The sequence below is a fragment of the Balearica regulorum genome, chromosome 2, assembly GCF_011004875.1.
Source record: "Balearica regulorum gibbericeps isolate bBalReg1 chromosome 2, bBalReg1.pri, whole genome shotgun sequence".
In the NCBI taxonomy this organism is placed as follows: domain Eukaryota; kingdom Metazoa; phylum Chordata; class Aves; order Gruiformes; family Gruidae; genus Balearica; species Balearica regulorum.
In genome coordinates this window covers 97,123,773-97,184,720 of record NC_046185.1, presented here as the reverse complement: position 1 = coordinate 97,184,720, position 60,948 = coordinate 97,123,773, and the positions used below count along the sequence as shown (strand labels likewise).

General features: G+C 49.5%; 2 protein-coding genes across 9 annotated transcripts in view; one reads left to right on the top strand and one right to left on the bottom strand.

The window, feature by feature from the left end:
* Positions 1–5,533: 5,533 nt before the first annotated feature.
* Positions 5,534–23,331, bottom strand: GCNT2 (glucosaminyl (N-acetyl) transferase 2 (I blood group)). 3 transcript variants are annotated; one of them, XM_075745004.1, is made up of 5 exons: positions 23,011–23,331; positions 22,741–22,839; positions 20,715–21,860; positions 7,456–7,548; positions 5,534–6,280 (listed from the first exon to the last, which is right to left on the bottom strand). In XM_075745004.1, exons 3-5 carry the CDS (start codon positions 21,634–21,636, stop codon positions 6,090–6,092), a joined length of 1,206 nt encoding a protein of 401 aa, XP_075601119.1. In that variant the 5' UTR covers positions 21,637–21,860; positions 22,741–22,839; positions 23,011–23,331; the 3' UTR covers positions 5,534–6,089. The 3 variants fall into 3 exon arrangements, with proteins under 3 accessions (XP_075601119.1, XP_075601120.1, XP_075601121.1); XM_075745005.1 differs by lacking the exon at positions 23,011–23,331 and having other exon boundaries at positions 22,741–22,980; XM_075745006.1 differs by lacking the exons at positions 20,715–21,860; positions 22,741–22,839; positions 23,011–23,331 and adding an exon at positions 10,474–11,169.
* Positions 23,332–42,897: 19,566 nt separating this feature from the next.
* Positions 42,898–60,948, top strand: part of TFAP2A (transcription factor AP-2 alpha) — a 20,675-nt gene continuing 2,624 nt past the window's right edge. The window contains exons 1-7 of one of the 6 annotated variants that reach the window (XM_075744998.1): positions 48,090–48,571; positions 49,544–49,570; positions 50,825–51,259; positions 54,250–54,301; positions 56,257–56,488; positions 57,600–57,718; positions 60,047–60,188. In XM_075744998.1, coding sequence (XP_075601113.1) covers positions 48,164–48,571; positions 49,544–49,570; positions 50,825–51,259; positions 54,250–54,301; positions 56,257–56,488; positions 57,600–57,718; positions 60,047–60,188 — 1,415 coding nt within the window. In that variant the 5' untranslated portion in view covers positions 48,090–48,163. Of the gene's footprint in view, positions 42,946–46,042; positions 46,223–47,960; positions 48,572–49,054; positions 49,571–50,824; positions 51,260–54,249; positions 54,302–56,256; positions 56,489–57,599; positions 57,719–60,046; positions 60,189–60,948 lie in introns of those variants that run through there. The other 5 variants (XM_075745001.1, XM_075745002.1, XM_075745000.1 and 2 more) reach the window with 5 other exon arrangements.

Here is a 60,948-nt window from a genome sequence, read left to right as displayed (position 1 = left end):
GAGAAAGTTAATACAGTTGTCAGGCTTTCACTAAACAAACAAAACAAAACAAAACAAGTTGCAGTTTTATGAGCTCTATGGCAAACCAGCAGTTTGGCCCAGGTTATCTGGAAAAGAAGGCTTACACTGAAAGAATGACACCAAAACAGTACTTTTATCCTATTTAGCTTATCAACTCTGCACATTCTCAGTACATTCTCTCATGTGCTGTGTTTTCCTTTTCCCTTCCTTGTTTTCCTTCTCCTTCCTCCTCCTCACTTTTGTCCTAAGGTTTTCTCTATCTTTTTGGTGTTCCTCCCCTTCCCCATGTTCTCTGGTCCCCCTTGCTGAGCTCCATATATCCTCTTAAGACTTCCTCTACAACCCTTAATAGTGGGTGCATGAAAAAGACTAAGACTGTGCATCACATTTGCAGAAGCTTGCTGTCTGTTGTGAAGACAACTTGATTTGCATTTTTGTGCCATCAGATAGACTGCAAATATTGATGGTTTTGGCACTTAGGGTTTGCAGTGGAGCTTGAAGCATCTAGCCAATATAGCACTGTCTGCAATGACTTGCTGATCGAAACCCGGCTGGCTCCTTTGTTTAAGGCAGGACTTTTGCTTTTGCTTTGACATAACTAATCAGATCAGATAGTAAGGTTTACCTGTTACCTACTTGATGCCATTGTTTTGTCTTGAGCCCCTATTTCTAGGCCTATTTCTAGTGCTTATTTCCAGCCTCTTCAGGTGCCCCTCGCAAAAAATGACATTCACACACCAGCCAGTTATCATTCCTACGAGCGAGCCTTGATGCTCACATGGCAAACCACCACGGGGCCACCTTAAAATTTCTGCTGGCAGTCACCAGCCATGAGCCAGCAGGATGTGCTAGGCAAAGACCTTTTCTTGGATGGTCCTCCCTTAGCACAGGTCTGAGTCATCCCTGGCTCTAGCTGGGGAGAGGAAGGAGATGGCAAGCAAAACTGTAGCTATAGGGTGGGTGGCACTGTGAACATGGAGCAATGAAAATCCACCTTCATTCAAATCCATTAAGAATGGATTTATTTGCAAAGGGTCAGCAAAAGCGCCTCTCAGGTGCAGAGTAATGCCAGTAAAACTTTTTTTTTAAGCCTTATGTCAAGATGTTATGTTCATTAGCTATTTGTACGTTAACCAGCTGGTTCCTGGGCAAAGCTGAGGACACTATTGTAATCCTTCACATCATGGCATAATGCTGTGGCTTAACCTCTGAATCAGTGTGTGCTAACGGGCAGACCTTGGCACTGTTCTCCATGGCATTGGAGGAGCTGCAGCACCTGCAGCTTCTGCTTCATCAGCAGCGCTTGTGCAGATGCCCGGTTTGCAGGCTCAAGCCCCGCTGTGAACACGGTGAGGCACAACGCTCTATCTTGCTCTTCTTGGACCCACTCTCGCAACTGTGCTCCCGGGGACTCTCGGAATTCCTGCAGCCTGGCACGCGCTGCTGGACATTTTTTGGCTGCTGCACACACAGACCATACATCTTCCTTGGGGTGGGGGATATTTGGGTGTGTTCAGCCAAAAGGGAAATAGCGTGAAACTTGAAAGTTATTCACCATGGGGAACAGCAGACCTGTGGCCGTGCATGTTGTGTAAGCCTGAAACTGCAGCTCCTGCTGACGTCGTCTGGCTCTGGGAAATGCATGGTCACAGGGTCTCCCTCCGTCTGCAGCAGCTTCACTCATCACCCCACGCTGAGCGCTGACTGCACCAGCTCAGCCTGGTCTGCTGGCTTAGGACAGACCCTGGGAGCTAACTAGTGTCTCTGCTCATGCATTAGCTTCACGGTGCTGCACTGTGGGGTGGAAAATGAGCACCTGATGATGCCTACTGGACCTGAAGACATAATGTGTCATAGGAAGATGAAAGCTTGGGAAGAAACTCTCAAGTCTCACATCCAGATACTTTAAAACCCTGTTGCACTTAATTTGAGACTTAGCAAGCACCAGCCCTGTGAGCTCATACGTCCCATTGCAAGCCCAACTACTATGCCGTAGAGCTGCATAGCAGAGCACTCCATGTCTTGCACGACTACCTACTTGCATTAATAGACCAGTTAAACGAACCCTGATGATGAGGCCAAGATTTGTCCTAGGCTAAGATGACAGCAAACAAGGGGTGAAGCAAAGGTGGCGTCTCTTCCCTACCAACAGAAGGTGCATGTCCTCTCTTCCCTACCTCATCTATGGAGTAACAAAATAGAAACGCGTGCTGCTTCTGGCTCATTTTTAATGTACTGAACCTCTGAAGTGCTAGGGAATGAAGGAAAAATGTTGCAGTATCTAGCACAGGCGCAGAAGTTTGCAGAGTCTTGGAGCTGCTCGTAAAGCATCGTATGAAACGTAAAAAAGTCCTTAATGTTAGGAATGAGGACTGTTGATTTTTGTTCATAGGCGTAAAGCCTAACCTGAGATCCCAAAGTGGTGACAGCCTGTGCAGATGTACTTGTCATGACTTCAGGGCTTTGTCCAGCGGGGTCCTGAGCCCCCCCAAGAATGGAGACTGCACAGCCTCCCTGCGCAGCCTGGTCCTGTGCTCGTTTGACTGTCCTTGGAGTCAAAAGTCTGCAGCTGCTCATGCGTTAAATCTTACAGTGATATTTTGGCTCCTTGGGCAGGGCGTATAAAAGTCTTTAGGAGTTCAATAAGCAGAAGGGCATCCAGTGGGTTGTCTAAGCAAGTCAAACTGACTTCAGTGGAAAGTCTGACCTGCTTGGAAATCCAGTTAGAGAGAGCAAGTTCTTTACGTGCCCCGTCCTAGTCAGCTTCTCAGTGAGCAACTGAATAAACCCTCCTTAACGTCCTTTCTACCAGCCACCTCCTCCAGTTTTTCATCTCTCCCTGTCTTGTACTGCCATTACAAGTACTGCTAATACTGTTAGGTCACATTGGTTCAGATGCACTTCCTTCAGCTGCTAGAAGTTTTTCTGCGCCCTCTTTTATTTCCACATCACTTCGCAAATGGTGATTAACTGTAATGTACTTTATTTAAAAAAAAAAGAGGCTGATAAGGCAGGTGGTGTGCCCCAAAATCAGGCACACAATGAAAACAAATTGACTTCCAGAAAAATGTAACATGGAGTAGCATTCATGAAAAAAACCCAACCCTCTAAATCATGGTTGGACAGAAATCTAGGTGTCTCAATAGGCTAACCAGCTGTGATGTTTTTCTGGGTTCTTTCTTAAACAGGTAATACAACCCAGTTTTAAAATACCTATATTTGTTCAGGCTTAGAGTACAACATCCTTTTATATCCACCGTTTCAAACTGCCAAGGTTACTGCTTCTGCTGTTGGGTGATATTTTGCCATTTGCCTGTGGCGTCTGAGCAATGAAATGCAATCTTGTTTGTACTCCAGGCTACTTTAAATATTCACATAAAATTGTGAGAATGTCTTTATTTTATTTGGGACATTTCACTTTGGGGAATATTCAGCTCGATAAAACAAAGGGGAGGGGGGGAGCTGGTTCCAGACCTCTCAAGTTGGACACCCCAAAACTCCCTCTTTAAAAGAATGACTCCGACATACTTTTCTCTTCAGCTGCCACCACGGCAGCAAGTGAGCAAAGCCCTCTTCTTCTCCCCTCCCCAAAAAACTGAACAGGATTTCCACCAAAGTTCTGTTCTGGAGATGATTCTCGGTGCCTTTCTGCAGGAATCTGCATTGTTAGATGTTGGCAGGTATGAATGCAGAATAAGCTGACAGAAGCAGATCCTGCCTGTTCAGACCCTTCCCTGGGGGTTACCAGCCCTGCTTCAGGATGTCTGAATATGATGTGTTGTCATTTCTGAACTGCTGCAGGTTGCAATCTAGTTTCCTAAAAGACCATGAAATTAGCGATGGTTTAATAAAGTTGATGGTAAATTGCTGTTATTCAAGAGGTACTCTTTGAGCCATCTTTGCTTGTTCAGAAGAGAGGCAAGCGAGCAGCACATATTCTCCTTATATTCAGGCATCCCGATTTAGCCTGCCTCCATGCTGCTCACTGGGTCACTCAACAGCGCTGCTAAAATGCTATGTAAATAGAACCGTCACAGCTACAGGAAGAAGCATTCATAGCTTTGCTTCCTTGCTTTGTTTTTTAGGACACGATGCCAGATACCCATAACTTTTGCTTTCTGTTTGCCATACTAAAATATCCCCAAGCACTGATTTTTTTCTGTGTGGCATGCCTAGTCTGTTGAGATTTTGTGTGTTTTTAAAGGGTTATGTAGACTTGGAAGGGAAAATCTGCTCAGATATTTGATGGCCTCCCTCTAGTGGCTGTTATTGGGGAATAAAAATAGGGCTGTGATGAAGTGAACCCCAAGGTTAACCATGTGCATTAACCATTATATTAAGATGAAACGAAGTAAACTTGGGAAGAAGACTTATGCCATATCAAAATGTGACGCAGAATTACTGAGTTATTGCCAAAGTTCAGTTACTGCTCTTTCAGTCCTGAAAATACCTTGCTACTTCTTTCCCCACTTTCCATCCCTCCCTCTGTGTCCTTACACATGATGGTCTAAGGACAGTGGTGGGACAAACTCTGCCTGTAGAGAGGTTTTTTAATTTTTTCCAGTTCTAGTTAGTTGGCCAAGTAAGACAAATACGCAAACCCTGTTTTTCAGACATGGAGAAGGGCTCCTGTGCCTCAAAGCTGTCCTGTCCCACTCAGGGGGTTAGGGTGAGGTTAACTTTTTAATTCTCTGTGCAGTAATCAGGAGTAACAACAATTACTTTAGAGGTTCAAACTAATCATAAATTCACTTAAAACTCAGTGGAACTACAAAAGATAGAGGCTTGGCAAAAGTCATAACAATGCTCAAAACTTAGCAGAACTATGAAAGGTAAGGGTTTAGCAAAATGTGTGACAATATTACCCTAATGTGCCAAAAATTAAGTTAGAGACAGAGTGATAGAGAGGAAAAGAAAGAAAGAAAAGAGAGAGAGAGAGAGAGAAAAGATATCACCAGCCTTCAATCCAGCGATGTTCTCTGCTCGTAGTTGTAGTCTTCAGGTGGTGGGCACGTGCTGAAAACTTATGTTTTCCCTTTTTATAACCCGATGTGCCCGCCCCGTAGGCAGGGGTCTGTCATCACTGAGCAGGTGCAGTATGTACTCAGGAATGTTCAGAAATGTTCTAGAAATGACTTGGTGGGCTGTGGGGGTCCTGGGGGTCTCACTGCCCCCCCCCCCCCCCCACTTCAGGGCTGACCAAGTGAGGGGTGATCTGTCACAGGCACATGGCGCACAGGGCACAGATGGTCTTTGTTTACATTTCAGGAATAGAGGAGTGGTCTCACCAGACGTTATCCTGCCTCCGCAGGCTCCGTTCTTGGTCAACACTCCCTGGTCATCATCAGCCCATCCCTGCCCATGTCAAGACGGGTGTTTGCGACATTCACTTGTTATCCAGGCCTTACAAAAGCCTATCTGATTTTTCTAACCACACCCACTGATCTATTAAAAGATGGTGTTTTCTCTTACAAACCTTGTCCCGATGGATATTTAAAGAACACATAAGATCTGGGAAGTGCAGTATCTTTATTCCATTTCCAGTACTTTTCCATCACCTCTCTGCAATAAATGTCAGTGTCTTCGACAAAACAATATCTGTATGCATAGCCAGAAGTTGTCTTCCTGTTTTTAAGATCTTGCTGACTGTGACTCATGACCTTTTTGCTTACTGAATGTGTACACTTGTCTTTTAGATATGAGAAATACCAGGGATACATGACTCTGTTTATATTTTTATAGAAAAAGACAGCAATGACAGCGTAGCAAGACCAAAGTTGGGGCTGGAAAACAGCCCATTAAAAATGGCAAAAGTGCAAAGCTCCTCCAGCTGCAAGACGAGTTTTGCCCTGGTGTCTCTTTTGGATCTCTCACACTTTGACCTCCAGGTCTTCAGTGGAGGGAGAGGTTTGCAGGCAGTGTGAGACAAGTGGACCAGAGCTGCATCTACAGAACACCCTAAAGAAACCCGTCTCATGAGTTTATGCTTCTGGCACAGCAGAGATTAAAACTACTGCTGATATTCTCTTGACCACTTTCATTGATGATGTAGCCTGGGGTTTGGCCAACTAAAAATACCAGTTGGGTTCCACCTGAACCTCGCTCTGGGACAAGGTTCTCTGCCGATGTCTCAGCTCTAGGCACTCCACAGTCAGTGGGTATGTTCTGAGCTCAAACTTATTTGCAAACATATAGGTGGAGTTAAAAAGCCACTTGAGGTCACCTGTTCCATATATACAAATGCCTCTGACATAACGGCCTGCCAAAAGAAAAAAGAAAAAAAGCAATGTCAGAATCAAGGATCCAAATCATTCTTTTTGAGAAGTTTTATCTGCAAAGCCCTATAAATAATCTCCTACACAACAAACATGCTAAAAGGCCTACTGGACATGCAATGGGAATAAGCATGAACAGTGCAATGAAATGAAGAAAGTTACTTCAGAATAAATGATGACCAAATAAGGAAATAGCTCAGAAGCATTGCTACTTGAGACTTTTTCTTAGGCAAGGCTGAAACATAGCAAAGGGCAATTTCCTTCTGTCAGTGAAGAGAAACCTGTAATTTGACTCATACTGGATTTTCTACTAACTAATTCTGGATGATATTGGTGTCATTTCACTGATTTCAATGTAGTTATGCCAATGTGAAACTGCTTGAATTGAAGCTGACTGAAGTTCTCAAAAATTTTCTCCTCGACACAAGCAACTACATTATGGATTAAGAATTCTTGAAATAAAATTTGTATTGTTAGTATTTGGTATTCCCTTTCTACTCCCATTTGGATACGTCAGAAGTAATAGCAGTACACCATGTACAAACCAGTGACTGAAAAATTAAGTGTGCCCTACAGAAGATTATCTACTGCTAATGTCATGTCATGAAGTAACATGACATAGGAGAACTCAAAGCTTGACCGTCATCAGCAGGCCGCAGATCCTTAGGTTCCTCATCAGCTGTGGCTCTGGCAGGCATCGGTGCCCAGGTGAGAGCTGGGATCTGCCCGAGTTCACACAGGACACCTGCCCTGCCCACTGCTGCTGGCTCTGGCGCATCTGCATCCCAGCGTGGGACATACACGTGGACTATTCCCATCCACCTGCGAGAAAATTCCCCCAAAGCCTTCAAGAAAACAGTCAGCTAACTCATGTAAGCCCTTAGTGCTGCCGAATATTCCCCTTTCCAAGGCTGATATATTCTATGAAATTCCTGATGAAGAAGCAACTGTTCCAGCTTTCTCACTGTTTACGTGGCTACTATCATTCACGTATGGACTATGAAGGAGATGACTCCTTTTTAATATCTACTTTCTGATGAAGTGCTGTCTAAAGACTGTCTCACATTATGATTAGAAGCTGTAAGAGTACAGGAACAACAGTCAAGTGTTCTTCACTATATGAATAGGAAGAAAAAATGGAGAAAAATGTACATATTACCATGACAGCCTCCATGGCTTTCTTCCATATCAATCCACTTCACCGCTTTCAGGTCACCTTCCCATGATGCGTTGGGCATGGAGCCCGGGACACCTAGAATTAGATAACAGAAAATCAAATAATTAGTTCTTTTCACAGGTTTATGTCCACTCTCTAGGACCTTTCTCCACAGAACTGGGATGAAATAGCAAGGAATATGCATCAACAGATGCCTGGCTGCTAACCTTGTTGTCAAGTTTCTTCACTGAAAGCAGCTTTCATGACATAAACAAAATGTCAGCCCAAGAGACCTAAACATTTCACTTGAGAAATAAAATCCCTCTTTTGCAACAGCCTCAATATAATACTGCATGCATCATGTCACCTTCCAAACCAACACTGCCCTCCAGGGCTATTTGAACACTGGGCCACTGACACCTTGTATCTTCACATGAATTTACTGGTAAATACTTTCCTTTTTTAAAAAAAGAAAAGAGGCTAACAGAACAAATTCAAGCAAGATATAACTGAATGGAGTTGTTGAAACTCAATTAAAGCCTATAATGTTATAAAATAATATATATAAGTAGAGGCAGATCACATATCTAGGAGATAAACTGGCAAGAGGACCTCTCCTCGTCAGTAAATTATCAAGTCCTGCTTGAGAAATTGGATGGCATTAGGTTAAACATCAGGGTTTTTTCCTATTTGCTTGTTTTTCTCTGTGTTTTTAAGGATAGCTTGTTCCTGGTAAGTAAGGATGGTTGTTTGCAAATACCGAGTCATGACTTTTGTATCAGATGCAAAAAGACCATATAGTCCAACAGCAGAACCACCATAGCACTTTGCCATAAACAGAGGTATGTGGCAGCTATAACCAGAACTACACAACCTTATTTCTCTCCCTTTGTATATTGGGCCATTATCAAATAAAATAACATGCCATGGGTTTGTCCTGGGGAAAATTCGGAAAATATTACTCTTTCGCAGGAAGCATTAACCTAAAGATAAGACTTTATAAAAGACAAAAGTAGGCCATGATGGCAAAGGATAAACATTTTAAATGGCCTGGGACGTGCATTACCATCCCAAATTAAAAATCTGTTCACAACAGATGGCACTAAATGTGGTGTGCAGAAAGACTTGGAAAATGCTGACATTGTGGGAAAGCAGAAAGATGACAGACAAAACAGGAATGACCCCAGGACATCCACAAAAACACTGGAAGGCTCTGCCTTCCAGGAATACAAAACTACTGACTTCACATTATTCACCATCTCCCAAATTGAGTAAACTAGGCATTTTTGTAAGTTAATTAAAGAGTGGAGGAAAATGTAGCTCAGCACTGAGAAAAAAAAATGCACTTACTACATTTTCCTTTAAATATTTGAGTGACTGATTTCAGATTTGGAAGCTGTTCTGGGGTCCTGTTCTTATAAATATGGTTTGGCTGAAAAGCAGTGCTGATGATGGAAGTTAATATAAACTTTGCTTAGAGTTGCTCACTCTATTTTTGTTCAGCTCTTGCTTCCTGCTCCATCGAGGTTAGCAGAATTTTGTCCCTGAAAACGAGGGGGGCAGAGCCACCTCATGGGCAGCAGTACTGAGCACTGCCCTGGAAATGAGTTTGCCACCACCAGGTCTTAGAAACAGCTGTCACCAGAACTGCACTGTTCAGGTGTGAAGACAGTCACAAGTGACTGGAAAGACAGGCCAGCCCCTCTGATGCATTTAATGTCATGTCTTCCCTTCATGGTGGAGGTTTGGAGGCAGGAGAAACACTGCTTCAGAGCCTGGACCTCATCCAGAACAAGGGCAACACAACCTCCTTCTCTGCTAAGCCCTTCCTGGTTTTTTGCCACTGCAATTCCAGAGAGAGTTGATCTGCATGCGTTGGCTCCAAGAAGCAGCCCACTCCCTTTCCTCCTTGCATCGCTACCACGTATTATGAAGACAAACATCCACAGCTCACACAAAATGAGCCACTGCATTGGCATTTTTGTAACATGCACATAAACCACCACTGGGCTGCAAATCTTGCAGCATAAAAGGCTGCCTGATTTGCCTTGACCTTCCAAGTCTCGTACCTGTGATTCCAGGATCAAACCAACACATCAGTTAAAACCTAGCTGCCAACAGAGTAGTCTTCACCAGTCCCCTGGAGCAGCATGTGCATCTCTCTCTGGGGCAGGGGACAACTTCTTTACACTTCTGTGCCACCAACTGATCCGAGTTTTTCTCCTCCACTTTATAAGCTGGTGTGCAGGAGTTTGTACTCCAGAAATCTGCCCGACATGGTGTACATATCACCCTTGGGAATATTATTCTGCAAGACCTGCTTGAAATCAACCATAACTTTTGCTGGACTTCAGGGCCATGTATTTATGTTTGGGAAACATGCAGGGCTTGGGGTGGGCCACGTGTAGGTGGCATACTCCCCTACAAGTGAAGGCGTGCAGCCCACCAGTGTGTGAGAGGAACCTGGAAATTCACAAACGCCTTTGGTGGCTTTTGGAAAAGCAAGATGACACAAGGAAGTACATGTGAGACTAGTGAGACAGAATTCCAGAAGAGGGTGGAAGCCAAGTGGATGCCAAGCTGTGTCCCTGGGTCTTCATGGGTCATGGCAGCTGCTGCTAAGCAGGAAGGCATGTGGCGAGCCTGAACTCATCTCTCTGCAAAGCCCACCACCCCTGGGGACCTCCCTTACCCAGTCATGGGTGCTGTTCCCACCAGAAGACAACTCAGCCAAGTGGATAAATCTCTAGGACATCAAACTCAAGGAGGCTCAGTACACCTTCCTCGCTTGCCACTAGTGCCACCAACACAGGCTGTCACCTGCCTGGGTGCTTCTCCGTGTGAAACAACGGGAGTGGTGACAACCCACTGGTGGGCACCACCGAGAGCCACAGCTGAAAACACCTCCATGGAGAGGTGAGCCACGGTGGACACCACAAAGAGCTGGCACCATGCAATGGCCAAATGGTGGCAGGTGCTGGGGTGGGGACCCCTGTGCCCTCCCCAGACCTGATGTCCTACCTGGGATCCTGTTGAGCGTCACCCAGAAGTGCTCGTCAGGGCTGTAGGTGTCCTCAGACCAGGCCAGCAGATCAATGGCACGCTGGTCCCGCAGCACAAACTCCACAAAGGGCCGAGTGACGGCCACATAGGCAGAGCCAAAGTAGATGGTCAGGTTGTGCGGCGGGGGCGCCTTGCGCACAAACGTCCACAGCATGAAAGAAAAAAAAGGGTATAATTGCTCCCTGTGCACGTATCTGGTGCGTCTGGTGATGTGGGGAGGTGGCAGCACCCCAGGGGTGATGTTCTTCCCACCGAGGCCCTTCAGCATCCGGACGATCTCCCGGTTGGTCTTCAAGGGGAAGTCCTGCCCGCAGGTGTTGAGCACGTAGCGCCAGGGCACATCCGAGGCCAGCAGGTCCCTCATGCAGTGGAGGTCGGCTCGCAGGCGGGAGATGCCGCCATAGACCACCCGCTCCGCCCGGGAGGCGAGGAAGGCGTTGGGGAAGCAGCCCACCAGGCGCCGCACCGCCTGATGGAAAGGGACCGGTGCCTTGGCGTCCACATGGACGCAGTAGACGTTTTGGGGCATGTAGACTGCCCTGAAGAGCCGCTCAAAGGTCTCGAACTCCTTGTGCAGGGTCATGACGTAGGCGATGGGGAAAGCGGCCTCCTCGGCTGAGAGGGCGTGGGTGATGTAGCGGCTGTGGGACACGTACACGCTGCAGGGGTCTGCCCCCAGTGCTGGCTGCAGCTGCCTGCCCCTCAGTTGGGGGGCCTGCCCGGCCAGCAGCATGCCACACGCCTGCTCCAGCGCCGTGGCCTCTGGGGACTCCCCGCTGCCCACCACTTGCCGCCTGCCATGCCACAGCAACATGGCAGCGCCCAGCAAAAGCGTGGCAGCCACCAGCAGCCCCACCACCCGCCGCCACCGCATGGTCCACACTGCCAGCCTCAGCCCACCCGTGGCCTCGCCGGCACCTCCCAGGTGGTCCCACACTGAGAGGACACAAATGCGAAGCTGACCTGTGAAGGGCAGTGCCACGAGCCACCTCCCACACCCGGGAAGGGCAGTGTCACCACAGCTGGCCCAGCGCTCCGGGGTGCTCCCCGCGCCTGCCGCCTTGGCGGCGCATTACCGGACGGGGCCCCCAGGCTGGCGCTGGCAGTGCTGGGGGCAAGGGGACAAGCGCCCCGGAGGCTGGCCCTGCCTTCTGGTGGTGGCCACCGCGCTCGCAACCCTCCTAGCCGCATGAGAAGTCCCACTCATGGACACTGGGCTTCAATCCCAGGTTCATCCAATCTATTTTAGTGCCTTCCAGGTTCTCCAACAGTAAATTAGGTTTGTTTCGGGGGGGGGGGGGTGTTCAACTTTTGTCGTCCTACAGAACTGCAATAGGGAGAAATCAAGGAGTTAAGCTGTCAGTGTTAGGAGGATGGAGAGAAACTGGTGAGCAAATGTGAGTAGGATGGAAACAGTCGCCTCTTAACCCTGTACAGCAACAAGAATATGTCTGACCGGGCTCTTAAGACAGCACATAAGAATGATTTGCTCCGAAATCCTGGTTTGTCTGTTTTCTTGTTTGTCCTGAGAGACAAGTTCTCCCACCTGTCCGTGGGAGGGAAGTGACTGGTAAAGATATGGGCGACTCCTCAGAAGAAAAGATTTTTCTTTCAAGATTAGATTGAAACAATGGAGAAAAAACCCCACCACCCCTCCTTAAAAATGTACAAAGGCTCGATTTTATATTTTTCCACCATAAATTTTCACTTCGGTAGGGTACATGAATGCAAAAATGTGTGTATGGAGGGGTGAGGAGTTAACTAAAATAAACTCAAGATTGTCAAGCTTTAAAGCAGACCTCAGAACCTGGAAAGAAGGAAATAAAACTCAGGGGGAAAAAAAAGAAGCTTATTTAAAACTACTTCTTTCAAGACAGCGGTCTGAATTAAGGCAATGCATGCCATCTCCTTGAGCCATCAGGCTGCTGACAGTCATAAGAGAGCTGAACTGCATCTCCTGCATTGAATCATCTGACAGATAATAAAGAAGGGGTCTGAGTTCCAGTAGCTTCATTTGATGATATGTTTTGAAGGAGGTTTTTCTGAACTGTTACTGACCCATAAGCCAGCTGTAGCATCTTTGGCAGGGTTGCAGTCCTGCATCAGAGGAGCTGAACTCTACAGGGTTCTTCAGGAAACATCTGCTTCCTGGAGCGGGAGCAAGCTGGGCCTGTGGGGACACGCTGGGCACCGAGGACAGCTGACGGGAGGGTTGTTCTGCAGGAACTGCTGGTGCCCACCCTGGCACCTGTTCAGGCATGAACGTTCTGTCAACTTCCACCCCGGCTGCCGAGGCAGGTGCTGGCATCAGGATTTGTCTCTCAACACGTGTAACACAGGTTTAGGTGTGGTCAGATGAATTTGCTCATAGGTGAAAGGAGGGGACAGGTTCAGATGGCCTGACTGGAGTTCCACCCTAACAAAAACAAGGGCTGTTGGCAGCTCAGCATCTGGAAACATCAAGAAAAGTCTCTGCAATTGCAGCTGGACTGAAGTTTAGTTGGTTACACGCACGAGTTGTGGTAGACATTACCTGATGCCAGAATTTAGAAAGAAAAAAAAAAAAATCCTTCCTTAAATTACTCTCATCTGGTTCTGTTCTTCAAGGAGTTGTGCTGTTTGAAGCCAATTACACTAATGTCTGATAGTAGTAAAGATAAAGGAGAATCAAGCAAAGGACCCATTTATTAGCTGTGGCTTTTCAAAGAGACTTCTCGAAGACATACCCTTCCTTATCCCATCACCACTAAGCAGTGTTTTAGTAAGAAGCAAACAATTGGTTGTGAAGCAAAGTATTGCTCCCATGGAAAGCAGTACTTAAATTCCAATGACTGTGGATTGCACAGAGGCCAAATCCTATTTTAAGTTGTATCTTCTCAGATGAACTATAATATCTGAATGGTGGATAGAAGACAAAAGTAATTTTTCAGGAAATTCTGCCATGAAGAATATGTTTTTGTGATTGCAGTGACTGTGTTGCAACATTTTCCCTTAAGCAGGTTTTTCAAGAGGAAGGCTTTGATGAAGACAGTACAACAGCTTTGAAGGCATGAGTCTCAATTACAATCACAGGAAACCCCCTATTTTTTTATGCCTTATTCCTTGCTCAATCAGGAAGTTTCATTAAAATAATGGAGAATATGAACAAGAGAACAAGGATTAGTTATATGAGCAACACTGCAAACATAGGTACAAAAGACTTTTTTTTCTAGAACATGATTTATTCACTAGCATCACTGCCTGGAATCATATTAAAAAGCTTCTGCATCTCTGTCTGTCTGTCTGTCTTTTGAAGTGTGGGCACTAAGTTAAGGAAATGGAGCAATTTTAACAGGCAGAACAGAACCACAAAGTACATATTGGTATGATGCGTGTGTTGCGGAGAAGGTCATTCGAAGACCCTGTCTACAAATGACAGTGGGATGGAGAGGTACCAAAGTAATTTTGAATGGTTAAGTTGCTGTAGCAAGAAGCTCAGTCAAGCTAAATCGCCTGGAAAAAATGTGTCTGTTTGTACAAGCAAATGGACGTATAAAAATTTAAAAATAAGGAATTGGCTAACATTATTAATTAATGTGCTAGCAATGCTACTCAGAGTTTTCTGGTATTACTCTTCTATCTCACACCCACATCCAAGGGATGTGAATGAGATGTTCCTTGAGAGCCACCAGCTGTCGTTTGGATGTAAAGTTACTGCTTCAAATGAACTGCAGTGAAATTTTAACAAGGACAACTCCTACCTGTCTGGAGAGTGTACTAGCTTGACATACGCCTGCCATTACCTGAGACATACTGCATGCCAGCTATCTTCCTTATTCTTCTGTCTACCATTCAGCTCCCAACCAAGGAATTGCCATCAGGATGGCGCAGGTATACTTTCAAAGTTTGGGGGTGGTTTAACACTCCACTTGCAAACAAAATTATCCATAACTTTCATTCCTTTCCAGTTATTTACAAAATGAATATGTTAGCAACCTTCATCCTGCTCAGAGAGAGCTGAAGGAACTCTGAGTCTTCACTTTTAGACAGACACAAGATGCAACTGTGTCAAAAACACTTAAAATTGTAGTAGGCACACAGCTGGGTGAATCCTAGGAAAAGCAGACACAAGCTCAAATGCAAAAATCATCTTCCGTGAATAGGTTTCCAATTTCCATGTCAGAGTAGCAGCCAGACAAAAAAGAACCTCACTCAAAGAGGTTGAGGTTGCTGATGTCCGCGGGTGCCTGTGCTCAATGGGAAGCTGCTGGAAGCCCTGTGCTTCTGTGATCTGCCCACTCGGATCAGGGTGTAGTCTGGGTTAGTGGGCTTGCACAGGACACTGTGGGCCCCCCTTTCTGGTAATCAACTACCTTGTGTTGACACCAATGCAAAAGTTTGTCTAGTTTTGCAGCAGGCACTGATGGCATGCTGTGTACCCAATGTCCCTTTCAGGTTGGCACACGAGCAAAAGTGACACGGAGGCCCTTGTTTTACCCCCCTCTCTGGGACACAAGATCTACAGCCGGGCCCCATTCTGCAGCCTTCTTGCAGAAAGCAGGAATAAAAGCGTTTCTGCCTTATTACTTTCCCTGCAGCCCCTCACTTACACTAAGTGCCTGCCAAGCGCCATTGACGATCTCTGTTGAGTCATGTGTGTGACCAAGGCACATCCCAGGGGTGGGAACATACTGTCCATGGGTGGCCGGGTGAGTTTTGTGCCAGCCAGAATGGAAGCGGGGAAGAGAGGTGCATTACTGCGGCTAATGGCTGGCACGACTGCTAACCGCCTTGCACTCCATGTGGTTGGCAGTGGTGCAGGCTTTTCCCTGATTGTCCCCCTGAGCTGCTGCAGTGCACTGGATGTGCTGCTAATGTACATCATCTGGTTCGGTTCCACTGGAGATGGAATCCAGCCCTCACGCACTAAGATCATTATCTGAATAAAACTAGCATGCAGCAGGAGGGAAAGCACTTCAGAAGCGCACTTCTGCTCCCAACTACAACGTTAATTGTAACTGCAATCAGTGAAGTAAACGTGTCTGTGCAAAGCCGGTGTCCAGAGTGCTATGCTGTGTCTGTGCAGCAACGCGGTGCCTTTTGGAGGCATGCTGGCTAGTTGCGTGGCTGCGATCCCTCCACCGTTTCCCTCAGTGACAATGCCAGGTGAAGCATATTCCTGGAGTTCTCACTCCTCGGGGTCATGGCTCTGCACAGGCCTCTCAGTTGTGCTGATGCAATTTCCATGGAGTCACACAGTGAACCCTGGGGTCACAGCACCCTGCTAGGAATATCCCAAAAACATCAGAGTGCAGGTGCAAAACCCAATTTCTCCTGGTGATAGCTAGGTTTCTTGTTATGCCTTGTAGTATTTGGCCAGCTTGCGTATCCCAATGCAACACTCCACTGTGTCTTTCCTGTGTGCTCCCAGGAGAGTCGTTCCCAAACTTCTCTGCTTCTTCACCCAGTTTCTTGAGTCTTGACTGCAGTTCACTTCTAAATCCAGCTGTAGCAACTCCTGCCCCTAGGAACAGAGAGGACCTTCACATCCGCTAGCAAACAGAGTGAAGGGCACCTCAGGGCTTGCGCTGGTCAGAGGCCCTGTGGAGAAGAGGATGCTCTACCAGCATCTGTTCATGACTAAATAGCTATGACCTCATTTGGTTTTCAGTGATACATCATCTCCATGCATGTTGGCTACATTTTTCAGTTAAAGGCAGCGGCTAATAAAACAGTGCTGTCCCTGACGCAAGGCAGCAGCTGTTGCACATACCCCGGCAAAGCAAGTCACCCTGAGTACAGCTGCCACCCAAAGCAGCTGGCCAAGGGAAGGATAAGAAGGGTGAAAGAGACAACGCCACGGGTGGGTTTCCCAGGGGCAGTAACAGTTCTGCTCTCTTTGTAACAGGGCAGAGAGGACAGAGGCCAACTTGCCAAGAGGCTGTCGAGAGGGGCTGCAGGAACGGCCTCACATAGTAACAGCAGCGTGATGAGCCCTCCGGTTTGGATAAAATAAGATCTCCTTGGCATGCTTGAATTTGGGAGAAATCCCCTGAAATGAAACCTGACCAAGTAATTTGGAAAACAGGCACAGGGAAGTAGGAAAGAGACTTGCTTTGCAGATGCACAAATGCATTCAGTCACAGTGTTGAGAGAAGGAATGAGGATGGTAGTTAAAGTGCTCTGGGAGATGAGCCTCTTACCTAAATACATGCTGCTGGCCTCTGGAGATTTAATCCTTGTCCCTGAAACACCCTGGCTGTTCCTTCCCATAACCACCAAGCCCCTTCAGTCCTGCCAGCACAGCCATTTATAGGACTATGTAGTGATCCAGGGCAAGGATTGATTACAAATGAACTCTTTTTCCTTTTTCCAGGCTGGTGTTAACCCAGATCATCTAAGACAGAAGGATCATCTGTATAGATGAACCTGGTGCCAATAGCACATAGCAGAAAGGTCAAAATAGAAAACAGATGCTGTTTTTACAGGATGCTGCAGTAAACTACCTGTGGCACACAGATGACATTTGTTCTTCAGACTATGGGTTAGCCCTTTTAACATTTATTTTGGCTTTGAGGATGCACTCTTGAACATTTCTTTATAGCTTACTTGTCAATTGGAGGGTGTGAATGGTATAATCTTGAAGATTAAAGCAGACAGAGCTGTGACTTGGTTCATTGTGATCAATGTCAGAGAACTTTCTATAGGTAAAAGCTTTAGCACAAAGATCTGAGCATGAGTTTTAAAGAGGCAAAGTCTGTAAGTGATATCTCCCATGGGACTTTAAAGTTTGTATCTCTGTATCCTCATTTCCTAGAAATACGTCTTAAATATGATAACAAAAATACATTCAACTAGTAGAGTTGCATTCCCCAGATACATCTCGTCTGCATTGGGATAAAAATTGTACAGAATCTGTAGACACTGATAAAACATATGCAATGCATTTAAATATTTCTGCCCTACCCTTCCAAGCTCAGATGTTAAAAAAATACCTGTATGCAAGTAGCATTGTAGAAGGTGGCTCAAGCCAGGCTCATGAGACTGTGTTACTGAAAGGGGAAGGTCTGGCTCCTGTTCCTCCTCTCCTTCCCATTTTCCTCTCTGTTTTGCTAACATCTACATCTTGACCCCCAGCTTTTCTTTGTGCTGGCTCAAGTGCTGACCAGATTCTTCACCCAGTCAATTCAATTCACAGACTCAGGGGAAAGAAAAAAAAAGTAGATTGTTTTTCTTCACAGCTAGTGAGTTGAAATGCAAAGTTTCCGGCACAGGGCTGGTGGGCTGAAGGGAGTGGGACGGGAGGAGCAGGAGAAAGCTTCCTGTTTTGGCAACAGTGAGCTTTTAGAACTCAGCCGTCTTGTGCACCCTCACCCTTAGTAAAGAAACAGGGCTGGTGCAGAAGCGGCAGTGCAACCATGCTCCGTTATTCTGCAGGTGAGCCAATTCTGAAAAAGCAGTTTAATTCAGTATGTTAGCCTGGGAGTTATGTGTCGGTGCTCCAGTGCTGGCTTTGTCCATGCTCTGGTTTGACACTGGGCAAAGGGGAATTTTGCCCCTTTCTACCTGCTTCTGTGAATGGGAAATAATAGCCCTGATTTCCCTTGGAAAGCATGTTGGTGTCTCTGAATGAGAAGCGCTGCTATTGCTTCTGCTGACCTTTATATTCCCACTTGAACAATGTATAAGTTACTAGTGGACCAGTGTACGTGTATGTTAATGTATATATCAGTGTGTACCCTGAGGGATTATCATCTGAGTGATATGTGCTGTGACCCTATCACAGGAGTTTGGCTTGGAAAAGGATTCAGTAAAGTTACCCTGAAGGAACTCAGCAGCATGGACTGTGGATACACACCTCTCCCACGGTGACCAGAACCTGCTTTCTGCTCTGTGTGAGCAGAGAGGGGAAAAGTAGCTCAGTGGTTACGCTGCTGGCCTGGGACGTGACTGCTAACCTGCACTGTGGTAGTGCATGCTTCTCGTGAGACCTTGGGGAAGTGATGTAAGGCCAGTCACTTCAGGCCTACATACTTTGCAAATACTTTCCCCTATTTTCTCCATGCTTCTCTTCCTTATCTGAAAAGTGACTTTCAGGAATTTTCTGTCACACAGGAGTCATGTGGGAGATAAGTGGCCTGAGATAAATACCGAAGATAAGTTAAGACTGTTATTTGAAAACCAACTGAATGGGAATTGAAAGTCTTTAGCCTTTAGGGGGCTTAAAAAAAAAAAAAAATCTTGTCCTTCATTACATGACTCTGGGTAATAAGTATGCTATTTTAAGATTTGAGGACCAAACAGTCTTTTTTATCTTTTATCTGAACTGAGATTATCGTGGCTGTCAAACTACAAATAACTGTTTGGTTTAGTTCTTTCATTATATGCTGTACATCCAAACTGGTCCTTAAATGATTTCTCTGCTCGCCTGGAGGCCTCCAACTATTTGTTTTAACATCTGGACCACTGCCTGACACCATTATCTCCCTCTGATACGCCTGAAAAGCTAAAAGGAAGTGGCTTGGTCAAACTTGGACAAGAGGTTTTTGTTAGAGCTGGGAACTTAGTCCCCGGCTAACACTCCATGCACTGATGGGGACACTCAGCGTTCTGGGTCTGACTCGGATACATTCAGGTGGGTGTCTGACATCCTGTGCCATGCTCACAAGTTTGGATTCAAAATCCTGGACACAGCAGTCCCTGAGTACATCTGTCAGAGCTGCGTAGCCACTTTTGGCCAGGTACCCTAAAGCGATGGAAAGGAAAACAAGGAAGAGGAAGGAAACATATCTGCTGTGGAAGTGTTTCATGGGTTTTGGATTCGTCTTTTGGATGCAAAGAAAACAAGCACAAAATAATGATACGCTAATGTGCAACACTGGAAAGCATACGGTGATGATCATGGAAATAAACAATGAAATACGCAGCCTGTGTAAACTACATAGTGCAGTACAACGAGTGGCAACCGTCTAAAGCTTTCTGCTTGTGGAGAACATACCTGGTCCCAGGTTTATTGCTTTTGAGGCAATGGACTATAAGATCACAGCACAAAGCTTCTTGGGAAAGTCAGCTAGTTACAAATAATATATGCTGATGATTATACCATAACTATCTCAATCAGTAATCATTTGTGCATTTTGTGCATGCCAGCTGTAAAATACAATTATTGGAAGAGCAAGCACTATTCTCAGAGGTATGTGATAATTTGAACACAGACTAGCTTTGCAAAATGGACCCACAGCCTACTCCTTAGGTTAAAGTAGACATGCTCTACCTCTCTGTTACTGCTCCCTGTTTTCATTTCCCACAAGTTCCAGTAGGGAGAGGGTGGAAAGACAAACAAAGGCAGAAGAAATTCATCCTTGCTTCCATTCCTCATATCCCTGCTTTGGGCTGCTCTGAAGCTCTAGGGAGTTGGGAGCCGTAAAGTCCTACCAGGTGCTTCTAAAAGCAGTGTGATGTGTATGGGGGAGAAGTCCTGTGCATCTTCTGACCTTTTCCCAGGCATATGAACAAGGTAAAACTAATTGTAAATATATAAGTTAAAGATTAAAATACTGGCTCTGATTCTGGTACTCTGAAGAAATCCTTGACCCTGTACAATGGTGTTTATGCATAGCTATGAGTACATGGTATTTTGCAGGTGTTACAGGGGAGCTGGTGTGCATGCAGGTGTGTGTGCCCACAGAAAGGCATGTGAAGACTAGAAGCAGGTTCCAGCCTGAACTCAGATTTTCTGCCTCTGGAGTAATAGATAGAGGGGGAGGAATTGACTTCTATTTGTGGAAAAACAAAATCCCCCCCCAGCAAAATTAACATCTTGTAGAAAACACCTTCATTACAATGCTTACATAGCTTGCATATTTTAATCTTTATTCCTTTCCTTTTCTTCATCTCAATTTTTACAGGTAAAAGGCTAAAATCAGCTGAAATACACAAGGATTTAAATTTGAAATTAGAGCCCTTGGGCTTCTTCCTGCTCAGACGCAGAGTGGTAACACACATCCTATATGGCCCAGCCATCTCTCTCTCAGTGGTCAAAAAGGGCAAGTAAGCTTATTTAATAGATCCGCCGTTTATATCCATTATGATCAGATTAAACTTTTCATCTAGGCTTTGTCAAAATCAGCCTCAGATATACATCTGCGTATGTGTGTGCATATGCACACCTGTGCGTGCACGTGTGTATCTACAGAAAAATAAAGTGAAGGTGTACTCACCCGGGATCCTGTTGAGCGTCACCCAGAAGTGCTCATCAGGGCTGTAGGTGTCCTCAGACCAGGCCAGCAGATCAATGGCACGCTGGTCCCGCAGCACAAACTCCACAAAGGGCCGAGTGACGGCCACATAGGCAGAGCCAAAGTAGATGGTCAGGTTGTGCGGCGGGGGCGCCTTGCGCACAAACGTCCACAGCATGAAAGAAAAAAAAGGGTATAATTGCTCCCTGTGCACGTATCTGGTGCGTCTGGTGATGTGGGGAGGTGGCAGCACCCCAGGGGTGATGTTCTTCCCACCGAGGCCCTTCAGCATCCGGACGATCTCCCGGTTGGTCTTCAAGGGGAAGTCCTGCCCGCAGGTGTTGAGCACGTAGCGCCAGGGCACATCCGAGGCCAGCAGGTCCCTCATGCAGTGGAGGTCGGCTCGCAGGCGGGAGATGCCGCCATAGACCACCCGCTCCGCCCGGGAGGCGAGGAAGGCGTTGGGGAAGCAGCCCACCAGGCGCCGCACCGCCTGATGGAAAGGGACCGGTGCCTTGGCGTCCACATGGACACAGTAGACGTTTTGGGGCATGTAGACTGCCCTGAAGAGCCGCTCAAAGGTCTCGAACTCCTTGTGCAGGGTCATGACGTAGGCGATGGGGAAAGCAGCCTCCTCGGCTGAGAGGGCGCGGGTGATGTAGTGGTTCTGTGTGATGTACTCCGTGCAACTGGATTCTCTGAATGATGTCTTTAAAGTGGTTTCCTTCAGAAAGGACACGTTATCTTCAATAAGGGCTTCACAGGCTTCTGCTAAAGTTGAGCTCACCGAGAAGTTCAGCCTCCGAAGAGACTTTTGTGCATGCAAATTAACAGCATAGAAAACAAATGGAATTGAAACACTGAGAATCAGGACAGCGAAGAAGCAATATCTGAGCATATTCATTGCTGCTCAGAAAAAGATTCTCACTTGAAATATCTGAAAGTGGTCAGGTCAGACACCACAGCTTGCTTTGCTGGCTGTGCTTGCTTCCTGCTGCAGAACGCATGTGTCGATCTGATGCGTAGCATCCAGCGGCTGTCCTTACTTTCAATATCTCATAGTCATTGTTGATGTGTAAGCAGTGTAAGTAGTGAACAACTTGCAGATGGAAGCTGTTCCACAGCACCCTGAAGATGAAACAGACACATTGCATAATTGCTAACTTGGCAGTGAACAGCCGGCACTACATATTTCACAGTGTGCCTGAATTCAGTTTATGGGTGTGTTCTTAACTGCTTCCTCCCCACTCTCCTTGCATCGTATTGCTGTCCTGTCCCTGTATCATATAGCTGTAAAACTTCCCATGCATCCACCTTGTGACAGGAAAACGTCCTATTGGCTTCCTGTATCATTCTATTTTTTTTACTTCAAAGAACTTTTTTTTTGAACCACCCAAGTGTATTGGTCATTGCTGCTTCAGAATTATGAAAGGCTTTTTCAGCACAGCATGCTACCATGTAAGGCCACCAACACTCACATAGAAGCAGGAGAATCCTTTTTGCCTCTGTGTAGAATTATATCAGCCAGCAGGTTTTGCAGCAACGTTTTCTTCATTTGTAAATTTGAAGTCTGACAAATAGTTTCTGCTAAGTGTCACGGATGAGTTGTGACGAGCTCTGGGCTGACATCCATCACAAGGAACTGTGTTAGTGAAACCTGCTATTTAAACTACTTAAGCTAACCTTAGGCTTTCTGATGAGACATTCTTGTTTCTAAGAGCCACGCATGCATTTGGTGTAACAACATGCTTAAGCAATGAGAGCTTGTGGCCTGGCTCTGACTAAAGTGAAATAGTTGGTAACTCACTCTCTTCCAATTGTGAGTCTGTTCACGTGGATCTCTTGCCATGAGACAGCACATTTGGGGCACAAACTTTTTCGAACATCACGTCCTTTTGCTCCAAAATGAAGTAATGCTGAGGCAGTATCAGATGATCTGGGATTATTGCCAGTACTGTTTTGATTGGGCAGTCCAGTGTGCTACAGAGGCAGAAATACCATCGCCTACCTTCAAACTCACACAGACAAGCCACCTCAGGCGCTGGCAGGTCCCTCCCAGAAGCCGCACTTTCCTCCCATCCTGGCCCCAAACAGTCTCCAGAAGTCTCTGTGCAAACAGATTGAAGGCTGCAGGTGGTGGCTTCCACCCATCAGGTACAGTCACAAGGTGTAATGAGGAGAGGAGCACTGGAGAAACTTTCTAAGGACTTGTGGCCAGATTGTCCCCCAAGTGAGGAACTGGTGCAGGATGTGGGACAGACCTGGCAGTCAAGCTTACCCAGTGAGCAGAGCAGCTCCTCACCAGGGAGTCAGGGGGACAGGTAAGGATAGCTGCGGTCATGCTGGAGATCCAGTGCAGCCTTCTTCGTGGACACCAGCACCTTTGGAAGGAGGACGGCTCTGATGAAGCCGATGGGCTGGGACAGATGTGTGCAAAGTCCCAGGGAGTAATGGAGACTTGCCTGACACTTCTCAGAAGTCATCTGGAAAACGCTGCCACAGCCCAACAGTACAGCTCATTAAAAGGGGATTCAGAGAGACAAGCAGATGCTGAGCTGAAACCACTGCCCAAGTCCAGCAGAGAAATACGCAGCAAACACCACTGCGAAGGGAAAACACGTCCCAGCTCAGTGACTGCTGAACGCTGTCCTGAGGTGCATGGACATGCCCAGAGTGCTTCAAACCACTGCTCCTTCCTAATTTGACTGTTACAGCGAATTATATCCGGAAGCGAACAACGCTTATCTGCCTGACACCTCAGTAACGCAAACTGCCATGACCACAGGTGACTGCAGGCCCAGCAGCCTCTCGCTCTCCTCTGCGCGCTCCATAGGCCACTGAGGTGAACGTCTTCGCACCTGCTCGCTGGGCCAGCTGGCTGCAAGACCATGTCTTCCCCTGTGCCATGGTCTTAATGCGAGACCTCCATCTAGCTGGACTTAGGAAAATGTAGAAGGAGGAGGACTAGGGGAAGGTGCCAGCATTCCTGCAGGAGCCAGGATTTCCCTGGGGAAGTCTCAGCTGGGGACAGAGAGCACAGGTAACTTTTCCAAAGTATCAAAAGTTAAGACCTTCCAAGGCATTTAGATGCCTTTGAAACTGTCTGCCCAGATGCTTTTAAAACTCTCTTTTAGGCACTGTGTAACCTACTACACAGCTAGGAAGACTTTTAAGAACTTTCTAGATATATATTTATACATATATGTGTGTGTGTATGTATGGAGACTTTTAGGTGTTGAAGTTTGCATTACTACTGTGGTCTGTAGCAAACAATAAGCTACATGCAGAAAACAAGAGATAGGCCTGCTCGTCATAGGAGTGAAATGCAAGATTTAGCTGTTATTTGGTGGTGTTTTTAACTTGCACAGACATTGCTGCCAACACCCTTGCAGCAATCCAGACCAACTGTGAGCCTTTGGTACTACTAGCCTTTGGGGAAGTAAGGCGGCATGCTTGGTGCTCCTTCTTAGTACTGGTGCCTCTATTCTCCAGCACGGTCTGTATTTAAGAACCTGAAAACATACGTGCAAATGATTGTTGTAGAAAACCAAGCTCTCCAACTATTTTCTTTTTTTACTAGTGAGTTGATCTTTCTAAAATAAGATCCATGCCTGGGATTATAGGCATAAATCACAAACACACACAAAAAAGGAAAAAAAAGAAAAAAGGAAAAAGGAGAAAAAAAGAGCAGGTAAACAAAGAAATAGAGTGGACAAGTCACGTGAGCCACCTCAGTGGAAAAACTCTTTCTCAGGTATTAGTGAGTTGTCAATTTTACAGGCTCATCTGAAGTTCAGATGCAGAGAGAAGACAAATCTAGATGTATATCTGAACCATATTATGGCAAATGTCAGTGAAAGAGCAACAAAGTGGTGGCAGACCTCATGATGCACATGGCTTCTCCGCTTGTGGACTGTATTGGACCTCAGCATATTTTGGGTGCAAAACCAGAGTTACTGGACAAAAAGATAACAGAAAATCAAATTTACCATGCTATTTGACAGAGGCTGCGTAAGAGGGGTTTGTGCTGGTAGAACTAAAACTGCTGCTGACCGAGACTTGTAGTGCAGCTCCTTTTTATTGTTCCCTGGACCTGCATGGTAGCAATTCTTATTTTAGCATGAGAAGAGCTTTTGATGTGGCTCCTGTAGTAGAAACACACTCCCCAGTAGCATTAGCAATTGAAATGGGTTCCCTGTGGATGCATGGGAACAGACCTTTCCAGACAACAAGGATATTATCTTAGGAATATAGTTACTACTCAGTAAACTGCTCCTGCCCTTAATCAATATAGGTAATTGGTTTCAGCTAATTTGTTAGTGAATTAAAACCCAAGATGCACAGGCTTTGCACATCATTTTTGAGTTTCTGTTTGGCCTCAGTCAGTAGTGACAAACTTTGTACATTTCATGCCTATTTGGAGTCACTTGGCATTTTCTATTCTATTGTTAGAACAAAATCATCTGTATCATGACATTCCTTTTCCCGACCCTCGCGTGGAAAACTCTCAGTTTGAATTGGCACCGTTTTTAAAATCACAGCAAGGCTGTTGTAAGCAATTTCTCCTCAGCGTGGTTTTTCTGGTTAGGAAATGCAGGTAGCTACAGTCCACTGTTTTGTGCCCGAGTAAAGGATCTCCTCCTCCTTCACATCTTCTTGCACTGAGATGAATCTGCCTTGGTCTTGTGCTGCTCTGGGATGCCTTGCAATGTGCACGGTTTCCTGAAAACTCTCCTGCTGGAGCAGCCCTGCCTGGAAGCAATCTTCTCTACCATGCCCTTGCATGCCCTGCCTGAGCTGGAAAGTGTATACATACTGTATAACATGGGGAAAGAGAAAGTAGTCTTAGTGCAAGAGCAGTTAAAGTTTATTCCTATCTCTTCTCTTCTGCCCTCCCTTTTTTTCCCGTTCAGAGCAGCCCCTGGCATTCCTGCACTTCCCAGCCAGCCACAATCTGGCTACTCAAAGAGAAGAAAACACAAGCCTACCTGAAACAGGAGCTCCCAGGCAGACACATTGACACCAGACAGTCACAACGCAGCAGCGCTCGCAGCAAATGGGAGGAGAGATGGGATGACACATCAAGGCAAATGCTAGCTCAGCTCACGTGGTCCAGTAAAATCATTGAGTAATCTAATCGTACGCAGTCAGCGAGCACATCTGTCTGTACAAACAGCAGGGGCCAGACAATACACCATCTCATCTGCCTTTGTCTTGCCATGCTCTCAAGCTCCAGACGCAGAGCCTCTTACGCTGTGGGAACTTCGCTGTTTGCTGGAATTTGTGGTAGACTTTTAGACATAAAGGTTTCAGGAATAGGTAAGCCACCTAGCCTCTAGCAGAGCACATTTTGCAAGGCAGACTCACTACTGGTCCAAAGCAGAGCACTCTTACCGCTTCCTTCTCCAATTAATTTCCAACAGGGACACGTACTCACCTCTGTGCAAACTACTCATCAGCTGCTCAGGAGCAACAGCACAGCATTCTCTTCCCTGCTCATTTATCCTCCTGCGCAGAGAAAGCAAGTCATAATTAAACATGTCCTAATAGAGCACAGGCAGGCTGTGTTTGTAAAGTTGGTTTTCTTCTGTTAAATATGACTGGATTTTATAGGTGACACTGGTGTAGTCGAGGCACGGAGAGAGATTTGTTCTCCTACTGCAGATTAATGTACGACTTAGTGTACAGTAAAGTACAAATGCAACTATTATTTGCACTAGAGAAGTGTCCCAAGGTAGCTTAAGCTGGATTTTGCAAACATTTGTGCACTTGCTAACTTTATGAACATGAACCCAAGGTGTCTCCCTCAGTGGGTAAAGCGGAGCAGCCAGTGTCAGACCCTGAGGGAGGTGCCAGGTCAGGGCAGTGTCCCTGCAGTCAGTCAGGTCTCTGCCTGGCCAAGGGCCCGTTCCCAGCTGCAGGTGCCTTAGCAGCTAGAGGAGTAAAGCAACTCCAGCTGCAGGTTGGGAGTGACCTGCTCTGCCAAGCAAGTCTAACTACAGCCTTGTGTGCTGGTATGGGTGTCTGGCTATGCCAGAGAGAGCGAGCAGCTACATGGGTCGCTCCTTTTGTTTCTAATGGCTCCACTAAACATTTAGCATTCTCATGCATTTTATTCTGGCAGTATAATTTGTTGCCAGGTATGAAACGAGCAGAGAGTCCATAGGGATCTAGAAAACATCACCTGTCAGGAATGACTGAAAAAAATATATACGGTTACTTTGTCATTTAAAAAAAAAAAAAAATGAAATAGGCAGAGAGTCTTCAAATACACACAAAAAAGGAAAAGCAGAAACAAATCCTGATGCAAATAGGAAGGGAGTAACTGATTCTCCATGTTCTCTGTGCATAGGACAAGAGCTAATCATCTTAGATAACATCAAGGGAGGTGAAGATCAGACATTAGGGAAGCTTTGTAGTGATAAACAGATGAATGTGGATTAGATTGTCTGGAGAGGCTGGAATTTTCCCGCTGATGGTTTTCAGGAGCAGGTTAGGCATAGCTATTTCAGCAGTTTTGCAGGTCGTACTGGTCCAGACTGGGTAATTTTCTAGGTCTTTTCCAGCTGTCTTTCCTATGATTGTCTATATTGCAGTATCATCTAGCTTGGCTGTAGCTGGGTTGGGGATCCTGTTACACCTAGGAACTGTAACAAAAGGACTTTGTCATCATTTAGAAATGAGCTCTTCATTTCTGCTGATTACCATTAGCATTGCAATTTCAGTAAGTTTGGAATAGTCCTGGACCACTCTGGAAGGAAAAAGCATTTGTCTGATGATTCTGTGATTCATCCAAAGCATAAAGAAAAATAATTTAATAAATGATACATCTGTAACTGTTAACCTATTGACAGGTATTTCATCTCTCTCATCTTTTCTCCTCATAACACTTAGCTTGATTAGCTTGATGCCTGTTCCATTTCTTTGCTTAGTTTTCTTTCAGTGAATGATCAGGATCCCCTTTCAGAGGGCTGTGGTAGATATCTGTAGTCTGGGAGAGATTTTTTTTATTAGGTTTAGGTAGAACCAAGCCAGGACTTGCCTTGAAAAAGGTTCTTTCCCACCTCACCATGCTGTGGGCAGTGGTGAGGTGCCACCCGGTTTGTAGGGCTCTGGAGTCTCCCGAAGGGCTTTAGGATTGAAAGAGTGCCCATCACTTTGCGCTCCAGGTCTGCTCAGGAGATAATGTTAGACATCCATAACTATTAGAGCCCGCCAGGTTCTTAGTAACAACAAGCCATTGGCAGAAGTAACTTGTGAGTAGTGACAAACGCTAGCTGCCGTATTGGGGAAAAAGCTGGCCAGTGCTGCACAGCTGCAGTTTTCTTCCCACCGGCAGAAGCACTGCCCTTTGTAGCTCAAAGTACAAGGTTTTTCTTAAAGTTTAGCCTAAGATTTTCAGCTTCTATTGCCTTGTTTTCCCTCTGGAGGCTTTACTGTATGCCACGGTCTCCCCTTTGTATAACCAACAGTCTGGGCAAAGGAATCTGTGTTGGTGATCCATCTGCCCCACACTGCGTAAGACCCAAACTTGTGCCTAAAATCGCCGCTTGTCCTACTGTGAAGACAGTCTTTTTCCTCTATCCTTGCTATTCATACTAATTAACTCAGCTTCAGGCTCTATCAAGTTTTCATGTCCATCTCTATGTCTTTTTCCTGATTATCTTCTAGAGCTGCTGATGTACGCACAACCAAAACAGTGCTCAGCAAAAGCCCCGAACTCCACTCCCAGGTATCTCAAATTGCCAAGCACCTTCCTGCTTGCTTTTTTTTTTTTTTGGGTGGAGGGTCACGCTTATATTTTGGTCCCTTGTTCTACTGCTTACGCAAAAACTTTTTATGACTCTCTTACGGGAAGGCTGCAATCACTGGTCACCATGGGGTTGAAGACAGGCCCTGATGGCATTACTGAAGCTGGGACAATCTAGTCTCCCCGTATTGGGTCACTGGAAGGTTGTAAAGAGGCTAAAAAATTACTAGAAATCTCCCACCTTGCACAACATGGCATTCCTCAGCTCCTGCAGCCAGCCTTGTCTTGTATGGTCCCTTCCTGCTCAACTGCCCCTCCCAGGCCAGGGTTTTCTTATTGGGTTCCCTAGTTACCATACATACCTGGCAGCTGGTACCCTGGCATGGGTTTTCTGTCCTGTGATGGGTTATTACATGGTGCTTTCTTGGACTTTCCTTTTGCAGCTTGCCTGGATCTAGCCTTGAACCCAGTTCCACTCTGTAGTCTCAAAATTCTGCAAGTGTCTGTTTATGTCTTTCCCATTTGGCTCAATTTCTCTGTTTGGGAACTACTTACAGTTTCTTCCCTGTTGCTCACACTCCTTGGCCTGAACCCCTAAGCCTATATTTGGGTTAATTTTTGCTATACTCCTTTTTGTTTGCAAAGAATACAGAGGCTTCTTTTCCCCGTACCTGTAGCAAGCAGAAGAAAACAGGCTGCTTTACCCCTAAATCTCTGCTTGCTCTGTCTCTCCATGGTCTCTGTTCAAAAAGTGGCTGGGTACATTTGAGAGAGAGGACTATTCTTGGATACACAGTAAGCATGTCCATCTCAGGAAGACATCGGTCCGCAAATGGTTGGAGGCTGAAAGGGTGTTAGGAGAAGTGCCACATTTGCTACCCCTGATTCTTTGTTTTTCCATAGGCCTCAGCTTCTGGCACCTGCTGGGGACACACTACTGGGCTGGAACGTTATGACCCTCCTAAGTTGTTGCTCCCTCTCAGAGGTGCACAGACAGTTGCTTTTCTCACTCTCCAATCCTTTTCATACACATGCATAAAGCTCAAGACAGCTGCAGACACTGACCTACTCCAGTCCACTGATTGTCAGTGGATATCGAGGCTTCTCCAAGACAGGTCTTGCTTGGGACATTACGTGCACTTGCTGTCTCAGACAGTGGCTTCTGTTGTTTTGGTGGTAAATAAACAGTATTGAGTTGCTCCTGGTGGTTAGCCTGAACAGACCACCGGAAAACACACGACATCCCCTCAGCAGGCCCTGAGGCTTCTTACATACCAGGCTTGCTGCATGAGGCCACCATGTCTTCTAATCAGCACAGCAGTTCTTGAGTGACTTGGCTTCTCTGTCAGAAAATAGTGGCTGAATTCATGTGCCTGTGTTCAGACAGTCCCATCTCAAAAATTTCAGCCGGGCCATCTCGTAGTGGAAGTAAGACTTTTTCCAGGGGCATTAGCTGTGGGATCTCCAGAGTTATAGCCACATTAATCATGAATTCCCCAAGAAACTGCCCTACCCCATTAAATACACTGGCATATTTTTTAATAAGGTCACCTGCCTTGTGTCAGCTGAGATGGAGTAATTCCCACTTTCATTACCAGTTTGATCAATTTAATATCCAGCCTGCTTGGGGACCGAGCTCTAGTGATACTGCTGTGTGTACAGCATGAAATCTGTGGTCTTTTACATCCTATTCGATTGGGTCTAAAAGTACACCATGCCTGTTGACATCCCCCTGCTTTACCTTTCTCTTGCAAAGGTAGGTTCTCACTCGCTTTTCCTTCAGCCAGCCCTGCTGTTGCCACATCGATGTCTGTCAGAGGAAGACTTATATGGCCATTTGGGGAACTATGGCTGAAGCCTCTGCAGGTTCTCACTTTCAGCTGGGAACTGACTGCTTCCATAGGGACACCAGGAGGATGGTCCTCCTCCTTTTGGCTGCCTGATCATAAGTATCGCATATTCCACCCTGGTTTCAGTTGCATAGGTACTGGGATCGCTTATCAGCTCTTTGTGGCAAAGCTGTTGCAGGCCGCCATACTGTCCCCAAGCAACCTGTCCTCAGCATTCACCAGCACCTTCTGTCCTGTGGTGGTGATCTCCACTGTAGCAGCAAGAGCTGCCTCACAATGGAGGGCCAGCAGCTGTATTGGGTCTTACGGAGTAACCTCTGTGCTGCCCCATCTAGCCAGCTTTTGCAAAAAAGAAAACAGTCCTTATGACTCTTCTTATGCAACCACTTAAAGCCAAGCAGTTGGGTTTTTTTTTGGGGGGGGGGGGGGTGTCCAATTACAGCTGTGGAAAATTACTGTTACTGGCTCCTTTAGGTTGGACTTTGGTCCTTTGTAACCCAGAATTCTCTGTGGGCAACTAGAAATGGCAGCATGGCCAAGCCATGAAGAGCAGGTGGGTGATAAATAGGTTCCAAAGCCCAGACCAGATCGATGTAAATATTGCTAGTTTTCTGGGGGAAAATGACTCTATATTTTTGCAGAATATCTTTCCCAAGAGTGTTCTGCATTGCTTACTTGATGCTTGAGGTTTTTGAGAGCATCCTGGCTAGCAGCATCTCAGAAAAATATTCTATGGCCAGATGAGTGCATTAGGGAGACCATTAAATGAGTAATGTACTCAGCTCTGCAATCTATAAAGCAATAATAAAGCAATAATCTACCTACTAAAGCACTGAAGAACTTATAGCAGAGGAAAAAAAAAATTAAGAAACCCCAAAAACCTCCAAATAGAAGTAGGATTTAGGATCCACTGGCAGCCATTCTCTGAAACGGGCCAGGTACCCTTCAGTTAGCACACCATCCCCTAGTTATATTAGATGTTCACCACCTTCTCTGCAACATCCCAGTTAACAGCAAGCGGGTGCTAAACAGCGATGCTGCAAGCTGTCAATAAACGACATATAATATCCAACCGTTAGGCTACCGCCCAAGTTTTGGGCCAACCTACCGAGCCGCAACATCACCGGGTACAGAGATTAACCTAACGAAGGTCCTCCCTCCTACCTGCAAGCCTCTCCGCTGTCATTTGTCCCCTGTGCCACTGGATGGCAATGCTGACTAAAGTATCGCCGAGGTTTCGCAGCCGGTAGCAGACACTGGGGTGAGGAGGAGGGCTGGCAGCGCCGGCAGACGGGCAGGGGCAAGGCAGGAGGGCACACCGTCGTGCCTTTTGCTGTTCCTTCCAACCTGACAGGAGATGCACGACTCGCAGGGAGTGATTTCTCAGGACCCCCAGATTTGGAGGACTTGAATCATGGAAAACTAGTATTTAGCGCCGAGGTTTTAAGCGTAGGAAGGGGTTGCCGGCAGGAGTGACTAAGAGTCACGCATTGGCACGGCTTACTAGAAATTGCCCAATTTTTATACTTAAAAACTATACTTAGACTTTGTAAAAATGACTTCGTAAGCATGGCATTGCTGGGCTCAATGACTATTCAGTGAACTCATTTGAATGTGCATAGACAGGGCTTGCTTGAACTGCTGCATCAAAGAGAAATGCTGAAATGAGTCATTTGTGAATCACGGCTTATTTTCTGTTAGCTCATCTGGAATCCCATGGTGATCAAACAGCCTTTTACAATGTGTTAATACATCGCTACTCCATGTGTTTAGCAACAGCTCAGTTCCAATAAATTGTAGGTAGTCACCCATTATAAAGAGGTAGTGCTTTCTGCTGTGTGTAAACCGGCTGGGACCAACTTGGAGGTGAAAATTCATGCTGTTCCAAACACTCTTTTCCACGCAGCTTCCACTCTGATTTCATACCTGCTTTTCTGTCTCCTTGCTTGCAGGGCACAGTCCAGCCAGAAGAGACTGCCTGCAACGGCAAATGCTCCCATCCTCCAAGATGGCTGCGGGCAGCCTCTCCAGCAGGAGCCAAGCTGCTTTCCAGGCACAGGAATGGAAGGGAGGCAGGGAAAAAAAAAAAAAAAAAAACCAACAAAAAAACTACCCACAAACAAAACAAAACACAATACCCTCAGCAGCAGTTTAAGATAAGGCCATGTTTTCCAAATTGGTGGCTGTCCCCATCCTACACCTTCAGCTCCACGGGCTGAAGAGCTTGGGCCAGACTATGATCAAGAAATGATCTGCTTAAATTTCAAGGAGAGAGTAATCCCCCCTTCCTTCTCCTCCCCTCCCCCCCTTTTCATTTTTTTTCTTTTTCCTTTTATGAACTGAATCAGTCCAGCAGGTCTGCAAAAAGTTGACAGGAGGCTGAGGAAGAGGGTGTGAATGCCTCAAGGCTGCTATTGTCATTGAACTCTCTGTGGTGTGAAACCACAGCCTGAGGTGCTGAGCTTCTCCCTGGAGCGACTGAGGCTCAGGAACCAATTCCCTTCTGCCAGCTCTTTTATTGGAGTGAGCGACTGGAGATGGAAACATCTTCAACCAGCACAGCAAGCTTCACCACAACCCGTCTGTCAGTGCCCTAAGCCCTGTCTGCTTGTATATGAGTTACATGGCCATAAAGGCCAAATACTCTCTGCCATCAGCTACTTAGACTTCTTCTGTCACACATAATTGTAGCTCAAAGGTCCTGAATAATTGCATTCATATTGGGCCTGATCCAGCCCCCAATAATAATCTTAATAATGCTGCTCTTAACCAGCCACATGAATCCCTTTCAATCCCCAGCGCAGGCTCAGTCATGCTGTAATTCAGTAGAGGAGGCTGTTCACTGTGGGGCTAATTTACTTTAAAATGCAGACAGCCTATTTATGGGACAATTTTTTGTTCCCACTCTAAATTCTTATGCTCAATCAACAGCCTGTAAACCGGGTCAAGCCAACACATGACCCATTAGTGCAGGCAGTTGGGGCTTACAGCCCTTAGGAGCTGTATTTGTGCTGTGCTCCCTCACAAGTGAGATAGATTCCCTATTTAGCTAATGGGCCCTGCTGTAGGGGAAAAAACATAGAAACCCTTTTCCTGCTCTGGAAATCCATTTCATACAATCACAGGGTTGAGTGTGACCCCACACTCACCCACACAATTAGCCACCAGCTTTTGCAACCAATACTGGCCTTCCAAAATGAAGCAGCACCACTTTCCCTCTGTGCAGGAAGAACACAAAATGGAGGTAAGCAAAAGAGCTTCACCGCATTGAGACGAAGACCATCCTCCAACTCTCTGTGCTGCCAGGAGTGGGATTGCCAGGAATGTGGGGAAAGGCTTTCCTCCTGAGGAGGTTCCACATGAACACAGGACTGTTAACAAAGCTCAGGTTCCTTAATGGGTCTAAAAGAAGATTAAGTAGCAGCTTATCCACAAGTTTTGAAACTCAACCTGTAGCATGTTGCAAGACTGGGCAGGGGTTAAGACATGTCTATGCCCAGCAGGGAGGTGGGCAGCAAGGCGGATGTCTTGAGTGCATACCCAGGACAAGTCTCCGATTTAAGCACACAACTCTGGCCCTTTTCTCTCTCCAAGGTTATTTTTAAGCTGGCTGACTTCAGCTGTAGTGCCTTAACAAGAGCTTTGGCGGGGCAGCCCGATAGTGTGTGAGGGGAGAGGAAGGGTAAGGGGGGAAACAGAACAAGAAATCAGGGGGAGGGAAGGTGAGAGATGCCTTTTGGGACAGCTTCCCCTGGTGCGAGGAGCTGTGGCCTTAGGGGACAGATTTACCTGCGACAAGGGAGGCTGTGGTAGAAGACCTGGTGAAAGGAATAATAAGCACTCTAGGTGGGAAACAAAGGTAGGGTAGCCACCCACCCATAAATATAGGCAGGGCAAGCCTACATCTACATTGCCTACAGCTGGGGCCATCTGTCTAAAGGCAGGGAAGGGTGAAATGGGTGTCGGTAGAGGAGGGCTTGTTACAGGTTATTGAGGTTAAATGTGAAGCAGGTGATGCTAATTCTGGGGCAAGTGATAGCTTGTCTGCATTTGCATGCCATATTTTTCCAGTGACACTTTGCAGAGAGTGCATGTGGGTTTTCTGAATAGCCCCAAATAAACACCGCACCCCTCAGATGTGTACATCTCTTACATGTTTTGAAATAAGTACTGACAGCTGGAAGGCAGGAAAAGGGGGCAAAGACTTGGGAGATTCAGTTCTGCAGAGCCTGTTTATACCAGGACCTCCAACAGAGTAAATCTTGCCAGAACTCAGGCTGACTTGGTTTCCTTCCTCTTTATCCAGCTGTCTCACCATGTCCCTGTACCCTTAGGTGAGTCACTTCATTCCTTTGTGTCACAGTTATCTTGAAGATATGGGATAAATAATGCCACCTAACTCACAGAAAAATATTTACAGTTCCTCTTAGGATTTTCCTAAGTTTTTATGCTGAATTTCCTCTGCTTCTGCTTTCACCTTTGAAGAACGCAGGGGCTTATACTGCAATCTGATGCAGAGATACAGGCGTGTATTTCCCATAAGCACAGTATTACCTGCCCCATTTGTAAATCTGACCCCTTGAGAGCCTCAGATACTTCAAATGCTTTATTTTTACTTCTTTTCTTTAAGGGTCTTTCCAGTCCGCACCTGATGCATACTGGGAGATACAGGGATGTAGAAAAGATGATGATAAATGTCATGACTCCAGGAAGTGGAGCTTTAAAAACATTAGTCACTTTGGATAAAGTTGCCAAAGAGGGCAATTCTGGCGTCTGAAGGAGGATAGGTAAGGAAAGGGAAATTGCACAGCTCAAGTTGGGGTCAGGCTGTTGGGTAGCGTTGACCAGGCTGCCCTTGCAGAGCTCTCCCACCTTCAAGCGCGGTGTTTCTGGTGCTAGGTTAAAGGAAGAAAAGCCTGAAGTTGTTCTATCACTGAATTTCCCAAAAAGGAGACACACAGGGGCGCCAAAGACTTAAGAAAGAAAGCCTAAGCCTGAGCCTTTTTCTGCATAGCTCCTATCCGGGCAGGCTCCTCACCCGGCGAAGTCAGGCAGCGGGAAGGGCTGTGCTCCGGAGTGGGTAGTGTTAAGGGAGCAGCTATCAGCCCAGGCCTGATTTCATTTGCAAACGCGCTGGGGCTTCGCAATCGCTTAAACTTGCCAGATGTAAACAGGCTAGGTGGCTGCTGGCTGCTAATAACCCTGTGCCTCTTGCAAGGGGAGTCCTAAGGAGCTGCTGGAGGAACGGGGTGTGCTCAGGTGCAGGGGGGCTGACTCCCGTGGGAGGCTGATGCATTGCTTTGTCCTTTTTGCAAAGCACTCGCAAGCATGGCCCCAAATTCACTCCGAACAAATTTCCTGGCTAAATTCGCTCCAGGATGGTAATACCACTCTTTGGAAAGTAAAAGGTTTGCTGTCCAGTCTCTGAGTAACTGTTTGCTTTCATGGGTGTGATGATGACCGTGGTCCAAATGGCTGTCCGGGCTGTTTGTCCTTATGAGCTGAATCTGGAGTGGTGGTGTCTGCAAGCTGGACACCAAGGTGAAAATCCCCAGGACGGCCGTAACGTGGGTGCACATCGGCTGTAACCTCCATCCTCCAACCGCACCCTCCTTTCCCTTTGACACAGGGAGGAGGCTAGCGTAGAAGCGATTACATCAGCTCTTGACTGCCATTAGATTATACATATAGCGGGTTGGTATTCCTTCAACAGCTATATGGAACGATTATACCGGATTATCCAGTGCATGGCCTGCTCTTTCACTCACTTCCAGAGGTTTTACTCCATAGTTGTCACAGAGGCAGGCAGCGCATGCTGGTATAAAACAGCACATAAACACAACTGAGCCAAGCAAACTAGAGCCATAGTATAGGCTGCCATGGAAAAAAAGCCATGTTGTTCACTGTTTTGTTTTGTTTTACTCTCCACCAAGTGATATATCATAGTGACAAGTTGCTCTAGCCATACAGCATTGCTTTTAATACCATAAAGTGTCATGGGGTGTAGGCATGTGCTAGGACAATGGCTAGAGCTGATGTTAAAGGCTAAATGTATTGCAGCTGCATGCAAGCTGGGCTAGATTAAAGACTACAGCTTTGGAAGTTTCTTGTTAAAAAAAAAAAAAAATCACTTAGAGGGTTTTTTTTTTGTGCAGATTAATATTGTTTTGGACATCAGAGCCTCCAACAGTCATTTTCCAGTAATACGGCTTTTTGTAATTATTCGACACTTTAAAATATATGCCTTGCAGACAGCAGTTCTAATGTTAGCATAGACATATCAAAGTAGATTTTATTTAAACTCTGCTGTGGGTAATACCAGGCTTTGGGTTTTAAACATGTCTTGGAATTATTAGGGTGGTTTTATTCAATACACCGAAGAATGAAATTTTACTTCCAATATATCATATCATGCTGGCGTGGATGCAGCTCCAGTATTGTTAGAGAAGCTGAGAGTTGCAAGCATGGTGCCCAAGTTTGAAGAGCACAATTAGGCACCTGACTGGAAATGACCTGTTTTATATGGGTCTTGATCACCTGCTCCTCCTCTTAATATCACTTTCCTGGCTATAGGATGTGTTGTCACCAGCAGTGGGAGGAGCAGATACTGGACTGGTGGTTAGTTCAGTCCCAGTTCTTGGTTTCCTTTCCTTCACTTGATCTCCAGGAAACCAGCTGCAAAACCTTGGGGAAATTCCTTATCTTCTCCTAACATCAGTTTACTTATCTGTAAAGCAGATAAACTAATAACACCGTACCTCTCGAGGGTTTGTTGACGCTTATTATATAGTAGCAAGTGCTTTGAGAAGGAAGTCATTATAAAAACGACAGTGTTAATATGACGTGAAGGTAACACGAAGGAGCCCCGTTCTGCCCCATGCAAGTTAGCGGAGCTCTGTTATTTGCTTTAGCAGAAGCAGGGATTTGGCCTATGCTTAAATGACTTGCATTTGTTTTTCTTCTTGAATGCTAACATATAGCTAAGAGATAGCATTACAAGGAAAGCTCATTCTTGCCTATGTGTAAATATTTAGCAGCTGAATAGGCGTTATTTAGCAGGGCACAGTTTCTGCTTCTCCACAGTTTCTAAGGATGTTAGTATAGACTCATTTTAAGCTGCTCCAGATCAGAAGATACATCAAAATTACCAGATCAAAATCCTTCCCATATAAGTGTACACATACAGAATTTATTTTACTGGGCAATTAAATGTGTAAGATAAATATCCCTGGGGGAGGAGGGTTGTTTGAGGTTTTATGGCATATCTTATTATGGGCTCAGTTTCGAAATCTTAATCCAAGCAAAACTCTCCATGTAGAGACTTAACACTAGAGTGTAACTTTGTGTTTCATACTCAGGGTATGCAGTTGGGTGGATATGTGCAGTTGCATCAGTGGATTTTAGGGCACGGGGGAGCAAAGGCAGTGAAGCTTCAGCTAAAGAAAACCAGCCCTTCCTAGAACATTTGTATTAGCAATTACACTTTGATCAGGCAAGTCACATTGAAGGACTTTAGGCAGCATTTCTGGATTTCATCTGACAATTCTATTGATGAAAAATTCAAAATAAACGTCAAATACAACTTCCTTGTAATTATTTTTGGGTGGCATGGTCGGTAAAAGTGCAATCTACTGCAGCTAGGGGATTGTTGGCAAAATAGTTGCATGTGTTTCAAATGCAAAAGCTTTTTGGAGGACATATGAGCAGTCAGAATTGCCCAGAAAATACTCTAATTTTATATCCGGGCTGCAAATGCAACAATTTTTTTAAAACTGGGTGGGCTTTTTTTCTGTTTAGGAAATGAAATGTACAACAGAAAAAATGGCCAGGTTGGAGTAAACAAATAATCAGATCTTGACGTGCCTATAGTGGATAGATTTCTTTTTCTGAAGACAAAAGTGCTTGGTGCCTTTAGCGGGGATTTATTGTTTTTTCACAAAAAAGCAAATTCCTCACAAACATTTGTATTTAAGACCATACAATTGCCCCCCCCCCCCCCCCCCCGTAATAAAAAAAAACTTGAAGCACAGAGCTTTACCCCACCAATGCTTTATTCATAGAGATGGTCTTTTTAGGAGCTCGTTTTTTTGGAGGTGGCAAAGACAATACTTAGCCCTAAAGGGCCTAGGTTGGGAAAGAGGTATCTGGTGAAGCAGAATGTACCTGTTACATTTCCATAGGACGTCTATAGCATGGGAATTTGTACCATGTGGTTGCTCATGCAAACACCGGCTACTCCTCCGTAGATGGATTGCATTGGTACCGCAGTGCGCGCTCAAGTTTAACTCTTGGTTACTTGTTTTGCTTGTTTAGTTGCTTTAGTGTAGTTAGCTTAGCAAATAAACATTAAAGGAGCAGGCGAGACGTACGTGCTCCCTCGAAAACCTTTGCTTTTTTCTGCCCCCCCCCCCCCAAAAAAGTTTTTATCTTGCCGTCAAAAACTTGCACTCAGATCCCTCCTGCCTCTTTATTTAGCATTGGGGAAAAAAAAAAAAAAAAAAAAAAGCGCGCTATTTACATGCAGAGCCGATGTCCAAATTGATGCCCCCCTGACAACATTCTGGGGCTTCAAAGCGCCGAGCCGGGGGCCCTGGGGGGTCTCTGGGCGGGGGACAGCAGGGGACGCCCGGAGAGTACCGCAGTGCCGAACCCAGGGGCATAACATCCTCATCTTCATCCTCATCTTCATCCTCCCGCTCCTCCGCGGGGGCCGCGCAGGGGAGCCGGCCACACCGTGTCCTGGTCACGCACCTGTTCCACGCGTGACGTCCCGCAGCCCCCTCCGAAGCGTGTCCCGGAGCAAAGCCGCGGCGGGGGGAGCAGGAGGGAAGGGACATTGGTTCCGTGAGGTTCCGGGAACGGCTGAAGCGACCTGTTGCACCCGGTGAGCTTCGCTCCCGTGGGAAACGGGCTTGGAGGAAAACAAACTCCACTAAAATGAGTAGCCGGGAAACAGCACTGTGGGCAGGCCAGTCGCAGGTGGAAGCGGACGCATTTCTTCTCTTATCCTTCTCTTATCCTTTCTTTCCTCTCCTTCGCACCATCCCAAATCGCGCATGGGAAGGACTTCCCCGGATCCGCCGGGGAGAGGGATGAGGCTGCTCCACCCCGGGAGCCGGCTCCCCCGCAGCAGGGCGTAAAACCAAGACACAAACCCCAAAATCAACTGAGGAAAAACCTCTCCGCTAACACCCGGGAAGCGGTATCCTCCGGCACCGGCCTCCCAAAACTCGGTGAATCATACTGGACCGACCGCAAAGTGCGAGACGAGGAAGGGAGGGGGGGGTGTGTTTCTTCTTTTTTTTTTTTTTTTTTCCTTTTCGTCTTTGTTTTGTAGGGTTAGGGGTGATGGGGGGGGGGGGTGTTGGTTTTTGTTTTTTGTGTGAGTTTTTTTTAAAACCTTGCCGGTTTTTGCCTCTTTCCTTCTGCTTCCCCCTCTGCGCAAAGGTGCGCCCGGGAAGACGCCTCGTCCCCAAGGGCGTCGGAGACGCTCATCCCGGGGGCAGCCGCTGCACCGCTTCCCCTCGCCCCCATAAAGCGAAGGTAGACCCACATCAACCTGAAGCTCTCCTTTCTCCCTCCGAAAACACCGCCGCCAGGAGTTCAGCCTGAGGAGAGGACGGGGGAAGCCCCTCCCGACCCCGCCGGGGAGCAAGCCCGTCCCGCTGCCGGCTGCAGCCCCGCGGGGCGCCCGCCCAGGGACGGCGGGGAGCTTCGCCTCTACTGAGCTGCAAGTGACCCCAGGGGCGCAGGCCGGCCACTGCCAAAAAATTAATTAAAAAAACCAAAACAAAACAAACCCGCTATTTATGTGGCAGCGAGCCGGTGGAAATCAGCTGCGCCGAGCCTCTCCCCAGGTGAACGGCACTGGGGCAGGGAGAAGGGAAAAGCAGCAGAGGGAGAAGGAAAGATCTGGCCGGCACCCGGGGGCCGGGCAGCTGGGGATACTCCCGACTCAGGGGTGCGAGGACCCGTGGGTAACTCAGACCGGCTGGGGAAACTCGACGCTGGGCAGGGGAAAGCTCCCTGCTGCATCTCTTCCCCTCGTCCTGCCTAGGAAGAGGTGCGTGGCGGGGGTTAACAAAAAGGGGTGCTGCCGGTGGAGAGGAAGGGGAGCGGGCAGGGCTGTGCCCCGTCTGCTGTCCGCGCTGTGACACACGGGGAGGGACCCGGCGCGTCCATCAGAAATAAATCAGAGGGGATGGAGCTCCGCGGTGACTCTCTCCGATCCACCTGCCAGAATCACTGCCGAGCTGTGAACCAACCGGTGTGACAAAGACGGGGGGGGGGGGGAAGCTGCATACGTCTTTGCTTTAAAAGAGACTGTTTTGTCTGGGGACAGAAGTTTCCTCAGTCTCATCTACCCTTCGCATGGGGAGCAGGCAGGTGGCAGGGCGGGCAGGACGAGGAAGACACCCAGAGCTGGCACTTCAGGGACGACAGCAGCCCGGGGTGGGGTGGTTTCAGACTCCTGCACCTTTATGTGTTGGATTTGCCCTCAAAACTGCGAGGAAAAGGAGCCCTCTAAGCGCCCGGGACAGGGAAGCCGAATTAACCCGCACCAAAGGCCCCGGGGAGGGGAAAAGGAGCACCCCACAACCCCCGGGCTCTGCAGCACGCCCAGCCCATCCCCTCCTCCCCGGGCTAAAAAAAGCGCAGGGACGAGCCCGGTGCGAGCCAGAGCTGCCCCGTAACCCAAAAACCCCGGCTCCCGGCCAGCAGGCGGGCTGTGCTGGGGCCGCCTTTCTGCCAAGCACCGAGGGGTGCCAAGCATTGCCGGGCTGCGGTCCCCAGGTCCTGACCGGGGAAATTTAACCCTGCGTGGGGAGCGATGGAGGTAGGGAGACGGGAAAGATCCCAGCGGGAGGACAACAGAAATGTGGCATCCAAGTTTACGGGCAACATTTCGCCGAAGGCCAACTTAAAGTCAGATTAATTCCCCGCCCATCCACGCAAAAATAATAAATAAAAAGTAGCATTTTAAATAAACGCAAAGGGGCCAAAATCGCCGTCTCCCGGAGAGGGCTCGGAGGGGCAGGGCGGCCGGGAAGCGGGGAAAGGAGAGGTGGCAGAGTCCCACAGCCACAAAATCTTCGTGCATCTTCCCCATCCCTCTCGCATTTTGCACGGGACCGTCTTCGCTCCGCGTCTTCCCCGAGCAGGAGTTTCCCCAGGACCGGGGGGTGGTGGGAAAGGGGCAGGGCTGGGTAATTAAATTCCGGTGCCCGGCTAATTGCTGTAATTTGACGCTAACTGTACACCGCGGGCAGGCGCTGGGAGCGGCGGTGTGAAGCGCGCATCGGCACGGCCCATTGACCGCGTCCCGCCCCGCCGCCGCGCAGGAGCCGCCGGTCCCCGCGGAGGGGGCCTGACCCTCCTTCTGCAAGGTCCTTGTCCCCAAGCAATTAGGGTATGGGCAAGAGGGTGCGTTCCCTTTCCCTCTACTGGAGGCTGAGACCAGCCCAGGACCCCGAGACCCGACCCGGCACAACGTTATAGGTGTGGAGCAAAGCACCCCGGCTTTTAGGAGGCCTGAAAGCGACCTACAACTGGGATACGACGCCACGTTTCTCTGTCTGTGAAATGCAAAGGGCTTGCTGTACAACTGCAAAGTGGAAATGAATTGCATCCCTCCCTAAAATCCTGTGGCTGGAGTACTGCTTCCCCCTACTCCTCCTGTGCCCAGGCCCTGGAGATGGGGCAGGGGCCGTGCTCCCTGTCTATCGGGGCGTGAAATCAGAGTTGTGCTACACCCTGGCAAATTTCCAGGGGACTTTGGCACTCGAACCCCCGATGGGGGACAAAACACGGGTGGGGACAAGGGGTGCAGGCACTGAGAGGTCCCAGGGCCACAGACTGTCACAGGCCGGCTTTTCCTGGGGGGTGGCAGCATCCATCCCCCCACGCCGCTCAGCGGGCCAGACCCCGGCCCGCCGGGTGCCGCACTCCCCTGCCTGGCCCACGTACTACGGGCCGGGAAGAACGCCTGCATTTGGGGGCCTCTTTGTTTCCCCCTGGACTCCCCCGGCCACTTGCAGCGCCTCCGTTACCCACTTGGGCTAGTTCAGCCCCCTCGGTACTTTGTCTTTTCGGTATTATTATTATCACCATCATCACGCATTCCCTGGCAGCTTGCTCCCGAAGAAACCTATCGCCCCCCCCCCCCCCCGGGGGAGGTGAGGAAGGGGGGCTCTCCCATCCCCACCCCGGCCGCAGGCACCCAGGCGGGCAGAGCTGCCCCCTGCTCGGGGTTGGGGGAGCAACGGGGCAGCAAAGCGGTCAGCTGCCCGGCGACTGCAGCGCGCCCGGGGGGGTCCCCGGAGGTTGGCGGCGGCTTACCCCCCCGGGGGGGCCGCGGGACCGGGCCGGGCGCCGTGGGAGTGCGATGGCGGGGGGCAGCGCGCAGGCAGCGCGGAAGCAGCGCGCAGGCGCGGGCAGGGAGCACCCAGCTCTTTATGGCCAGGTGAGAGAGTCCCGGCGCAGGTAAGGGGAGGATTTACCCACAGGCATCCCGGGCGGCTGGCTTGCCTTCGCAGTCCATGACCAGCAGGGACCTGGGGATTCGGAGCCCGCAGCCAGGATGTCTATCCTTGCCAAAATGGGAGACTGGCAGGTAAGGCGACCCTCTTGCCCTGGGGAGGGGAGGGGGTTATTGTTATTTTGGGACGGGAGGTAGGGCTGGAGCGGGAAAGGTGACGGGCCGGGGGGGAGCGGGACAAACCTAGCGCCGGGGCTGGCGATTCTGCGGCTCCCGGTGCTGGGAGCTGCCTCCGGTCACCGGCCAGGCCCGGCCGCAACAGTTACAGAGCGGCGGGCTGGGGCCGGGAGGGGTGAGGGCTGCTCCGCCGCCGCTGGTGGGGGTGTCCCGGCCCCGGGGCGAGCTGCCCGGCAGCGTGGGCTGGTGAAGGGCGGCGTGTGCCCGCCCGTCGTCCCTCTGCCCGGGGCTGGCGGCGGCCGTCCCGCCGCAGGGCCCCGGGGCTGCCCTCGGATCGCGGCGGGGCTCCACGCCGGGCAGAGCCCGCACCCGCCGGCGTGGCCCGGGGCCGAGCGGCGTGGGCCTGCCGCGCTTCGGGAACGGGCCGCGGGGGCTGAAACGTCGATGTGAGCTCCCACCCGAGCCAGTCCCGTGGAAAAGTAACGCTGCCGGGTCCCACTCGGCAGCAGACGCGCCGGGAGCGACCGTGGAAAGCATTCCCGCGGGGATGAGCTTAAGGGAAAAGCAGCACCCACCAGCGAAAGCGGACAGGCGGTGAAAACGCGGCCTGCCGGGGCCTCGCCCAGCCCCGCGGACGCGGGGGGGACCCACGCTCACCACGAGCGAGCCAACACGTGTGGAATGACGGCGGCTCCCAAACCGGGAGACACTTGGAAAGCCCCGGTGTCCGTCCGCTCGGGCCGAATCGCCGCGGTTTGCCGGCTAATAAAAGAGAAGACGAACCGTCCTGTTCAAACACCCGGGCTTTTACTACCGAAACCGACTTTTTTTTTTTTTTTTTTTTCCCCTCCAGGATAGTCCAGTTCAAGATGGGAGCCTAGCTTCTTTTTCTGTTCCCAACTTTTCAAATCTCTCGATTAAGTCTTTCTCCGTACTGCCTTATTTAATTTTATTTTTGGGGTAGCAGTAAGTCGTCTGGGAAAAAAAAAAACAAGAAAATGCAGTAAACAAAAATGTCTTTTTAAATTATTTTACAGTTAGAACTGGCGTCTTTTTATCAGGTCGGTGCGGAGAAGGGATCAAAAGAGGATTTTTAATTTATTTTTTTTCCTTTCTTCACTGAAGTCAACTCTTATGTAATGGCAATTATGGGCTATCTGCCTTGAAATCTATTCCCGACTTTTCCTTACACCCTGGCCCTCCTTGCTCCCGCTCCCCGGCGCTGCAGGCTCCCCCCCCCCCCCCCCCACCCCCCCGCCATGGCAGGCCGGTGGGGCCGGCCCGGGCGGACCCTCGGCGGGGCGCGCAGGAGCCGCCTCCCGCTGCTAGTGCGGGTCTCTTGGGGAAAGCCGCCTCCTATCCCCGCACCCCAGCCGGCCTGGGGGAGAGGAGGGACAAGGGTCGGGCCTTTGGGCCACGGGCAATCCTGAGCGGCCGTGGGTAGGAGGCTGTCTCGAGTGGGAGGCTCTCCCGGCCCGCCCGGCTCCGCCAGGACGGCGCTAAGGGACGATGGGCCCCTTAGTTACCTTCCTCCCCTCCTCTTTTTCTCATTCCCGGCCCCCCCCCGGGGGCATTAACTAGGCTTAATCTGCCAGCTCCATTTGAACCTCAATGGGAGTAAAAACAACAATTTACTCTCCTGCCACTTGCAGACAAAAGCGCTGGTGAAAAAGAGCATCGGGGGGTGAAGGAGGGGCGGGGGGGGAAGAGGAAAGAAAAAAAAAAATCCATTTTGGGGATGTAGATGTGCGTGTGAAGGAGCAGGCCCTGGAGCCTGGAGGCTTTGCCACCCTTCCCGCCGTGGGGACGCGTGTGCCGGGCCCCCCGAGGGCCCGCTGCGGCTCCCCTGCGGAGCGGAGGGGCCGTTTGCTCCCGAAGGCAGTAAATTTTCCGCCGGCGTCGGGGGGGGTGGCCCCAGGAGGGTCTCCCAGGTCGACAGGGCAGGTTTTGCGGTTGGCAGAGGGAAGTTTTGGGGAGGTGCAGGGCAGCCAGGTGCTTGGCCCCAGCCCCGCGCAGGGATGCTCGGCTCCGGGGGACGCCTGGAGCCCGGCGGGCGTGGGGAGCCGCGCCAGGCCCGACACGCCGGCCCCACGGAGAGGAGGATGCCTCGCCGTTAGGAGCAGCGTGGGATCAGTGGGAGAAAATTAAAAAAAAAAAAAAAAGGAGAAAACGAAGCCTTTCTGTGGATGGATCAAGGCTGGGCACCCGGGGAAATAAAAGAGAAGGGTGGAAAAGCAACCCCCCAGGAGGGCGGGCTGAGCGCTCGCTTGGAGGCATATTGTTAAGCAAACGAAGCGCTCCACCTAAGAAAGTACCAAAGTTTTACTACGGTCATTGCTTTGTCCCTTTGCTCAAGTGCTTGCAAAAGACTTTTTGGCTCCTGCTGCATTCACGTTACCGCTCGCCCACTTCTATCTGGGAGGTTATGTTGGGTTTGTTTGGGGTTTGGTTTTGTTGGGGTTTTTTTTTAAGACCGATAGCCAACGGAGCCGAGAGGAACAAAATAGTTTACAAAAGAAAGCAGCTTTTCGAATATCCACCAAAAAGATCAAATCAAATCCAGAGGGCAACAGAAGCCTCCGCAGACAATAACCTCGTTAGAGCAAGACCCGAGTCTCGTTTCTCCTTGCTTTGATTTCTTTAAACATCGTTGGGGAGGAGGAAAAAAAAAAAAAAAAAAAAAGGTGGCTTCATGACTAGCCCCAAACTCTCTGCAGATGAAGGGACAGTCACCTCTTTGATTTCGCTTGCCACTTTTCTCCCTGCTGGCAGGCAGAGGCGTGGGGGGAGCGGCGGCCGGCGAGCCCCGCTCTCCCGCCCGCAGGCAGGCAGGGCCCGCTGCCCCCCGCCCCGCCCCGGGATTCGGCGGGTTGGAGAAAGCTTTTTTATTTATTTTTATCTATTTATATTTTTTAATTTTTTGGTTGCTCGTGGGTCCTTTCTACCTGCGTCCATCGCTGCAGGTTGTTGTGCTGGCGAGCAATTGGGCTGTTGTTGATATGCTAATGAGGCGATTAGGCTGTGGGTAAAGAGCTGGAAAAGGGTAAAGTTTCCACCATTAGAGGGAGATCTCCGAGCGCGGACGGGAGCGCTGCACAGCCTCCGCCAGCTCCCCACGCCGCCCCGGCACCGCCACCGTAGGGAAAGGCAAGGGAGAACCAAATCCTCTCTCTCACGCCAATCCATGAAAATGCTTTGGAAACTGACGGATAATATCAAGTATGAGGAATGTGAGGTAAGAGCTTCCCCCGGCCGGGGCAGAGCCCCCGGCCTCGCAGCTGCGAGCGGGAGCCTGCAGCATCCCTCCATCTCTCGATTTCGTTTAGGAAAACTTCTGCTCCTTCGCCAGGCTTCCTTGCGGTCCTGCAGCCGGAGAGGGGCTGGGGTCCTTCCCCTGGAACTTCGGGGCTTGTGGAAACCCGGCTTTGTCGGAAGTGTATGAGGAAAGGCAAACGGGATCCAGCAGCAGTCTGGTCTATAGGTAGATCATCCGTAGATAAAGCTCTGTAAGGATGCTACACTCATCCATATGGATGGATGGATGAATGAATGAATGGACGGATGAATGAATGAATGAAAGGGCAAAGAGACAAAGGGAAAGGAATTATTCTTACACGCCAGGTACCCGAGGCATCCCAATAAATTGGCTCAGGACCGACGCTTAAATTCAGCCTTTTTGATGTAGCTGCGGGTTGATTATACCGAGCTGCACAAATTTGCAGGGCTCAGCTGCCGAACTGAAATCAAGGGTTTGGGAGCGGTGTTCCCCCAGCCTCCTAATTTTCAGGGCCACACTCCCGCGGCTTTGAGCAGTAATATTTTAACCGCTTGGGGAAAAAAAAATAAAATCCATCTAATTTGGTTTTGGAGCCGTTCAGCACAGATTGTGTGCGCGCATCTCTCTATGTGTCTGTGTGTGCATCCATATTTTTAGAAGCAGGCGAGTGTCTTTTAATCTGACAAAAAGGAGGAGAAGAAGAGGAAAAAGAAGAGCGATGCCCAGGACTCATGCCTAGTCTCAAACCAACGAATACTATGGTCACCCGTTTCGCAAAAGTTGCCTGTGCAGTGCGTTTAAACCGCGCAATAAAGGACTCCACTTTGCAAATGAACGCAGTTATTTGGTCGTGATCCACGCGGGAAGGTCCCCTCAGCCTCGGCGGAGCCTTGCCGTCATGCATGTCTGGGGCGAAGGGGGGGGGCCACGCTCCCATCCGACCCTGCCGCTGCTTTGGGCGATCCTGTAGCTTAGGAAAGGGACCGAGGACTCGCCAGACTCACCGCCGACTAAATGATTTGGTGGTTTAATCCCGGATCGAGGAGTTTGGGATAAAGCTGTCTCCCGGTGCGGGAGCTGAGCTCTTAGATCCACTCGCTGGCAGATGCTTCATTTCTAGGAATGAGGTGTCAGGGGTGGTGGTTTTTTTGTGGTTGGTTTTTTTTTTTTTTTTTCTTTTTAAGACGGAAAAAAAGAATCTATGTATTCTTCAGCTGGATTTCGGGAGGAAAGTGTGTCTCTTCCCCCCTCCCTCTCCCCAGGATCGGTATTTAAGTGTGCACACGTGCGAGCGTGTGGATTTCATCGCCAATGGCTTTTGTTGCCTTGTGCTAATGGGACTTTGCACCGAGGTGCTACCAAACACGGAGGGAGCAGCGGCCGCTCCGCCGGTGCCCCGCCGGCTTTTGTGCGTGCGTGTGCGGTTGGCTCTCCGTGTTTTCCTCGGGAGCGGATGCGAGGGGACATGTGGAGAGGATGGAAAAGAGGGTGGCTTTACCCTGGCGGGGATAGGACCTGCCTTTAAAAGAAAAAAAATGGAAAAGAAAAGCGGAATAAAAGCCCGGCAAGCCGCGCTCAGTGCCCGGGGCGGCCGGAGCGACGGGAGCAGGCGGGCGGAGCGCGGGGCCGGGCGCCGGCGGCGGGGCGGCTGCGGCGGGGCAGCGGCGGAGAGTGGAGCCGTGCCTGTTTGAGGGAGTTGTTTGGGAGTTGCACAGCCAGTCCGACGGGTTGCGCCGGAGCCCCGGCTTGTCTGGGCCGGGAGAAGCGCTCGCCTTGACTGTTTCCCCGGCTCCCTTTTTCCCCCGCGTCCCTCCCGCCCTCCTTCCCTCCCCGCCTCCTGCCTTTTCCCCCCGTCTTTTCCCGGATCCTCCGAGAGGGGGGCCACGGGGAGCCCGGCGGATGCTCCTTGGGCTCCCCAGCCCCCCCGCCCCGGCCGTCCGCCGGCCCCGGCGCTGGGCTCGAACCGGAGGAGGAGGAGGAGGAGGGCTGACACCCAGAAGGGGAGACACCCAAAAAAACTTTCCCAGCCGGTTTCCGGGACGCGGGGCACGGAGGCGAGCCGGCTCGGCGGCGCGGGGCGGCCGCCGCGGGGGCAGCGGCGCGGGGAGCCCCTCGGCGGGGCGCCCTCGAGGCATGGACGGGGCGGCGGCGGCGGCGGGCGGCCCCGCGGAGCCCACCCCGCGCAAAGGCGGCGGCGGCGGCAGCGGCGGCGGCGCGGCCGAGGGCGGCAAGACCCAAGCGGGGAGCCAGCAGCCGCTCTTCTCCCTGGGCTTTGAGGCCAGCTACGCGCAGCAGCCGCAGCCCGAGGTGCGCCCGCGAAGGACCGCGGGGCTGGGGGCAGGGGGAGGCAGCGACAGGGAGGGAGGGAGGGAGGGAAGGGAAAGGAAAGGAAGGGGGGGGACCTGCGCCCCCTCCCCTCCTTCTACCCGTCTCCCCCCCCCCCCCCGCACCCCCCTCCTGGCTCCCACCCTCTCCCTCTCTCCGGATCTCTTTCTCTTTCACTTTTGCATGCCCTGCAACCTTTTAAAATGTTGCCCCTTTCCTGTGATTCGTCAGACGCGGCAGCATGTCCCCCCTCTCTCTCTCCCGCTCCCTCTCTCTCCCTTTTTGTCTCTCTCTCCCTCTCCCTCTCCCCCATCTCTGATTAGATACACTGATTCTTCATTCAATGGACGTCATTTAGAACAGGCTCTGCCTTGAGTTGCCTTCTCGCTTCACGCTCGATTTCCAGCCATTCTTCCCTTATTAAGTATTCGTGTAATATTAATAGTCATGAATATCTGCTATTAGGAGTCTCCAGGAAGGCAGCAGATCTGTTATTAGGAGCTCAAGTGAAGCAGCAGCTAAGTCAAAGGAGAAAAAGAAAGAGACAGAGGAAAAAAAAAAAAAAAAGGATTAAGAAACAAACACACACACCCAAAAAACAAAAAAACAAAAAAAAACCCCAAAAAAAAAAAACAAAAAAAAAAAAAAAAAGCAACCAACTTTGACTCCTCACACCACGCCAGGATAGAGAGCTCGCCTTGGCAACACCCGATGAAGGGCAGCAGAGATCGGTGCAAGTTCTGATGGATTATAGTGGCGCACCCGCGGTGCAGGAGCAGCCCCGGCGCCCCGGTCCCGCCGCCCGCGCCTAGCGCCGGGCTCCGGCCGCGCTCCCTCCGCACCCGCGGGGCTCCGCCGGGGGCTGCGCTCCGCCGGTCACTGTCCTCTGCTTTTTTTTTTTTTTTTAATTTTATTTTTTTTCTACCCTGACTTGTAACCCCCGACTCTTCGCAGATGTTAGTACACAGTTTTTCGGCTATGGTGAGTTGCTTCACGTTTCTCTTGGAGGGGGTTTGGTGTGTGCTGGGTGTTGCTATTGTTGTCGGCGGTGGCGGTGGCGGTCGGGGTTTCGCACACAGCTTGCCGGAGAGGGCTTTTTTCCTTCATTTTTATTAATTCGGAGGCTTACCTTTTTTTTTTTCTTCCCCCCTCTCTCTCTCTTTTTTTTTTTTTTTTTTGGGTCTGCTTGGAGCGAACGGCAAAAGGCTTTGCTTGGACCTTACTGCTTCGATTCCTTCACCTTGCCACCTGCAAACGGGATATTTTCAGCTTTCTCGTTTCCCTTTTTCGGGATCGTGGCTCTTTCCCTTGAAACCTCCTCCACCTCCTCCTTTGGAGGCCATGCCTTTTTTTCCCCCGGACATACCCTACGGCTGCGGGAGACGGCAGGAGCCGTGCCGAAACGCCCGGGCGCATTTCGGTGCCGCTCACCCCTCGGTGCGGCGGGGCTCGGGGCGATGCTCCCCCCGGCTGCCCGGCGCATTCCTCCGCTTCCCCGGCTCCCTGGTCGCCCCCTCCGCTCCGAAATCGCCCGCTGGCGAGCGGGGAGCTCGGCCGGGCACCGGGGCGGTTCTCCCCGTATGTGGGGAACTGTAGCAGCGCCTTCGCCCCGAAATATTTGTAAAACTCGCGGGGGGAACGACCGGTTTGTTTAGAGCGTATTTCGGCGTCTTCTAGCAACAAAATGGCAGTGGGCTTGGATTTTCCAGGGGTTTCTTGGGATGCGTTATCGGTAATCCCAGCGACAATATTTGTCTCGGTTCTGTCCAGGGCCAGCGGGAGGATTTAGGGTCATGGTAGAATTATTATTTTAATAATGCCCGCTTATGAATTGTTCTTTTTATTTGCGGGAAATACCTGCTCCTGAAATGCCGGGGCGCGATCTGTTGGGAATCCACGCTGTATCGCCGCAATGTTTTATTTATTATTGTAAGCAGTCCTGTTATAATTGTTGCTGTTATCATTATTGCCATTATTATTATTATTTTAAAAAGCGAGACTGCCTCTTAATTGTGTGAGAAGGAAAATCGGAGGCAGGGAAATACCCAGATCTGCTGTTCTCCGCCTCGGAGCGGACGAATTGCCCATCTTTGCCCGATAGGTGAAATTCGCAAGCCGATTTTGAGGAGAAACAGTTTGATTTTATCTTTGTTTTTCTTTTCTCTCCCCCTTCCCCCTCCCTCTCCTCCCTCCCCCGCCGCCCCCCCCCCCCCCTCCGCCCCCCTTACACCTCAGGAGCGCCACGACAGTACCAGCAACGGGACAGCCCGGCTACCCCAGTTGGGGACCGTGGGTCAGTCTCCCTACACCAGCGCCCCGCCGCTCTCCCACACCCCCAACGCCGACTTCCAGCCCCCCTACTTCCCCCCCCCTTACCAGCCCATCTACCCCCAGTCTCAGGACCCCTACTCCCACGTGAACGACCCCTACAGCCTCAACCCCCTCCATGCCCAGCCGCAGCCCCAGCACCCAGGATGGCCGGGACAGAGACAGAGCCAGGAGACGGGGCTTCTTCACACGCACCGGGGTTTGCCCCACCAGCTCTCGGGGCTCGACCCACGCAGGGACTACCGGCGGCACGACGACCTGCTGCACGCCCCGCACGGGCTGGGTTCGGGGCTGGCCGACCTGCCCCTCCACTCCATCCCCCACGCCATCGAGGACGTGCCGGTAAGCGAAGGGACCCCGGGGCCCGCTCGCCCCTCTCCCTCCTCCTCCTCCTCCTCCCCGCGGGTGCCGAACTTCGGGGGAAGGGAGGGGGACACCCCTCCCCCCCCCAAAAAAAAAGGGGGAGGGAAGAAAAGAACCCCCCCCAGGGAAAGGCGAAGCCCCCACCTAGAACAATAGGTTCTTGCAGCTCGTCCCTGCGCGACGCCTCCCCGCTAACGTGCCCGCTAAAATATAAATAAATCAAATTACTGTCATCGTTAACAATATCTTTCCTTCTCAATGACAATAAGCTGTTACGATTGGAAGAATATATAATATCACCACAGGGCCGTGCATTTGGGGATTTCTCGCTGCCTTGGGAAAAACACGAGTCTGAAACGCGAGATCTCATTAAATGTCCTCCCAGGCAAACGTAAAGGGGGAAGGAAAAGAAAAAAGTGGGTGAAAGTGGCCTAAGAAGGAAAAATGGGTTTCCCGTGATTACAGAATTGGCATATGGGATAACGACATCCGAAGTTGTAAGAGGATATGGGCAGACCCTCTTTTCTGAAGGAATTAATTGACAAATCAGGGAAGAGGTATATTAAAATGCTGCTGCCTTCTTTTAGCAGTGGTGCAAAGGGATGACCTCATAAATCATTAGCTATAGGTTATCAAATTCGAGCCAGACCTGCTACACCCTATATCAAATTAAACGTTGGGAGCCTATTGGAGGATGTGTTATTTCGGGGACCTAATTCTGTTATCGATAAATACAGATTTAAAAAATGATTTCTAATTAAGCATGACATTAGTGCACGGGCTATTTACGAAGCAAGCCAGGGCTATTGTTCGGTTAGGAAAGTGGCCTTATGCAACGTGATAGGTCATGATCAAAGTTCATCTTTCTGGGTTTCTCCCCCCAAAATGGAAGTAGAACATGGCAATAAATTTATTAAAGCCCACAGAGCTCGTGCTGAGGGACTGAAGCTGCTCGACTTGCAGGAGGAAAGAGGAGGAGGGAACTGTGGTATCTGGATGTGATTTTTGCTGAAATGCCATCCCAAATTACAGGATCAAATATTACAACAATATATTTGCTGACAGTTTAATGAGTACAGTTTCGTGTTGCAAGGATAATGTTCAGATGAACTTACCTATTTTTTGGGGTCATTTTGAAATCTTTTGTAAATTATACTCGGGGAAAATAGTGAATTTATTACAGCCCTCATCTGGCTAAATTAGCCACAGAAAATTGCTGGTTATGTTTAGCAGTTTTGCAATAAAGGCGTACGTTTCCCAAAGTGGAGGATTTAGTAAGCAATTTGGATCCGCTAAAAGCAGGTCGATTCTTTAAACTTGATATAAAATAACATGGAGGCAATAGTAAGAATAAACTAATTTGCTCACTGCAAGCCCCTGGTTGCTGTAGGAGGAACATGACCTAAAATGTTCTCTTGAATTCTCCCTCTCCTCAATGGTGCTCCGCGGCAGTGGGCTGATTTCGGGAAGCCTCCTCTGCAGATATTTTAAGTACGAATCATTTGATTTGCCTTTCAGGGATCTATGAATTAATAGCATTGCTATACTTCGTGAAAACCAAATGCCATCTGGTTTAAATCCTTAAACCAGCCCAGCCAATTTTTTTTTTTCCTCTGTAAATCCGAATCAGCAGGCTGCATGAAGGAAAGCATAAAAATAAGGGGATGTATCTTTTAAGAGTATTTTATCTAGTTATGCGGAGAAAAAAAAAAAATCATTACAGAAATCTAGGTCGGGAAAGGGTCGTTTTTAAATTTTTCCGTTGTTGCAACAGTTAACCTTTAATAAAAACGACCGCTAAATATTTAAGAAAATCAAGTAGACGGTGAAAATTATTTAATCATAAATATCTCTGTGGGATTTTAAACTTAACAGTCCTCCCTGTATGGAATATGTGTAGAAATAACACAAATAAAAGTATTATGCCACACTACATTTACTTTATGGGTTTAGGGTGCATGCATAAAGGGATCATATTTCCCCATATAGTTAAAACAGAAGAACTGCAGCAGTAGTCATTTCTGAACATTTCTCAATTTAATTATACTTAAATCCAGAAGCACTTTAGGCAAGTTACAAATGAGAGCATTGAGTATAATAAAACCTGTAATAAAGCAACTTAGTACCATCCACCCGGAATCATTGAGATCAGGCACAATTAACAGGAGCATAAATCCAAGACAGAATGGAAAATGTTAGAATCAGTATTATTGTTGGACAAAGACTAGAGAAGGAAGTAATAGTTTTTTAAATGGTAATGCCTGGGTTTTGTAACGATTGCGAAATCTTCTATCTCAGCAGCACTGGTGTTAATTTGTAAACACAGCCAGACATTATATCGCCTGTCAGTTTTTGGAATTAGAAAACATGATTTCATTTGACTTTCTAATCACGTCGTGACTCCGCCGGGCGAACCCCAGCTGTAGCCGCGACCGCGGAACCTGCGAGGGGACAATAGTGGGGGAGCGCGGGGTGCGTGGGGCAGCGTGGCCCCCCCTCCTCCCCCCGGGCCCGCATCGGTTCCCCCCCTCCTTTGTGCTTTCCCTCCCGCGGGAGCGGGCGCAGCAGCGGGGAAGGGCCGGCCCGGCCCGGGGCCGGTTCCCGGGGAGGGGAGGGGAGGAGAGGAGGGGAGGGGAGGGCAGTCAGGAGGGAGCCGGCAGAAGCTGGAGGCCACTCGGGTGTCGGGCTCGGCCGGGCAAGCCCCGGGGGTGCGGGGATGATTTATTATTATATTTTTTCTTCCCCTTCTTGGGGAACGGGGGAAGACTGGGGAGGGACACGGGATCCCTCCTGATAAAGGAAATCCCCCCCAAATCCCGTGTCGTCCCCCTGCCCCTCGATCCGTTGTTTCCCTCCCCGCACCGTGACCGGGGAGGGGGACACACACACACACAACTTCCGCACCCCAGCCCTCTCCGCCTTTTGTTGTGGTTGTACGCTTACATCCCTGCCTGTTCCTTTTGTTGCAGCACGTCGAAGACCCCGGTATTAACATCCCAGATCAAACTGTAATTAAGAAAGGTAAGCCGTTTCCTTGCGCATACCAAACATGTCGTCACAGGCTGGGGACTGCTCGCAGGGAGGACTTACCCGGCCTCCCCCCCCCGCCCCCCATACACACCCCCGGCCCCCCGGCTCCTTCCTCTGGCACGTACTGTTGGCCAAAAGGTTGGAAGCAGAGAAAGAAAACGGGCGATGCGAGTTGAAATCTGCCCTCTTAAATGGCCACGTTTGCCGGGTATTTTAATTATTGTTGTCGTTAACGAGGAAAAATGTTAGCAGATGATCTAGAAAATCCGAGCCGGTATTTTAGTGCATTAGCGAACAATTCGGTTTGATGGTTTGCCCCGTGCCTGTGGCTGAGCAGCGGGGTTTAATCGTTGTTGGTAAACTGAAAGAGAAAACGTTATTCCTCCTCCTTCGGGTTTTCTCATTTAAATCGCGGCGGTGATGAGGTGGGCTGTTGGAGAACAAGGGGCGAGTTTCTGGAAACTGATGGCTGTCCGTCAGGGCTGTTCGGTTTTCGTTCGCTTTGTGTGCTTGCTTCACTTGGAATTGAATTGCTTGGAAGCGGGTCCCCTAATCGTGCAAAATGTTTATGGCGCGTTTTCGCTCAATTTTCTTTTCCCATCTTTCTTCGGACGACCGAAGGATTGGGAAAGGTGGCACAAGGCAGTTTGCAAAGGAAGTTTTTGGTGTAAAGTGATTTGTTTGAGTTTGGATCCTGCGTAGGGAGCTGCTGTTGACGTAAAATTGGCGGGGCTGAACGCGCAGGTGGCTTCTGCCTGCTCTGAGGGGTGCCCTGGCTCTGCAGCCGCCTGGGGTTTGGGCACCCCGGCTGCCACTGGAGCAAGAGGTGCTGAATGGAGCCGCTCTTCTCTCGAACCCTCAGCACTGCGCAGCCAACGAGCTCAAACTTTCATCCCCCCCCCCCCCCCCCCCGCCCCGTCTGTAAAGCCTTTGTCACGTCAAATTAGATGTGCAAGGGATAAATCTTAAGAGATGCTCTTTCCAAGTCGACATGATAATTGGCTCTTTTATTAGTAATCTCAAGAGTTCGTTTAACTCCTGTTGTATCTATTAGCCTTCCCAGAGCTATTAATGTCACAAGTGATCTATCCAAAACGGAGAGAGCCCCCCGCTCGGTTGGACTGCGCCCGCGAAGAGTAGCGGGTAGGGGCGGAGGAGCAAGGGAAAGCGACCGCACGCCCGCGGTGGCGGACCGGGCCGGGACCCGGGGCCGGCGGGCACCGCACGCCGAACGGCGGCCGGGCTCGGCGCCTCCCCGCCAGCCCGGGCTGGGACCGGGCTTTATTTTGGGGAACGAGTGGCTCCGGGTGTCGGCGGGGCGGGCTCCGCCGCCGGGTCAGACGCGTGCCGGCTCCTCGCTGCGTTACGGTTTTTCCACGTCAGAAAGTTGTTGTGCGCTGGAAAGGCGGCGGGGCGGGGCTGAATGGCGCCGGCCCCGGGGCAGCCTGCCGGCACCCGGGCGCCTATCGCTGTGTCGCACTGACGCCCGGCCCGCTCGTTGTGTCGCTCCCCTGGGCGCTGCCTGCCCTCCGCTGCCGGCGGCGCCCGTTGCGGGCCTGCCTTGCCCGTGACGTCTAATGCGGCCGGTACTGACGTACTTTAACAAACAGTCATCAGCCCCCCGACGGCGTGCGCCCGCTCCGGGCTCGGGGGGGGGGGGGGCGGGCAGGCAGCGCGGCGGGCCGGCGGGTTATCGTTTAAATTTCTTTTCTGCTGGTCGAGGGTTGCCCCGCTCGCTCTCTCCCTGCTCCTCCCGTCGAGCGGAGGGGTGCCCCCGCCGGCCGCCCTGCCCTCGCCTGCCCCCGCTCCCCGCCCCTGCCCCGTAGGCGGTGCGGGGCCGGGGCTGGCCGTAGCGAGCGGCTCGAGTGCCCGCCGGCGGCGGCTTCCCCCTCCCCGGCTCCCCGCCCGCTCCTCACCCTCACCTCCCTGCTCCTCCCTCCCTGCAGGCCCCGTGTCCCTCTCCAAGTCTAACAACAACGCCGTCTCCTCCATCCCCATCAACAAGGACACGCTCTTCGGCGGGGTGGTGAACCCCAACGAGGTCTTCTGCTCGGTGCCGGGCCGCCTCTCGCTGCTCAGCTCCACCTCCAAGTACAAGGTCACGGTGGCGGAAGTGCAGAGACGCCTCTCGCCGCCCGAGTGCCTCAACGCCTCCCTGCTGGGCGGAGTGCTCCGGAGGTGAGGGGCGGGGGAACGCAGGGGGCGGGGTGGTGGCGGCGGCGAATAACGCCCGCTGCTGCCGGGCCGGGCCGTGCCGGGCGGGATGGAGGGATGGATGGATGGATGGATGGATGGATGGATGGATGGATGGATGGATGGAGAAGGGGAGGAAGGAAGAGGACGGGAGCCCACGCGGGGGGGCGGCGGCGGCGGGGGGGGGGGGCGCGCGCGGTGCCCGCCACTAGGGGTCGGGGCACGCGCGGCCGCCAGGGCAGCGCGGCGAGGCGGGGGGGGGGTGTGTGTGTGTGTGGGGGGGGGGGGTGTAGCCATGGCAACGCGCAGCCTTGTGTGCTTCCCCCGCCCCGCTTCGGGGGGTCTGGGCCGAGGGCCCGGCACGGCCCGTGTGTGTGTGTGTGTGTCCCCGGGCCACACTGTCCCGTCAGGGCGATGAACATCCCTCCCACACACCCACCCCAGGAGCAGGGAGGTTACCAACAGGCATCCTGCCGCCAGCACCCACCCTGCCGCCCTGGGCCTGCGACCTCACCCAGGCGATTACGCAGCGCCCGGGCAGGGAATAACATCCAGGATTAATTAAACCAGCTCCCACCTCCACGGCCAGGCTCAGTCCGGCTCTGCCAAAAAGCCACAGACAGGCCACGCAGGGATTAGTGTGAGGGCAGTGATGTTCCGTGGCGGTAACGGGGGCTGCCGACCTCTCATAACACCTGGGCCGCTACCCGTGGGCTGTGGGGAGAAGCTGTCGTCCCCCCCGTGCTCCCCCCCGGGTCCACAGCGCCTTGGGAGCTCAGGCGGCTGCCTCTGGGGTCCAGCCCTGGCCGTGATGTGCCCAGAGCTCCCCACCAGCCTGGGGGCTGATCTGGACCTTAGTGAGCACCTCTGTTCCCTCGACATGGAGCCACCTAAAGCCCCGGTCCCTGTGTCTGAGACTCAGCTTTCAGCAACACTCACCCTTCAGCCCCCCCCCCCCCCATGCCTCTTCCCCCCCACCCTTTACTCCCCTCCTCGGGAAGGCAATGTGTCGGGACGATCCATGGGCAGGAGTGCAAGCGGGAGAGCGGGTGTCCCCCACCAGCCCCGTTTCTCAATGCCTTTCTGTGTGGAGCAGGGCGAAGTCTAAAAACGGAGGGAGATCTCTGAGGGAGAAACTGGACAAAATAGGATTAAACCTGCCAGCCGGGAGGCGTAAAGCTGCTAACGTTACCTTGCTCACATCGCTCGTGGAGGGTAAGTGACTCAAAGAGCCGGGAGGGCTTGTTTGGAAAATGTGCCTGTTGCTTTTGCCTAATGGGAGAAGACTTGGTGTAGGGTTGGTTGGTTTGGTCTTTTTCCCTGAGTCAGTGCTTATTGGAAATTGGAAGGGTGTTATTTTCTATGCCTCAGAAAAAAAATGTTAATTGTGTGCCTTTACTTTTTTGTTTTTACCTGAAACGGGCTTGTGTGAGTCCTGCAGACTTAGCATTGCATCCTACCATTTGTTTGCTTTTAAGTCCCTGAGCTAGATGTTTTCAGGGCCCCATCTTGCTCCCTCGTTCAAGTGAGTAATCCCTCCCCAGAGCACGCAGATCTTGCTGGGAGCAGCATGGGAAGGATCCCTGTGAATGGGGGCTGTGGGCTCAGCCCTGTAAGAGACCCCTGAGTGTTGAGTTGGAAGTGAGAGGGAGCAGAGCCTCTAATACTTCACTGCCGTCCTTCTGCCACAGGTGGACAACCAAGTAATTTTAAATGTCAGAAACTGCAGCTACTTAAAAGTTTGTTCTCCCTCCCAGCCTGCAGCCACATAGCAGTAAATCACTTAAGTTTTCTGACATCTGCATTTGAGAAATGCGTGACCATTACTTCCTGAATTAATTTGGGAATCCTTGACCTCAGCCATGAATTAATAGTGTCCTGAAAGCCTCAAAGTTGCACCACCACCCCCCCGCTCCCTTTTGGTTCTCATTTTCAGAACACGTGTTCCCTTGGCTATATCGTTCTCCTCTACTTTGCTCTGGCCAGAAAAGGTGCAACTTACTTTTAATGCCTTGGGATGCCCTATGCTGCCAGAACCGGGATGCGGGAAGCTCAAGAGTTTGCAGTCATTTAGATTTGAAGCAGTTGCTGGGTCAGGCTGACTGGCACAAAGTAAGCCCAAGGCCAGCAAATAGATCCTTCTCCATTCCTCTCACGTACGGGTTTGACTGCATTTTAGGCTGGTTCAGCGTGCAAAGTGCTTTTAAGCTCAGCCTGGGCTGCGCAGGTTTAGCTGAAGTTTGGTTGTGTTAGGAGGGAATTGTTTGCTTTGTTTCGTTGTGGCTTTGCATTCTGTGAAAAATGTTTCATGTTCAAAGGGATGGGGAAAGAAGCGCTGCACAATGCCAGGCTTCATTTTTGTAAGCATCAGGATTAGTAGCTGCACTATATTTATACTCCGTGAAAATTACTGCGTCTTCATGTTTTTGAAAAGGCTTTGCAATTGCATCGACGCGCTGTAGTAAAAAAAATCACGAGGGGAAAACTTGTAAAAAGTCTAGATCTGGTAGATGCTCAACATTATTTGTGGTATTAATGAATATGGAGAAGGTTTTATGGTAATCTATTGTTCTGTTTGGCTTTCACATACAATGGCTTTAAAAGAATGATTTAAAAAAAATCCACCCAAACCAAAACCAGAGTCCCAGTCTCCAGATAACTTAGCAATGGTGGCTAATTTTTGGGGGGATGATAGTATAAACATTGCTGGGGCTTTGAGTCCTGTAGCGATGAGGCAGTTTCTAGAGTACTGTTATTGTTTATGATCCGCTCCATTTTATGGAAACAAGCTCACTGGACTGAGGCTTTGAAGCTCTAATTGGCGCATGCGTTCTTCCGGAGCTAGAGCTAATGGCAGGAAGCCCTGCAGTAAAAACCAACTGGTTCAGGAAATTAAAACCAAAGATTTGAAAATCAACAAAACAGACAGGCTCGGTGGAATGACCCTAAAATTCTCATGGTTAATCGTTTGGGGGTGAACATATAATTATATGCGATCAAGTTAAATTTTAAACACTTAGCTGTTTAATGCATTTTATTTAGAAGAGCTCTAGGAGTAATTATGATCAATATTAATCATTGATGCATTGCAAAAGAATATAGAGACGTGACTGAGGCAAACAAACATTTCCAGAGTAAATAGCTGTGAATTAAATGTGCGTAAATGGCTGTGTATAGGTATGGATATGTAAATCTAAGCACACATTCTAGCTGGATGGAGCCTGTCTGTCTAAAAGTATCTGATAGTCAATGTAAAGTTTAAAAAATTCTTATGCGAGATTTCACTTGTAACGATTGTCATGAAAATACACATTTGCATTGCTCTCAACTGAAGCAAAGAAAACTACTGCAAGATAAGATGTAATTAGCATTTCTTACTCTACTTTTTTTAAAGAAGAAACAAAAAAAAAAGTCCAACCCTTTAAGAAGAAAAGCCCGAGTAGAATGTGGTGCTTTTTTTCCTGATGGATTTCTGCCTCTGTGCGATGTGTACTGATGAGCTGTGTGTTTCCCTCCCATCCCCACCCGTGCCTCCCTTTTCAGGAGAAGCAGTACATCTAGCTAGAGATTTTGGGTACGTTTGTGAGACAGAATTTCCTGCCAAAGCAGTAGCTGAATTTCTCAACCGACAACATTCCGATCCAAACGAGCAAGTCACAAGAAAAAACATGCTTCTAGCTACAAAGTAAGACATTTACCTTTCTGGCATGTTGCTCAGAAGTGAGGGGAGGGCGACAAACACGGGTTTGGGGCTTTTATTTGTGAGCATTTGCCAGTGGCTGATGGTTTTGCAAATTGTGAAGGTGTGTATTTGCCCTCCTGCTATCGGGGAACTCTATAACCCAGCTTGGTTTCCATCAAGTCAGTTTGTGGAGATTACCTTGAAAGCGAGTTGTGAAAATTGTGGGTGGATGTTTAGTTAAATAAAAAGCAGTAATTCTTCAGAGCAAAACATTTTCTCCCGGCCTTTTCACTTAGCTTATCAATTTAGGTAGAAGGGGAAGGCTTCCCATTGACAGTAAAATAGAACTGGCACATTAAACTGATTTCAGTTCATTAAAATCTGCAATGGTTCTTTCTGCCTAAGTAGCTCTGTTACTTAGTGAATATAGGGATATTAAAAATATATTTTAAATGACAATCTGTACGCAGTTAAAATGCTAGTGGAGTTTATCATTGGTGGGGCTGCTTAGAATTCCAGGTGGTGCGTGAAAAGAAAATGATTGTTTTGATATGTTTGCTGGAAATTAAAAGGGTTGTTTAGTAGCCCTTAATTACCAATGGAGGTGTCACCAAAGGGCACAGTGCCAGAGGGCGCAGGCAGAAGATGGGAACCGCTTTATGGCTGGAAGACATTAAGGGGGGGGGGGGGTTTAGAATACAAACTGTTTCAACACGCCTCTGAGCTCTCTTGCTATTTCCCCAACCAATTGTGCAGCGAGTGG

Excerpts from the sequence above, each read along its gene's own strand:
- GCNT2 (XM_075745004.1), bottom strand. The coding sequence starts at position 21,636 with ATGAATATGCTCAGATATTGCTTCTTCGCTGTCCTGATTCTCAGTGTT. Across the intron at positions 7,549-20,714 it reads GACGCTCAACAGGATCCCGG|GTGTCCCGGGCTCCATGCCC; the intron begins GTGAGTACACCT and ends ATCTAATTCTAG. Across the intron at positions 6,281-7,455 it reads AAGCCATGGAGGCTGTCATG|GCCGTTATGTCAGAGGCATT; the intron begins GTAATATGTACA and ends TTCTTTTGGCAG.